At 38.3% G+C, this 72089-nt stretch overlaps 1 pseudogene; it reads left to right on the top strand.

Annotated features, from left to right (window-relative positions):
* Positions 1-28760: 28760 nt before the first annotated feature.
* On the top strand, positions 28761-41442 carry LOC113894788 (annotated as a pseudogene).
* Positions 41443-72089: the final 30647 nt, after the last annotated feature.

Below are 72089 nucleotides of genomic sequence, written 5' to 3'. Positions count from 1 at the left end.
GGTTTCTAGAATCTGGGTAACCACCTTTCTGCCAAAGCTCTTCTCCATTAAAAATCTGCTCATATCTGTCTTTTTTCCTCAAGGTTTGACTAGGGATTATTTCTGTTTTCTCGTTTGGTTGGATGAAAGTATTTGAGGATGACACTTGGAAGTACATTAGCCATTTTTAAAATGACTGTATTTGCTTGTTACTATTTTCTGTGTCGTGTAATCAAATATTTACCTTGTCCACAGCAGCAATAGCTGTTCTTAAAACCATTTATTTGCCTCTACAATGAAGTTGTCCTGACCAATTCTTTTTTTTTTTTTTTAATGTCCAAAGATGTATGTCTTACAGTTACATGTTGGAGGGAACTGGTGCCAACCAAGTGGTATGCAGTGGAGAAGTTTTTGTTCTGTTTTGTTCAGTTTTGTGTTTCTAGGTGGGTTTTTGAGCTAATAGATCTTGAAATACCAAAATCATATATGTGGAATCTAAGGAACAACTATTTGTGAATCATAAATAAGCTGTGAGTAGTAAACTGAGATTCCAAATACTTCAAGACATAATAAAGCAATACCTCTTTAATTATCCATTTCAGAGAAAGCCCATCACCATCAAATGTTGTTTATCTCACATTGAACTCTAAATAGTGCAGGGGAATTGACATTCCAGAAGAAAGATACTCTGAAGACTAGCAAGAATCTTCATTCTTTTCTAGATTTATATAGGCTAGATTTTAATAGCTAAGTGAAAATTTAAAGAAAACATATTAAAACTTAGAACATATATTTTCTCTTGCATTGATTAAGGGACTTTGGACTACAAAAGAAAAAAGAAAAAAAATAATGAACCATGATAAAACATCTGGTTGAATTTTGCTAGTTATTTATATTTTAAACATTTCAGCTTTCCTTATTTGAATGAATAGTGTTTATGTGGGATAATTGTTATCGTTGATAATGCTGGTCTTTCAAAAGAGAGCATTGCATTGTTTGTGGGACCTTAATAATGTGGGAAATTGTTTTTTTTCAATTCAGTTTATTTGCTCAAACTTTTTGGTGAACATTGCATACCCTAGCAGATATGGTGTGGTTTAGAAAGTTGATATTCTAGTTCTCAGTGATTCAAACTCTCTATTCAGCCAAACCCAGGGTGACAGTGTCTGTTTGAACAGAGAACTTCTTGTCCAATAAGTGCATCCCTTAAAGAAAGGAATTTGGGCAAAGTCTGGCAGAACTGTAAATAAAACACAGCGTTTACTTACATCAGGATGGGCTCCCACAAGAATTAAATGAATGCTTGTCCCCCAGGGGAAACTGCAACTACTAAAGACAAAATTTAGGGCTGTTTTTAAGCGAAGAAGAATAATGTTGTTTGATTTTATTACATACAGATTTTGCTTTTACAAAATGTGGAACAGATGGAAAAATTCAATTACCATCATAGTTGTTTTTACATATCTATTCCATTTGAAAGATAAATACAAAGATGAAGATAATTTCCAAATTACTGTTAATTTATGTGTTTTAGTGAAGATCAGCTGGTATATTATTCCTTAGATAATGAAGCATTTTAAAAGAATTTTTTATTATGGCAAATTTTAATTGCATAAAAAATAGAACAGTATAATGAAATCCCATTACTCATCATTAAGCTTTAACAATCTTGAGCATAGAATTAATATTTTCCTAACATAATTTCAGAAAATTTGAGAACTATGAGGTCTACAAGGTATCAGTCCAACAGTATGACAGTATTTTGCAGATGTGGCTGTTGAGAGCTAAAGGAGTTGAGTGACAGCCACGTAAGGGCTTAGATCCATTCCTGGAAAGTGGTAGGTCACCACTGCTATTGGTAGTAGGGAAATTTCAGCTTTGGTGAAAAATCTGTCAGAAGTAGAACTTAGGGAAATAGATGAGAAGCATAGATGTCTAAACCCCCAACTGCTGCTGCTGCTAAGTCGCTTCAGTCGTGTCCGACTCTGTGCGACCCCAGAGACGGCAGCCCACCAGGCTCTCCTGTCCCTGGGATTCTCCAGGCAAGAACACTGGAGTGGGTTGCCATTTCTTTCTACAATGCATGAAAGTGAAAAGTGAAAGTCAAGTCGCTCAGTCATGTCCGACTCCTAGCGACCCCATGGACTGTAGTCTACCAGGCTCCTCCGTACATGGGATTTTCCAGGCAAGAATACTGGAGTGGGGTGCCATTGCCTTCTCTGCAAAACCCCCAAAGGAAGGTGGAAACATCAACAGTGGAACCACCAGCTCTCAGAGAGGGGCGATCTGAAGTGGCCATTGTGCAACCAAATCCCCAGATCCAATAGTTCTGTAAGCTGGACATCGCCAACAGGCTGATACTCAGGACTGGGCACTGCTCTGGTTTGTCCTAGGAGCCAGCTCCTCTGTGCTGGAATTATGGGTAGAGAAGAGCTGATATGGAGAGAGACAAATACCAAGGGGAAAGAAAAGAGAGGCAGAAGCTAAGATCAGAATCAGAGGTCAGTTTTGATTTCTCTCCTACCTTTTTTTAAAAAATGCTGTCTAAAAGAATTTTGGACTTTGATGATTTCCTCCTTGTTTATGCATGATTTTTTTTCTGTAAATGTCAGGTGGTATGCAACTTCTTGTAAGCTAGCAACATTTGGAAGCCAATACCTGTGCTTGTGTAGTAGAATCTTCACTGAGGTTTTTAATCTGGGGGAGGTCCTAAAGTTCCAGTAAATAGGGCTGGCCCAAAACTCTGACATGCATGTGCCAGTCTACTTTGAATCCAAGGTGCTAGGATTGTTTATGTACCAACTTCCTTTGAAGATAAAATGAGACAAGTTAAAGTCTCATGTGTCTTTTATAGGGACCTCCAGCCTTTAAAATATTACTTTTCTCTCTAATTTTTTTTTCTCTAAAAGTGCTCATTAGGTAATAATCTCTTAGGCATGTTTTCAGATTTCCTTTTTCAAATTATAAAAACTGGATCATTTTTGGCCATTTTCTAATTTCACAAATGAAAACATAATGTTCTAAAAATAATATCACCCTATAAAACAAAATACTTAAAATCTGGCCAAATACTTTGCTTATTTTTTCTGTTTAAACACATGTGTTTTATAAAATCTCAAATCCTGTTGTAGTCCCTGCGTATTCATAAAGAAGGTTTAATTTAGGCTACTATTTAGTCAATTGGTGGGAAACATCTTACTATTAATACAGTTTACTGTTTTAGAAACTCACACCAGTGTATTCAATTCAGTTCAGTTCAGTCGTTCAGTCGTGTCCAACTCTTTGTGACCCCATGAATTGCAGCACGCCAGGCCTCCCTGTCCATCACCAACTCTTGGAGTTCACTCAGACTCACGTCCATTGAATCAGTGATGCCATCCAGCTATCTCATCATCTGTCATCCCCTTCTCCTCCTGCCCCCTACCCTTCCCAGCATCAGAGTCTTTTCCAATGAGTCAACTCTTGGCATGAGGTGGCCAAAGTACTGGAGTTTCAGCTTTAGCATCATTCCTTCCAAAGAAATCCCAGGGCTGATCTCCAGCAACATATAATTCAAAACTGAGTCTTTTGCAGTTTGTTGTTGTTCAGTGGCCCAGTCATGTCTAACTCTGCTACCCCATGGAATGCAGCATGCCAGGTCTCCCTGCCCTTCAGCATCTCCTGAAGTTTGCCCAAGTTCATGTCCATTGCATCGGTGATGCCATCCAGCCATCTCATCCTCTGACGCCTTCTTCTCCTTCTGCCCTCAATTTTTCCCAGCATCAGGGACTTTTCCAATGAATTGGCTGTTTGCATTAGATGACCAAAATACTGGAGCTTCAACTTCAGCATCAGTCCAGTGAGTTTTCAGGGTTTATTTCCCTTAGGATTGACAGGTTTGATCTTGCTATCTAAGGGACTCTCAGGAGTCTTCTCCAACACCATAATTAGAAGGCATCATTCTTTGGCACTCCGCCTTCTTTATGGTTCAGCTCTCTCAGCCATACATGACCACTGGCAAGAATACAGCCTTGACTACATGGACCTGTCAGCAGGGGTAATGTCCCTGCTTTTCAACACACTGTCTAGGTTTGTCGTAGCTTTGCTACCAAGAAGCAATTGTCTTCTGATTTCATGGCTGCGCTCACCATCCGCAGAGATTTTGGAGCTCAAGGAGAGGAAATTTGTCACTATTTCCACCTTTTCCCCTTCTATATGCCATGAAGCAATAGGGCTGGATGCCATGATCTTTGTCTTGTTAATATTTGGTTTAGGCTGGTTCTTTCACTCTCCTCCTTCACCCTCATCAAGAGGCTCTTTAGTTCCTCTTTGCTTTCTGCTGTTAGGGTGGTATCATCTGCACATCTGAGGTTGTTGGTTTCTCCCACTTATTTTGATTCCAGTTTGTAACTCATCCAGCCTGGCATTTCTCATGATGTGTTCAGTGTATAGATTAAGCAAACAGGGTGGTAGCAGACAGCCCTGTCATACTCCTTTCTCAGTCCTGAACCAATCATTTGTCCCATACAGGGTTCTAACTTTTGCTTCTTGAGACAGTTTAGGAGTAATTAAAATCAGACAACAGAATTTTTATGAGAGTCAGAGTATCTAAAATGAAACTTGAACACTTACCAAAAAACAAACGTTTATCTTTGTTTCTTTGTATAGTTCAACAGTTCAAAAAATATGTGAAGCAGCAGACGTTTGCACAGTTTTCTGGTGCAGTTTTTCTAATTAGTCCTCTCTAATTGGAGCATAACCTTAGGGAATGGCTCACAAGGTGTCACAGTTAGTTGGAGAAGACAACATATGGGTCAGGGGACATGGATTCCATCAGTGTTGTTTAGCTGTACGTTGCTCAGTGACATCTGATGAGGAAGTCATGGAGAAATACAAGTGGGTTTGGAGACAGTAAGAGAAGGTCAAAGATAAGAAGTGCATGTATGGTACACAGACTTCACTTAATTTGCACTTGAGCCTTTGGCTGATTTTATTAGGATAGAACATTTCCATGATTTCCCCTGTTCCTTGATCTGCTACTGTTATAATCCAGACATTGATTCTAATGCCTTGTATGAACCTATTCTCCAAGTTTAAGTACTCTACTATTTTTCCTAAGCTTAGGGGGAACTGCAGAGAAGGCGATGGCACTTCACTCCAGTACTCTTGCCTGCAGAATCCCAGGGACAGGGAAGCCTAATGGGCTGCCGTCTATGGGGTCGCACAGAGTCAGACACGACTGAAGTGACTTAGCAGCAGTAGCAGCAGGGGGAACTGACAAACTACACAATCACACTTAAAAACTTGACTTTGTATTCTTTTGATCCAATATATCCACTTTTCTTACTCAACCTCATACCAAGATGGAATTAAAACTTTTTTTTAAAAAAAGTTTCCTTCTGCTAATAAAGCTTTCCTTAGTAAGCATTGGTGTTGAGGACAGAAAGCAAATTACATCACTATTTCTGTTTATTTTGCTGCTCTGTTTCTAATGCAGGATGCTTATTCATTCAGGTACAGTAGACAGAAAAGGGAAGGGTAGTTCCAGCTGTGAAAAACAGATAATCTGAGCTTTTCTTGGACTAGAGACTGATGAGTGAATTAATATAAATGTATCTGAATATTTATGAAACTATATATTCTAGATTTTGATAGATAGTTTGATTTCTTAACTCTTAACTCTTGCTTAACTCTTTCCAAGTGACTGAGTAACCACTTGATGTATGAGAACCTTTAAAGAAAAGGGGAGCAGAAAGAGACCCAGAGTACCTTTTCTAAAAAATCGCAGTGTATGCCACCTTTGTATATTTTTCTCTACCTTATCCCCCACCCAGGTTAAAAACATTCATCAGTCATTTCTACTTTTACCAGATTAAACACTGATGAATTGCATGCCATGATTATACACTAAAATGCTATAATGTTAGATTGAATATCATGTAAAAATATCTTTATTACTTAAAAACTCAACTCTTCAAATATGCAGAATGAAACTGCTGTATTTTTACATTGATAAATTTTTAAATGTGTCATATTAGAAAGTAACTAATAGTCTTAGAAAATATATCATTAGTATTTATGTCTGTCTGCCTCTAACTTGCTTCCTCTATTTGTATTTGTGTAAATATGTATACGAATGTCTATAATATATACTAAGTATGTTTTGATATTATAAATATATCAAGAAAATATAAAGATTAGTTTATGATCTAAAAACAAAATGTAGCAAATATTTGAAGTGTGTTTTAACATATATGTGAATTCATTGAACCCAGAGGTGAAAAGGACTTCTCATTGTAGTAGAATCAGTTCTGGTCTTTCTTTGTCTAATAAATAAAATGAACTGTTTCAGAGTAAGGAACATTTCTAAACTCATTCTACGAGGTCACCATCACTATGATACCAAAACCAGACAAAGAAAACACACAAAAAGAAAACTACAGGCCAATATCACTGATGAACATAGATGCAAAAATCCTCAACAAAATTTTAGCAAACAGAGTTCAGCAACACATCAAAAAGCTCCTACACCATGATCAAGTTGAGTTTATTCCAGGGATGCAAGGATTCTTCAATATACGCAAATCAGTCAATGTGATACACCATATTAACAAATTAAAAGATAAAAGCCATATGATCATCTCAGTAGATGCAGAAAAAGTCTTTGACAAATTCAGTATCCATTTATGAATAAAACTCTTCAAAAAATGGGCATAGGAGGAACCTGCCTTAACATAGTAAAGGCCATGTATAAGCCTACAGCAAACATTATTCTCAATGCTGAAAGCCTGAAAGCATTCCCCCTAAGATCAGGAACAAGACAAGGGTGTCCACTTTCGCCACTGTTATTCAACATAGTTCCTAGCTACAGCAATCAGAGAAGAAAAAGAAATAAAAGGAATCCAGACTGGAAAAGAAGTAAAATGCTCACTGTTTGCAGATGACATGAAAAACCCTAAAAATAGTATCAGAAAATTACTAGAGTTAATTAGTGAATTTAGCAAAGTTGCAGAATACAAAATCAATACACAAAAATTACTTGCATTTCTATATATGAACAATGAAAAATCAGAAAGAAAAATTAAGGAATTAATCCTATTCACCATTGCAACAAAAAGAATTAAGTATCTAGGAATAAACTTACCTAAGGAAACAAAAGAACTGTACACAGAAAATTATAAGACACTAATGAAAGAAATCAAAGATGACATAAACAGATTCAGAGCTATTCCATGTTCTTGGGTAGGAAGAATCAATATTGTGAAAATGACTATACTACCAAATGCAATCTACAGGTTCAATGTGATCCCTGTCAAATTACCAGTGGCGTTTTTCATAGAACTAGAACAAAAAATTTCACAATTCAAATGGAATCACAAAAGACCATGAACAGTCAAAGCAGTCTTGATAAAGAAGAATGGAGCTGGAGGAGTCAACCTTCCTGACTTCAGATTATACTACAAAGTCACAGTCATCAAGACAGCATGGTACTGACACAAAAACAGAAATATAGACCAATGGAACAAGATAGAAAGCCCAGAAATAAACCCATGCACCTATGGGTACCTTATTTTTGACAAAGGAGGCAAGAATATACAATGGGGCAAAGACACCCTCTCTAATACATGGTCCTGGGAAAACTGGACAGCTAGATGTAAAAGAATGAAATTAGAACACTTGCTAATACCATGTGCAAAGATAAACTCAAAATGGATTAAAGACCTAAATTTAAGACCAGAAAGTATAAAACTCTTAGAGGAAAACATAGGCAGAACACTCAGTGACATAAATCAAAGCAAGATCCTCTATGACCCCCCTCCTAGAGTAACACAAATAAAAACAAAAGTAAATAAGTGGGACCTGATTAAACTTAAAAGCTTTTGCACAGCAAAGGAAACTATAAGCAAGGTGAAAAGACAACCCTCCGAATGAGAGAAAATAATAGCAAATGAAACAACTGACAAGGGATTAATTTGTAAAATATAAAAGTAGCTCATACAACTCAATGCCAGAAAAACAAACCCAATCAAAAAGTGGGAAAAAGATAGACATTTCTCCAAAGAAGACATACAGATGGCGAAGAAACACATGAAAAGATGCTCAACATCGCTCATTATTAGAGAAATGCAAGTCAAATCTACAACGAGATATCATCTCACAGCAGTCAGAATGGCCATCATCAAAAAGCCTACAAACAATAAATGCTGGAGAGGGTGTGGAGAAAAGAGAACACTCTTGCACTGTTTGTGGGAATGTAAATTGATATAGCCAGTATAGAAGACGGTATGGAGAGTCCTTAAAAAACTAGGAATAAAACCACCATATAACCCAGCAATCCCATTCCTAGGCATATACCCTGGGGAAACCAAAATTGAAAGAGACACATGTAGCCCATTGTTCATTTCAGTACTATTTACAATAGACTCTAGTGTTAAGCAACCTAGATGTCCATCAACAGATGAATGGATAAAGTGGTTGTGGTACATATACACAATGGAATATTACTCAGCCATAAAAATGAATGCATTCAAATCAGTTCTAATGAGGTGGATGAACATAGAACCTATTATACAGAGTGAAGTAAATCAAAAGAGAAAGATAAATATTGTATTCTATGACATATATACAGAATCTAGAAAAATGGTACTGAAGAATTTATCTACAGGGCAGCAATGCAGAAACATACATAGAGAATAGACTTATGGACATGGGGAGAGGGGAGGAGAGGGTGAGATGTATGGAGAGAGTAACATGGAATCTTACATTACCATATGTAAAATAGATCGCCAATGGAAATTTGCTGTATGTCTCAGGAAACTCAAACAGGGGCTCTGTATCAACCTAGAGGGGTGGGATGGGAGGGAGAGAGGAGGGAAGTTCAAAAGGGAGGAGGTATATGTATATGTATGGCTGATTCATATTGAGATTTGACAGAAAACAACAAAATTCTGTAAAGCAATTATCCTTCAATTAAAAAATAAATTTAAAAAAATGTACTGTTTCTATGGAAACTGCATTTGGAGAAAACAATAACTAGTATTTTAGGTATTAAAATACCCATGGTATCTAAAGTCAATAGAATGGTTTCTTCTTTAATGATAGGAACACTCTAACATTTAAAATATATTGTATATTTTGAGGATAGCACATATTTTATGGCTTAAAGCTACATTTCAAGTAGTTTCGTTTGTTATTAAAATGAATTATAAACTCAGTGCCACTCCAAACATCTATTATATGTTGATTTTAAGAAAAATGCTTGAACTATTGTGTATAATATTTAGTAATAAATTGTGAGAAAAAATGCCTTTGACTACAGTTGGTCAAAATTTGTCTCAATGGTGACACCATAAGAGAAACAAAACAAAACTATATTACTACAAAAAACAGACAATTTTTGTTGGAGTGATTTTTACAGGTAATTTTTAACAGATTAAATATGACATAGCTGTTTATATGTAATTTAATTGTGTAACATTTGGTCTTTCATTAAGCCAGATATTACCTATTCTTTGCTAAATTAATATGAACCATTTACTATAGTAATGCTCACTCAATGAAAGTCAGATTAGTATAACATGCCTTCAAAATTTTTTACCAAGAATTCTAGTTAGCTTGAACTAATTCTAGTAATTAGTTTAGCTAATTTTAGTTAGCTAAAAAATTAAACTATGATTGCAAAAATAAAAAAAGTATTTCTATACCAAGGCAAAACCTCGAAAGGAAAGGAGAAATTTTCTGCATTGAAAAAGATAGCAAATAACAAGAGAATGTGATATTCATCTTAATGCCTTTAATATAATATCAAATTTTATATACTGTAAGAAATCCAAGAATTTGACAAATCAATAACTGTAGCAGGAGCTTTGAAGATATTCCTCTGGATTATGGCATCTTCCCCATTTTTATATCTGCTTTTTGAGTTTCAGAGATTGGTTACTATATTGTATCTGTTGATAAATCCTGTGCTCACCTATTCTCTTCACCATTCAGTTCAGTTCAGTTCAGTTGCTCAGTCGTGTCCGACTCTTTGTGACCCCATGAATCGCAGCATGCCAGGCCTCCCTGTCCATCGCCAACTTCCGGAGTTCACCCAGACTCATGTTCATCGAGTCAGTGATGCCATCCAGCTACCTCATCCTCTGTCGTCCCCTTCTCCTCTTGCCCCCAATCCCTCCCAGCATCAGAGTCTTTTCCAATGAGTCAACTCTTCACATGAGGTGGCCAAAGTATTGGAGTTTCAGCCTCAGCATCAGTCCTTCCAATGAACACCCAGGGCTGGTCTCCTTTAGGATGGACTGGTTGGATCTCCTTGCAGTCCAAGGGACTCTCAAGAGTCTTCTCCAACACTACAGTTCAAAAGCATCAATTCTTTGGTGCTCAGCCTTCTTCACAGTTCAACTCTCACTCCATACGTGACCACTGGAAAAACTGTATGTAACCTTGGATGGACCTTTGTTGGCAAAGTAAGGTCTCTGCTTTTGAATATGCTCTCTAGGTTGATCATAACTTTCCTTCCAAGGAGTAAGCGTCTTTTAATTTCATGACTGCAGTCACAATCTGCAGTGATTTTGGAGCCCCCCAAAATAAAGTCTGAAACTGTTTCCACTGTTTCCCCATCTATTTCCCATGAAGTGATGGGACCAGATTCCATGATCCTAGTTTTCTGAATGTTGTGCTTTAAGCCAACTTTTTCACTCTCTTCTTTCTCTTTGATCAAGAGGCTTTTTAGTTCCTCTTCACTTTCTGCCATAAGGGTGGTGTCATCTGCATATCTGAGGTTAGGGGTTGTTTACTCTTTGAAAATTAGTTTTCTGCCATTTAATATTCTCTCAAGAGGGAAGAAGTCCATTATCTTGACCTAAAATTTAGAATCTTTAGGTTCCTTTATCAAAATGTTTGAAGTAGATTTGTGGTTTCTATCTGGCCAGGACTCATTGTAACCTGCTGTTTGTATTTCTATGTCACTCAGCTGCCTGATTTCAGTATTTTGCTTCAGAAGTAGATGATCATCTTTTTGAATGGGTCAGCTTTCTGTGCTCACGATGTTAATGTTTTTATCTTGGTAAATATTTCTTAATATGATGATAGTGCTCTTCTCTGACTCAAAATTTTAAAATATAAAAAATTAAAGGCTATTATTGCACATAATTCTATAAAATGAAACACACTATGGTGCTATTGATACTTTTGAGTGTGAAGTTTGTGGTATATAATGATGGATAAGGCTGGTTGTCACAAATCTATTTCTCAGCACTGAAACTTATCCCACTTAAATTGTCCAAAGAAATTCCAGAATACATAATAAAACCTTTCCTGTTCATTTTTGTATGAGACGAAAGGAAAATACTGCAATAAGGATTTTTGCCAGCAAATACGTCAGAAGATCCATTATTTCTTAGTTTTTATTCTGTTACATTAGCAATGAAACAAAGCTTTAGGCAAACATTGCTTCACTAGGTTATTATATAATTTTTTGACAGTAAGTTACATTATGGGAGCTCCCTCCTCTGCAATAGGTATATTCTTAAGAGTCTTTAAGATGTTTAAAGTCTCTCTTCACAGATTGGCTACTATAAATATATAAAATTAAATGCTTTCTATAACAGTATCATGTGAACTTCCTCACCAGAAGCCTCACAAGAACCCTATAAGAATGTTAGTCATTACCCACTTCTTTCAGAGGAGGAAATTGAAGCGTCAGAGATTAAGGAGCAAGAAAGGGTACTAACCCAAACCTAACTGTCTGTGGGGCTTCCCAGGTGACTCTAGTGTTAAAGGATCCACCTGCCAACACAAGAGACTCAGGTTCGATCCCTGGGTCGGAAAGATCCCTTGGAGAAGAAAATGACAACACACTCCAGTATTCTTGTAGGGGAAATACCATGGACAAAGGAGCCTACTGGGCTACAGTCCATGGGGTCACAAAGAGTGGGACAAGACTGAGTGGACATGCACATGCACACCACTGTCTATCATCGTGGCCGTGGTGAGGCATGGCCCACATGCAAGTGCCCACATGGCAGGAGGAAAACACTTCTATAGAGAGGAGAAGGAAGTTGGGAGGACTATCTAGTAAACAGAATATGGCATTTCATTGCGTTCTTTCCAGGAAAGAAGCAGCGTTTCTTTCCTGTTGACTCTGTTATCCTTATAGGGCATGAAAGTTCTCCCAACTCTATTTGAGATTTCTGTTTATTAATTTTTTACACCATTTGTTGCTCATCACCTAGTTGTGCTCCACTCTTTGCAACCCCGTGGAATGCAGCATGCCAGGCTTCCCTGTCCATCCCCGACTCCCGGAGCTTGCTCAAACTCATGTCCATTGAGTCAGTGATGCCATCCAACTATCTCATCCTCTGTCATCCCCTTCTCCTGCCTTCAATCTTTCCCAGCCTCAGGGTCTTTTCCAATGAGTCAGTTCTTCGCATCAGGTGGGCAAAACTGAAATTTCAGCTTCAGCATCAGTCCTTCCAATGAATATTCAGGATTGATTTCCTTTAGCATTGACTGGTTTGATTTCCTTGCAGTCCAAGGGACTCTCAAGAGTCTTCTCCAACAATTTAAAAGCATCAATTCTTCAGCACTTAGCCGTCTTTATAGTCCAACTCTCACATCCATACATGACTACTGAAAAAACCGTAGCTTTGACTAGATGGACCTTTGTTGGCAAAGTCATGTCTCTGCTTTTTAATATGCTATCTAGGTTGGTCATACTTTTCTCCCAAGGAGTCTTTTAATTTCGAGGCTGCAATCACCGTCCATAGTGAATTTGGAGCCCAAGAAAATAAAGTCTGTCACTGTTGTCATTGTTTCCCAATCTATTTGCCATGAAGTGACGGGACCAGATGCCATGATCTTTGTTTTCTGAATGTTGAGTTTCAAAGAACTTTTTCACTCTCCTCTTTCACTTTCATCAAGAAGCTCTTTGGTTCCTCTTCACTTTCTGCCATGAGGGTGTTGTTATCTACATATCTGAGTTTATTTACACCATTATTCAGGTTCAGGTCTCCTTTTGAAATCTTCTTTGTTGCTGCACAACCTCAAAACATTTACTGAATCCTGTTATTTAATACTTGTCTTCTCTACAAAGCAGATTTTGTGTCTTGTGAAGGAAACACCACTTTGGTCTACTGATATGTCTTGTGTCTAGGCACATGCTTTGGCTACAAGAGTTACATAATAAACATTTGTTAGTGCAATGATTTTTTTCTTCATATTTCCTCTTTTGAACACCAAAGCAGATAGAGCCTCCAAAACATTTGCAGTCACTTTACCTTGGTTGAGCTTTCAGTCTTCAGCTTCTTTCTGTTCCTCCAAATTACCAAGCACGTTGCTGCTCAGGGCCTTTGCACTTAACTGTTCACTTGGAAGAAATAGTCTTCTCCCAGAGGGCCACATTTCTTACTGCCACATCTCTCTTGGATCTCTGATCAGATGTCCTCCTATCAGTGAGAATGCCTGCTTAAAACAGCAGCCCCTCTCCACCCATGACTCCCTGTCTGGTTATTGAAATTTCCATTCCTCTGTTTAAAGTTCAGCTTAATTACTTGGATATCTCAGACTGATATCAGTGGGATGAAAGTGCATGTAGGCACAGAAGTAGGGGGTCAAATTGTCCAATGCCTGAGAGATGTTTTGAGAATTATAACTTTTTCTATGAATGGGAGGAGATATTGAAGGAGAGAAATGAGCAGGGAGATCAGTTAGAAGGATATTTACTACTCTAGGTGAGAGAGAGAGAGAGAGGTGTCTTGGAACTAGGTGTTAACAGAGGAAGATACAGATAAATATGTCAGTGAAATAGATGTAAAGCATGAGAGAAAGAGAGGAGTCTAGAATGACCTTAAGGACTATGGCTTGAGAAATTTGAAAGGTGGATTTTTTATTTACTAGGTTGAGAAAAACTTTAGGGGAAGAGTTGTTAATGGGTGATAAAGATTTCAATTTAGGACATGTTAAGTTTGAGAAATCTATTTGATATTTAAGTTGAAGGTGACAAACAACCAAATAGAGGAATGAAGTAGACAGTTACATGTGAAATTCTGACATTTAGGGAATAAATCCAGACTTGGGACATGAATATAGGAAGTTGTCAATGTGTGTGATGTGCAAAGCCATAAGGCTGGGAGAGATCACTGAGGAGTGAGGTCAAATAGAGAAGAGCTTGAGACTGAGCCCTAGGACACTTCAGCACTTAGATAAGAAGAAACCAGCAAAGGAGACTAGGAGAAAACAATCGCTATGATGGGAAGAGAAGGAGTGGAGTGAGCTGCCTCAGAAGACAAGAGAAAGTGTTTCAAGGAGAAAGGGGAGATCAGCTGGGCCAGTACACAGTACATTTTACAAAATATTTTAGTTTTAATCTTATTTAGCAATGTTCTTGATCGTTTCATGCAGACAACAAAGGGCCTGAGCCATACACATACATGTTCTCCCCTAAACTTCCTTCCCATCTGGGCTGCCAAAAAACGTTGAGTCCCCTGTGCTATTCAGTAGGTCCTTGTGGGTTATCTATTTTAAATATAGCAGTGTGTACTGGTCGATCCCAAACTCCCTAACTATCTCTTCCCTCCATCCTTCCTCTGGCAATCATAGTTCATTCTCTAGGTCTGTGAGTCTGTTCCTGTTTTGTAAATACATTCATTTGTATAATTTCTGATTAGATTCTGCATGTAAGGGATGTCCTACAATATTTCCTCTTCTCTGTCTGACTGACTTCTCTTTGTTTTACAATCTCTAATTCCATCCATGTTGCTGCAAATGGCATTATTTCATTCTTTTTATGGTTGAGTGATATTCCATTGTATATATGTGCCACATCTTTATCCATTCCTCTGTTGATGGACATTTAGGTTGCTTCCATGTCTTGGCTATTGTAAACAGTGCTGCAATGAACATTGGGGTGCATGCATCCTTTCAGACCATGTTTTTCTCCACATATATCATATGCCCAGGAGTGGGATTGCAGGGTTGTATGATAGCCGCATAATTTTTTAAGTAACCCCCATTCTGTTCTTCAACAAAGGTCCATTTAGTCAAAGCTATGGTTTTTCCAGTAGTCATGTATGGATATGAGAGTTGGACTCTAAAGAAAGCTGAGCACCGAAGAATTGATGCTTTTGAACTGTGGTGTTGGAGAAGACTCTTGAGAGTCCCTTGGTCAGCGAAGAGATCCAACCAGTCCATCCTAAAGGAGATCAGTCCTGAATATTCATTGGAAGGACTGATGCTGAAGCTGAAACGCCAATAGTTTGGCCACCTCATGCGAAGAACTGACTCATTTGAAAAGACCCTGATGATAGGAAAGACTGAAGGCAGGAGGAGAAGGGGACGACAGAGGATGAGATGGTTGGATGGCATCACCGACTTGATGGACATGAGTTTGAGTAAGCTCCAGGAGTTGGTGACAGACAAGGAAGCCTGGTGTGCTGCAGTCCATGGGGTCAAAAAGAGCTGGACACAACTGAGCAACCGAACTGAACTGAACTGAACTGAATGCTGTTCTCCATAGTGGTTGTATCAATTTGCATTCCCACCAAGTGTGTAGAAGTTTTCTCTTCACAGCCTTTCCAGCATTGTTTATTGATGATGAATCATGTAAGGTTTGGATTGAGAAAAATAGAGGTCTTTTCCAGTCTTTAAAAGGATAGTTTTAATGGAGGTGACAAAATCCGGTGTTCGAAGGATCTGACAGGAGGTAATGTGAGAAAAGAAAATACATACACAGAGGACGAGAGTGTGAGATAGATTTTGGAGACAAGTACTTCCCTTTCTAAATAAGAATGAGCAGTTCCTTGCCATTGACAACTCATTACTTGGCATACATGTGGGATGCATATAAGTATGCATATTTATGTGTGTGTGTGTGTATGAATATAGGCCAAAGTTTAAGAGTAGGACAGTAACATGTCCAAAATTATGTTTTAAAAAATTATGGTAGTATCAGTATCAGCAATGAATTTAGAAGACATAATGATCTCTCTAAGGCAATAGTGAACTGAATTTTAAAAACTAAAGTTGAATTCAGCTTAACATTTCTCATATTTCTTTAGATTTTTATTCAAACAAGCAGAGTTGACAGAAAACAGTCTTGAGAAACATGGGTAGTGAAATAATTGAAAGTACATGTTTTAAGCATGAAATTAAGGAAAATCAGAAAACAGACTTAGATTTAATGTTTGGGTGTTTTATAAAATCTGAAAAATATATAGAAAACAGTCATTTTGAAATTCTTGAGAAAATTATACTTCATAATTTATGGCAAAGATGTTTACTAGTTCACATAATATAAAAGTAAATGTTTAACTATTTCTATTTCTGCTTTATTGACTATACCGAAGCCTTTGACTGTGTGGATCACCACAAACTGTGGAAAATTCTGAAAGAGATGGGAATACCAGACCACCTGACCTGCCTCTTGAGAAACCTGTATGCAGGTCAGGAAGAAACAGAACTAGGCATGGAACAACAGACTGGTTCCAAATAGGAAGAGGAGTACGTCAAGGCTGTATATGTCACCCTGCTTATTTAACTTCTATGCAGAGTACATCATGAGAAACGCTGGGCTGGAAGAAGCACAAGCTGGAATCAAGATTGCCAGGAGAAATATCAATAACCTCAGATATGCAGATGACACCACCCTTGTGGCAGAAAGTGAAGAGGAACTAAAGAGCCTCTTGATGAAAGTGAAAGAGGAGAGTGAAAAAGTTGGCTTAAAGTTCAACCTTCAGAAAACGAAGATCATGGCATCCGGTCCCATCACTTCACGGCAAATAGATGGGGAAACAATGGAAACAGTGAGAGACTTTATTTTTTTGGACTCCAAAATCACTGCAGATGGTGACTGCAGCCATAAAATTAAAAGATGTTTACTCCTTGGAAGAAAAGTTATGACCAAACTAGACAGGATATTAAAAAGCAGAGACATTACTTTCCCAACAGAGGTCCATCTAGTCAAAGCTATGGTTTTTCCAGTACTCATGTATAGATGTGAGAGTTGGACTATAAAAAAAGCTAAGTGCTGAAGAACTGATGCTTTTAAATTGTTGGAGAAGACTCTTGAGAGTCCATTGGACTGCAAGGAGATCCAACCAGTCCATCCTAAAGGAAATCCTGAATATTCATTGGAAGGACTGGTGTTGAAGCTGATACTCCAATATTCCGGCCACCTGATGTGAAGAACTGACTCATTGGAAAAGGCCCTGATACTGGGAAAGATTGACAACAGGAGGAGAAGGGGGCGACAAAGGATGAGATGGTTGGATGGCATCACCGACTCGATGGACATGAGTTTGAGTAAACTCTGGGAGTTGGTGATGGACAAGGTGGCCTGGCATGCTGCAATCCATGGGGTCGCAAAGAGTCAGACACGACTGAGCGACTGAACTGAACTGACTGAAATGTTTAATGACAAAAAAGTGTTTCATATGTGGTCTGGTGAAATTGCTGTGAAGTGATCACTCCCTAAAATATGGTTGTGTTTGTATTTTAATGGTCCATGAATCACTAATATAAAGCAGATTTTTAACAGATCTTGTGCATTGGACACCACTGTCATGGGACAATGCATCCATATATGATCAGTGGTATAATCATTTGCTGTACATGTTAATGTTTAGTAACTTATACCCAAAAACTAGTGATATTATAAACTGATTTTCCAAAATCATGATATAGTGATCGGAACATTGGATTAACTGTCAGGAAAATTAGATCTGGTTAACAACTCTGGACCTCAGTTTCATTATCTCAGAAAAATTGTATTTACCTTGTCTACATTTTAAGGTTGGAAGGAAGGATCAAAGAAAAAAGATACAGCCTCTTTCAATGTGTCATTAATATTTCTTAATATTTCAATCCTAATTTACATTAATAAAATATAAATTAATTTCTCTTATTTATCAGTATTGTAAATTGTGCTAAAGTGTGCATATTACAATGTGAATGTATATGTATGTGTATTTAAAAAAGAAATATCAGTGGAATAAGAAAGGATATTTTGGTATCTCAATTTTATTTGTTTCAGCAGATGTATTAGATTTTAAAATAGTAATATGAAACTCAAGCTAGAATTGAGTTGCTGAAATATTTTATAAAGTATCTTATTACAACCAAAATCAGAGGTCGTGTCACTTAGCTTTAGAAAACAAGCTTTGTTTATTAAAAGAAAACCAATCCATTGCTCTTTCATAATACTAATGAGAAGCCCATGTTATTTTCCCTTATATGTTTGCTAGATTTCTTTTCCCACCCTATATGTCATGTCTTAAATTCTGTCATTTATGCCACATTTGCAGCCAGATCTTCACTCCCTCACCTGGTCAGAATGCCTATTGTTTGCCTGCTAATCTCTTTCACACATTCATTTTTTCACCTATTCTTGAGCTCCAATCCTTCTTGATTCATATACACATATCCTTAGCACACTCTAGACACACTGGAGAGAATTTATCCTTTTGGCCCTTGATGAGTGCCCTTTCCTAAGAAGACTTATGAATACATACATTTCATAAATAAAAGTAATAAAAAAGACAGATTATCTTTAAGAAGAAAAAAAGCATAGGTGGGTGTTGGTGTCAACCCAACTCTCTATGGTCTCCTGTATTATCTGCATGTCTTGTGAGCCTTGGAAGATAGACATAGTGTCTCCCTCTTGAATGAAAGGCAGTAAAAGTCTCCCTCTTGCTCATTATAAAAAGTTCTAAAACTGAACTAAAAGTTTCTTTCCTATAATGCAACCCATATACAGGTGTCACCTAGCCCTACTTTCATCATCCTGTGGCAACTAGGGCTTAAGGAAGCTACATATATGCAGGGTACTTATTGCATGCCATAGATTGTATGTTTGTGTCCCCCTAAAATTCATATGTCAAAATTTAATCCCCAAAGATGTCCTTTTCATTATTGGGGACTGGAATGCAAAAGTAGGAAGTCAAGAAACACCTGGAGGTGTAACAGGCAAATTTGGCCTTGGAGTACAGAATGAAGCAGAGCAAAGGCTAATAGAGTTCTGCCAAGAGAACACACTGATCATAGCAAACAACCTCTTCCAACAACACAAGAGAAGACTCTACACATGGTCATCACCAGATGGTCAACACCAAAATCAGATTGATTATATTCTCTGCAGTCAACAATGGAGAAGCTCTATACAGTCAACAAAAACAAGACCAGGAGCTGACTGTGGCTCAGATCATGAACTCCTTATTGCCAAATTCAGATTTAAATTGAAGAAAGTAGGGAAAACCTCTAGACCATTCAGGTATGACCTAAATCAAATCCCTTATGATTATACAGTGGAAGTGAGAAATAGATTTAAGGGACTAGATCTGATAGATAGAGTGCCTGATGAACTATGGACGGAGGTTCGTGACATTGTACAGGAGACAGGGATCAAGACCATCCCCATGGAAAAGAAATGCACAAAAGCAAAATGGCTGTCTGGGGAGGCCTTACAAATAGCTGTGAAAAGAAGAGAAGTGAAAAGCAAAGGAGAAAAGGAAAGATATAAGCATCTGAATGCAGAGTTCCAAAGAATAGCAAGGAGAGAAAAGAAAGCCTTCCTCAGCGATCAATGCAAAGAAATAGAGGAAAACAATAGAATGAGAAAGACTAGAGATCTCTTCAAGAAAATTAGAGATACCAAGGGAACATTTCATGCAAAGATGGGCTCAATAAAGGACAGAAATGGTATGGACCTAACAGGAGCAGAAGATATTAAGAAGAGGTGGCAAGAATACACAGAAGAACTGTACAAAAAAGATCTTCACGACCCAGATAATCACAATGGTGTGATCACTCACCTAGAGCCAGACATCCTGGAATGCGAAATTAAGTGGGCTTTAGGAAGCATCACTAAGAACAAAGCTAGTGAAGGTGATGGAATTCCAGTAGAGCTCTTTGAAATCCTGAAAGATGATGCTGTGAAAGTGTTGCACTCAATATGTCAGCAAATTTGGAAAACTCAGCAGTGGCCACAGGACTGGAAAAGGTCAGTTTTCATTCCAATCCCAAAGAAAGGCAATGCCAAAGAATGCTCAAACTACCGCACAATTGCACTCATCTCACATGCTAGTAAAGTAATGCTCAAAATTCTCCAAGCCAGGCTTCAGCAATACTTCCAGATGTTCAAGCTGGTTTTAGAAAAGGCAGAGGAACCAGAGACCAAATTACCAACATCCGCTGGATCATTGAAAAAGCAAGAGAATTCCAGAAAAACATCTATTTCTGCTTTATTGACTATGCCAAAGCCTTTGACTGTGTGGATCACGATCAACTGTGGAAAATTCTGAAAGAGATGGGAATACCAGACCACCTGACCTGCCTCTTGAGAAACCTGTATGCAGGTCAGGAAGCAACAGTTAGAACTGGACATGGAACAACAGACTGGTTCCAAATAGGAAAAGGAGTACGTCAAGGCTGTATATTGTCACCCTGTTTATTTAACTTATATGCAGAGTACATCATCAGAAATGCTGGGCTGGAAGAAGCACAAGCTGGAATCAAGATTGCCAGGAGAAATATCAATAACCTCAGATATTCAGATGACACCACCCTTATGGCAGAAAGTGAAGAGGAACTAAAAAGCCTCTTAATGAAAATGAAAGAGGAGAGTGAAAAAGTTGGCTTAAAACTCAACTTTCAGAAAACTAAGATCTTGGCATCCAGTCCCATCACTTCATGGTAAATAGATGGGGAAATGGTGGAAACAGTGTCATACTTTATTTTCTTGGACTCTAAAATCACTGCAGATGATCAATGCAGCCATGAAATTAAAAGACATTCACTCCTTGGAAGGAAAGCTATGACCAACCTAGACAGCATATTAAAAAGCAGAGACATTACTTTATCAACAAATGTCCCTCTAGTCAAGGCTATGGTTTTTCCAATAGTCATGTATGGATGTGAGAACTGGACTATAAAGAAAGCTGAGTGCCGAAGAATTGATGCTTTTGAACTGTGGTGTTGGAGAAGACTCTAGAGAGTCCCTTGGACTGCAAGGAGATCCAAGCAGTCCATCCTAAAGGAGATCAGTCCTGGGTGTTCATTGGAAGGACTGATGTTGAAGCTGAAACTCCAATAATTTGGCCACCTGATGTGAAGAGCTGACTCATTTGAAAAGACCCTGATTCTGGGAAAGACTGAAGGCAAGAGGAGAAGGGGACGACAGAGGGTGAGATGGTTGGATGGTATCACTGACTCAATGGACATGGGTTTGAGTAGATTCCGGGAGTTGGTGATGGACAGGGAGGCGGGTGTGCTGCAGTTCATGGGGTCGCAAAGAGTCAGACACAGCTGAGCGACTGAACTGAACTGAACTGAATGATGATATTTGGAGGTGGGGATTAGTGTACTTATAAAAGAAACCCTTTTATACAGAAGGAAAAACTGCTCCCTTGCTGCTCCTTGCATGTGAGGACACAGAGAGATGACCATCTATGAAATAGGAAGTGAGTCCCTGCCAGGCTGATGTCTGCCTCTGGAGCCCTTCTCTGAGTATGATGGGGAGCTTCAGAAATGGGAGGGACTCAAAGTTTTATAGAATTGTTGGACACAGGCAATCTAATGTTATTCTACTCTGTCCCATATTGGGTGTGTATGTGTGTGCTCATTTTCTCAGTTGTGTCTGACTCTCTCTGTGACCTCATGGATTGCAGCCCACTAGGCTCCTCTGTCCATGGGATTTTCTGCACAAGAATATTGGAGTGGGCTGCCATTTCCTCCTCCAGAGATCTTCCCAGCTCAGAGATCGAAACCGTGTCTTCTGCATCTTGTCTTGGCAAGTGGATACTTTACCACTGTGCCACCTTGGAAGCCTCTCATGTTGGTGAAAGTGAAAGTGTAGTTTCTCAGTCATGTCCAACTCTTTGTGACCCCAGTGAACTGTAGACCACCAGGCTCCTCTGTCCATGGAATTCTCTAGGCAAGAATACTGGAGTGGGTTGCCATTCCCTTATCCCAGGGAACTTCCTGACCCAGGGATCGAACCCAGGTCTCCCGCATTGCAGGCAGCTTCTTTACCATCTGAGCCACCAGGGAAGCCCTCATGTTGGTAGGCGCATCCAACTTGAATTGATGGGGTCTGGGCAAGTTCCACAGTCATGATAGGAAGATAATGTAACCTCATGGGACTTATTCCATGGTAGTGATAGAAAGCCAGTGTAATCTCATGGGACTTGTTTTATTAGCCAATTCAGTGTTCCACTGTTGCAGATTCTGATCTGAATGTATAGTAGTAATTAATGTAGCATATGCCTGTGTATCTCTGTGTCATGAGTGCCGGAGAGGAGCCTGCCAATCAGCAACAGCTGTGTGTGGAGAAATGCTGATAATAACTTTGGGGCTCTATAACCTAGTGATCCTTTTGAGCTAAATGTTTCTGTGACTGATTATTTTGATGGTTTGCCCCTGGCAATGGGAGCCAGCCTTCATTCAGAGGCATCCTTTGGGTTTTATATTTGTCATCTCCATGACACAACCACCAGGCAACCTTTCAAAATGCAACAGTTAGCTTGCTCCAGTGGTCTTATAGAAGTTGAATGCCTGATCCCAGGAGTCCTTGTCACTCTCTGGTCTGATAGTCTCATTTTGGGGTTGAAGAAATTAGACTCTAACTTCAGGTATGGGAAGGGCCCAGTACTCCCCTTTGTCAAGTGAGAATGGAGTATCCAAGAGCATAACCGAGCTGGCCCCAGTCGCATCGCAGCTTTTTATTATAAAGTTATAATTACCCCCATAGGAGAAACCTTATCCTTACAAAGACTCTTGAAATAAAGTTGCTGACTCAATATGGCCATCAGTTAATAGAGATTCCTCTAAATGTGTGAGCCTAGCTAGAATGGTATTATTTAATTTATTTCTTCAAATACTGGTTCAAAACCTATTCTGATTTTTACCTTTTTTGTATGTGTGTTTTAGTCCCTAAGTTGTGTCTGACTCTCTGCGCCCCCATGAACGGTAGCCCGCTAGGCTCCCCATCCATGGAATTTCCCAGGCACGAATACTGGAGTGGGTTTCCATTTCCTTTTCCAGGGGATCTTCCTGACCCAGGGATTGAACCCTCATCTCTTGCATTGGCAGGCGAATTCTTTACCACTGAGCTGCCTGTGATGCCTTTTACCTCTTATATTCTTGATACACTGGCTGAAAAACTATTCTGATTTTTTACCTCTTACCTCCTCCTGGTCCCCACTGGTCCATCTGTAACTCTGTTTTGTCACTGAATGTGGCTGTCCTTAGAAAGGTATTATTTTTTCTTGTATGTTCCCTGGGCATGCTGAGTTGCTTTAGTCATGTCTGATTCTTTGTGACCTCATGGACTGCAGCCCACCAGGCTCCTCTGTGGGATGGGATTCTCCAGGCAAGAATACTGGAGTGGGTTGCCATGCCCTCCTCTAGGGGATACTCAGTTGAATTGTATTTCCTAAACATGTCATGCCTTTAGTCATGTCTATCTGGAACCTTAGGATGTGAACTTATTAGGAAAAAATTGGTCTTTGTACATATAATTTTGAATCTTAAGATAAAATCATCCTATAATTAGAGTGGGTACTAAATTCAATGACTGGTGTTTTTATTAGAAGGTTTGGACACAGAGAACGTAGCTTCACACTGAGGAGGGCCCTGTGAAGTTGGATGCAGAAATTGGAGTTGTGCTGTCAAAAGCCAAGTAATACCGGGAGCCAACAGAAGTTAGAAGAGGCAAGGAAGGATTCTTTTCTAGATTTTTCAGAGGGAGCATGACCCTGCTTGATTTTAGACATTTAATATCCAGAGCTGTGAGAGAATAAATTTCTGCTGTTTTCAACCACCAAGTTTGTGATCATTAGTTATGGTAACCTTAGGGAACTAAGGCTGAGATATGATCCAGGACAGGGTGGTGGTTCTAAAGCCAATTTTGAAAACTTGGGGTTCCAACCTGGCCTTTTCTGGACATGATGCTCCTTTATTTACCTTAATTGCAACCCCAGGTTGGCCTGATTTGTACATTTTCCAGGTATAGCATAACCAAAAGAGGGGCTACTATATTCAAACGTAATGCTGGTTCAGCCATCTACATTCTCCTGTGGAATTGACATGGTCCTTGGTCATAATTGGAATGACCATTCGGCTGAGTATACCTGCTGGCCGAGTTCTCCTCCACAGTCTCATGAAGGCCAAAGCAGGAACATAATGGGTCTCTGTAAATTCTTTAGGAATGCTCTTGTCCCTGTTTGGCCTAACTCTTATAGATGAAAAGTCTAGGCATGATTGGGAGAAGGTAAACTTAGAACTACTGGAATGAAACACATTGATTTTGTGGCAGTAGAGGGAAAACAGTAATTTTGACATCTGGAAATGGAATTGCTCAGACTCTACATGATGCAGGAGAGGACAGACACTAATAACATATTTCTTTTACTTTTTAATTTTTTAAAATATAAATTTATTTATTTTAATTGGAGGCTAATTACTTTAAAATATTGTATTGGTTTTGCCATACATTAACATGAATCTGCCATGGGTGTACACGTGTTCCCCATCCTGAACCCCCTTCCCACCTCCCTCCCCATCCCATCCTTCTGGGTCATCCCAGTGCACCAGCCCCAAGCATCCTGTATCATGCATCGAACCTGGACTGGCGATTTGTTTCATATATAATATTATACATGTTTCAATGCCATTCTCCATATTTCTTTTAGAATCAGCCCTGGAGACTTTCTCACAAAGGAGAAATGACCTGGTGTTGTTTTCCTAAATGGTTGAAATAATATTTAACTTGTTTGTGGATCTGCCAGGCAGCTCTCGGTATAATTTGACCTTGAGATTAACTCCTCTTAATCTTACTAAGAAGCTTATTAGAAACAGCAGGGGATGGTCCAGTTTTTGTACCTTCCATGCAAAACATCTATCACCACCCATGAGTGTCTGCCCAAGCCCCATTCCTGTACCTGTTACCCAGTCAATTCTATGAGGCACACAAATTCCCTCACCTTGGTGGTAAAGGGCAAAATGACGGATTGGGCTGGCTGCCTTTACACAATAACTACAAAATGAAGGTCTGGACTTAGTTATGGAACTGAACTGTGAACCCTAAGTTCCATCAGCTAGAGATGAGGCCACCTTGGAGGCACTATCAATCTGTGCTCCTCAAACTAATATAGGGCCAACAACTGTAAACAGCATTTCCTTTCCGAGCTTCTGGTGTGGAAGTCAGGCATTAATTTGCCTCCTTCCTGCAAATACAGCTACGCTTACCTTTGAGGTTATCATCTGAGACCTTCTAGTGTTTAAAGAAGCGTCAGTAGATCAGGTGGTCCTCGGACGGCTGTGGTGGTCTCTCCTGTCACTTTCTCTGTGCAGCTTCCTGGAGAGATAGCTGACTCATTATCTACATGTACCCTGATGGCAGTTATCCTTGTGGTGTGAGTCATCCAGTTAGAAAAAGTACTGAGATTCCACCCATCACTGATATCATATAGTATTTGCCTTTCTCTTTCTGACTTACTTCACTTAGCACGATGCCCTCAAGATCCAGGTCCATCCATGTTGCCACGAGTGTCAGGATTTCCTTTTTTCTCATCTCTAAATTTTCTTTCATCCATTCATCAACTGATGAGCACTTACATTGTTCCATATCTTGCCTATTGTGAATAATGCTGCAGTAAACATAGAAGTATAGATATCTCTTCAAATTCGTTTTCTTTGTATACATACCCATGGATGGAATTGCTGGATCCCGTGGTAGTTTTAGCTTTAATTTTTCAAGGAACTTCCATAATGTTGTCCATAGTGACTGTACCACTTTGCATTCTGACCAATAGTACTTAAGGATTCCCTTTCCTCCACATCCTTGCCAACACTTGTTATTTCTTGTCTTTAGAACAGAGAGTAGAATGGTGGTTACCGGAGCCTGAGAGGTGGGGGAAATGGGGAGATTTTGATCAAAGAGTAAAAACTTCCAATTATAAGATGAATAATTTCTGGGGAGCTCATGTATGGCATGGTGATTATAGTTAGCCATAATGTATTATATATATATAAAAGTTGTTAGATAGTAAATCTTTAAAGTTATCATCCCCAAAAGAAATGGTAATTGTGTGACATGATGGAGACATTAGCTAACACTATGGCGGCAATCATTTTATAATCTGTAAGTGTGTCAAATCAACCAGTTGTGTACCTTAAACCTACGCAGTGTTATATGTCAATTATATCTCAGTAATGCTGGGGGTAAAAAGAAAAAAAAATCGTGGAGAAATTTGTCCCTCACTTTAGCTGAAGCCCTGGAAGGCATTTGTATTAGTATTGTATTAGGCATTGTATTCTAGGCATTGACCAGAATTGCCATAGATGATAGAATTATCCTTATGCACCAGCACAGAGTCTGTGATCACTAATACTAATTACCACCAGTAGGTCATTCACTAATCATCCTGCTATATCTGGATTAAGGCCTCTGGACAAGTGGAAAGATCAATACCTAAAATTAAGGGGAAATCTACCTTATTTTCTGTCATGGGCTGAGTTGTGTTCTCACCACCTCCCCCAATCTAGTTCATAGGTTGAAGTCCTAAGCCCCAGTGCTGCATGATGTGACTGTATTTTGAAATAAAAATTTAAAGATCTCTTTGAGTTAAAATGAGGTGGGGCTCTAATACAATATTACTGGTGTCTTTTCAAGAAGAGGGAGAGACACCAGGGATGAAAATACACAGAGGAAAGGCCATGTGAAAAGTTGGCCATCTGCCAGCCTAGCAGAGAAGCCTCAGGAGAAACCAAACCTACTGACACCTGGATCTTGGACATCTAGCCTCCGGAAATGTGAGAAAATAAATTTCTGTTGCTTAAGCCATGAGGTCTGTGGTAAAAGACATACTTCATTGTATTGCACTTTGCAGACATGTTTTTTACAGATGGAAAGTTTGTGGCAACCCATATTAACCAAATCTGTCAACACCATTTTCCCAATAGCATTTGCTCACTTCATGTCTCTGTGTGACATTTTGATAACTCTTACAATAGTTCAAATGTTTCACTATTAGTATATTTGTTATGGTGGTCTGCGATTGATCAGTGATCTTTGATGTTACTGCTATAATGTGAAAGTCGCTCAGTCATGTCTGAATAGTCTATGGAATTCTCCAGGCCAGAATACTAGAGTGGATAACCATTCCCTTCTCCAGGGGATCTTCTCAACCCAGGGATAGAACCCAGATTTCTGGCATTGCAGGTGGATTCTTTGTCAGCTGAGCCACCAGGGAAGCCCAAGAATAGTGGAGTGGGTAACCTGTTCCTTCTCCAGTGGATCCTCCCAACCCAGGAATCAAACTGGGGTCTCCTTCATTGCAGGCAGATTCTTTACCAGCTGAGCTACCAGGGAAGTCCTAAGTCTATTTATACCAACAGAGCATTTTAGAATTATGGTATGTACATTTCTTTTAGACATACTGCTATCACACACTTAAAAGACTGCAGCATAGAACACGACTTTTTATAAGCACTGGGAAACCAAAAGATTCCTGAGACTCACTTTATTGCAACATTTGCTTTATTGTGGTCGTCTGGAACTGAACCTACAATATCTCAGAGTTATGCCTGTACTTTGTGATGGCAGCCCAACTGACTCATACACTTTGTAAGACAGACCTTAGAAATCTGTGGTATTTGTTAAGCTGTTTGGTTGCAGGACCCAAGGAGCCTGGTTGAGGTCAGTACCACCAGTTTTTCTCATCCTGCCCCAGGAGCTCTAATGAGATGTTTTATGGAACAAATCAAATGGATCTGGTTCCAGTCCTTGTGGTCAGATTAATCAGAGTGGGTGATGGAATGGCTCACTCATGAAAAATTTCACCAGATGAGGAACGGTTATTGTTGGGAAATACTATGGTTGTCTCATGTTTCTGAAGATCTTGTGAGCAGAGGCACTGACTTGCCATTTTTGCTCACTGTCTGTGCTTGGATGTTTGTATAGGAATAACCTTGAAAGACAGATAATGTCTCCTTCTGACACAGAAGGCAGGCTTACTTACTGGTCATAACAAAAGATTTGAATTCCCTTAGCTCAGGTTTCTTTCCTGTGTTGTAACCCACCACATGTGCAGTTGTTATTCAGCCTTTGTGTGGCCCTCTGGAAACTGGGACTCTAGAAACTGCTATAAAATATGCTAATGCTCACACTGCTTGCAGTGTCTTGAGTAACTAAATCTTTGTTATTGACCCAGGAGGTTTGTGTCTTTGGCCGAGCATTCATGAAACATTTAGCTTCTAAACAGTGTAAACTCTTAGACCCTTCACAATATTTGACAGCTGGAGGAAAATTCTGCTGCTTATTGAAAGGGAAAAAACGCAGGAAACAATTGAAGTCTATTTCAAATAATCTATTGGTCAGTTGGGGGCCAAAGTCCCCTTAATATCTGGGAAAATTTAAGGGTTTTTAGTTATCCCTTCCATTTTCTGCTCATTCCTAGATCAGTTGCAATGGATGCCTCTGGACTCCTACATAAACTTGATTCATTCTCTGAATGTGTTACTTATCTTTATTGTTAAGATGCTTTTGTGGGCACATACACATATCAAAACTCCTAAAACTGTACACTTTATATATATGCAGTTTTTGTGTGGCAGTTACACCTCAATAAAACTGTAAAAGAAAAGTAAAGTTTTTTTGTGTATGTGTGTTTTTTGTGACTATCCTGTTGGATTACACATCTCAAAACCCACTCATACTTAGATTTTCAATAAAGTAAAATATATGTAAAAATAATTTTGAATACATATATATATATACATATATTTTTGAGCTGAAGAATGGGACAAATATGGCAGAGAAGGTAAATTCAGAAGGTACCTTCAAAAATTCAGAAGGTAAATCAGGTTATTCAGGAGACTAGAAAATCACAATCCAACTTTTTTGCCAGTTTTTAATACTGTGTATTTTCCTTCTCCATATGGTTCTAAACCACTAAATATGTTATTACTTTTCTTTAAATTTTTAAATTATTTTTTAAAAGGCAATAAAAATAAATTTAAAAGCCTTTTACATTTACTCACATTTTTACCATTTCTTCTGTTATACATTCCTCAGCAATCAAACCTCCATCTACCTATCATTTTCTTGATGCCTGAAGGACTTTATATAGAAATAAATTTCAATATATATTAAGTTATAAAATATGTACAATACATTATTTATTGTGTAAATTATATGTCATATTATAGTTCAGATCTACCATTAAGCTTTTGTACATCTGGGAATGTTTTTATTTTATATGTTTTGGAAATTATTTTTACCAAATATAGAATTTTGGTTGCCATTTTCTTTTCTTTCAGTATATGGAAGATGTTGCTTTCCTATTTCTGCCTTGCTGCATTCTGACATGAAATCTTCAATTATTTGTCTCTCTGTAAATGATGTGGTTTCCCCCTGCCCCCTGGCTGCTTTTAAGATTTATTTTTACATATATTTTTAAGCAATTTAATTTTGATATGCTTGGTATAATTTTATTCACATTTGGTACTTGAGATTTATTGGGCTTCTTAAGAGCTATGGCTTATGCTTTCATTTAATTTCAACAAGTAATTTGGCCATTACTTTTTGTCCTATTTCCACCCTACCCCTTTCTTTTGGGGACTTGAATTACATGTACATTTGGTCACTTTGGCCACCTGGTGTGAAGAACTGACTCACTGGAAAAAGACCCCGATGCTGGGAAAGATTGAAGGCGGGAGGAGAAGGGGACGGCAGAGGATGAGATGATTGGATGGCATCACCAACTCGATGGACATGAGTTTGAGCAAGCTCTGGGAGTTGGCGATGGACAGGGAGGCCTGGCGTGCTGCAGTCCATGGGGTTGCAAAGAGTCAGACATGACGGAGCGAACAAACTGATACTGAGAGGTCACTTGAAGTTGGCCAGCAGGTCACTATTCTTTTCTTTTTTTTTCAGTCTTTTTCTCTCTCCATTTCATCTTGGATAGTTTCTATTGCTATGTGTTAAAGTTTACTAATCATTTCTTCTTTAGTGTCTCATCTGACACTGATCTCATGCAGGGTGCCTTGGGGTCCTAAGTGGGAGTGGGTAGCAGAGAGGGGACCCAGAAGCTGGTATAATCAAACATGGCTACCTGTGGGGTGGAAGCTAGTGAAGCTGCAGAAGGTCCCTGGCCGCTTTGCTAGCCTTTTGTTGCTGCTTCAGTGGTGAAAACTGCTGGGTTTATCTGTTCAAGCCGTTCACTGTTACTGGGTAGTGTGGCTGTTGTGCTGTGTGACTTTTACAGGTAGTCTCTGCTTTTCTTCCTTGTTTCTATGATTCCTTGTATGTCTTGGCTTTGCTGGTCTGGATGCGGTAATAACCAAGTGGGACCTTCCTGCCCTGGAAGACTGGGGAAGCTGATTAATTACCTGACTTGTTCTCCCTTTTCAAGGAAGAATAACTCTTTCTAGCTGGGGATATCCCTCTTGGCTCTGAGAAGTTTGGAAAACGGGATGATGCAGCTGAAATGAAGCTGTCTTCTCTTTCCGTGTGGTTTTTCTCAGGTTTTTGTTCTACTATGTTGGTGAAGTTTTTGTTGATCTTCATATGAAGATGGTGAGGGGGATGTTTTGGTCTCTTGGTTTCTTGGCCATCTTGGTCTAAAGTCTTCTAGAAAATAGGTGTTTATGAGAGGAAACTTATTGGATCAGATTGTTAATCAATTTAAATTATTTAACCATGTCTTTTTAAATACTTCATCTAAGGAAACTACTAAACCATTTTCTGGTTATTACTATTGACTGTAGTTCAAAGTTAGCATTAAAGACCAGTATGTAGCAATGTAAAACTCAGATTGTATGTTGTTTTTAACCACAGTCACATAAATTAGAATCATTAGTTCCTAAATTTGAAACATATTCTTTTATACCATATTCAGCATGAATATGTCTTTAATATAGCACTGAGATCACTTATTTATTATTTATTGAATTTTTACCCTTTTTATTATCTTTAATTTAAAACCTCTTCCTATAATCTCCATGGTTGATAAAGAGTATTTAGGAAGAATGCATTCTTTACTCAGAATAAGGCAGCAGGCAAAATCTTACTGAATCTTAATGTATGTGAAGCATTTTACACAGGCTCCCACACTTAGTTCTCATGAACAAGCAAAATAGATATGACCACTTCCTGTTTATAGATAAGAAATTGGATTAAATGAGTCATACAGTATCATGCACTGGTTATAGCAAACACCTCTTCCAACAACATAAGATGACTCTACACATGGAACTCACTAGATGGTGAATACCAAAATCAGATTGATTATATTCTTTGCATCCAAAGATGGAGAAGCTCTATACAGTCAACAAAAACAAGACCAGGAGCTAACTGTGGCTCAGATCAGGAAGAACTCCTTATTGCAAAGTTCAGACTTAAATTGAATAAAGTAGGGAGAACTAGACCATTCAGGTATGACCTAAACCAAATCCCTTATGATTGTACAGTGGAAGTGACAAATAGATTTAAGGCATTAAATCTGATGGAGTGCCTGAAGAACTATGGATGGAGGTTCATGACGTTGTACAGGAACCTACGATCAAAACCATCTGCAAGAAAGAAATGCAAAAAGGCAAAATGATTGTCCAAGGAGGTCTTACAAATAGCTGAGAAAAGAAAAGCAAAAGGCAAAGGAGAAAAGGAAAGATATATCCATCTGAATGCAGAATTCCAAAAAATAACAAGGAGAGATAAGAAAGCCTTCCTAAATGATCAGTGAAAATAAATACAGGAAAATAATAGAATGGGAAAGACTAGAGCACTCTTCAAGAAAATTAGAGATACCAAGAGAATATTTCATGCAAAGATGGGCACAATAAAAGAAACGGTATGGGCCTAACAGAAGCAGAAGATAATAAGAAGAGGTGGCAAGAATACACAGAAGAACTATACAAGAAAGATCTTCATGACCCAGATAACCACAATGGTGTGATCACTTTCCTAGAGCCAGGCATTCTGAAGTGTGAGGTTAAGTGGGCCTTAGGAAGAATCACTATGAAAAAAGCTAGTGGAGGTGATGGGATTCCAGATGAGCTATTTCAAATCCTAAAAGATGATGCTGTGAAAGTGCTGCACTCAATATGCCAGAAAATTTGGAAAACTCAGTAGTGGACTGGAAAAGGTCAGTTTTCATTCCAATCCCAAAGAAAGGCAATGCCAAAGAATGTTCATATTACTGCACAAATACACTTATCTCACACGCTAGCAAAGTAATGCTCAAAATTCTCCAAGTTAGGCTTCAACAGTATGTGAACCAAGAACTTCAGATGTTCAAGCTGGATTAAGAAAAGGTAGAGGAACCAGAGATCACATTGCCAACATCCGTTGGATCATAGAAAAAGCAAGCGAATTCCAGAAAAACATCTACTTCTGCTTCACTGGCTACACTAAAGTGTTTGACTGTGTGGATCACAACAAACTATGGAAAATTCTTCAAGAGATGGAAATTCCAGACCACCTTACCTGCCTCCTGAGAAATCTGTGTGCAGGTCAAGAAGCAACAGATAAAATCGGACATGGAACAACGAACTGGTTCCAAATTGGGAAAAGAATACGTCAAGGCTATATATTGTCACCCTGCTTATTTAACTTATCTGCAGAGTACATCATGAGAAATGCTGGGCTGGAAGAAGCACAAGCTGGAATCAAGATTGCCAGGAGAAATATCAATAACGTCAGATATGCAGATGACACCACCCTTATGGCAGAAAGTGAAGAGGAACTAAAAAGCCTCTTGATGAAAGTGATAGACGAGAGTGAAAAAGTTGGCTTCAAGCTCAACATTCAGAAAACTAAGATCATGGCATCTGGTCCCATCACTTCATGGGAAATAGATGGGGAAACAGTGGAAACAGTGTCAGACTTTATTTTTGGGGGCTCCAAAATCACTACAGATGGTGACTGCAGCCATGAAATTAAAAGACACTTGCCCCTTGGAAGAAAAGCTGTGACCAAGCCTAGACAGTGTTTTTTTTCCCCCAACATTTTTTTAGGTTATTTTTTAAAATTAATTTATTTTTTATTGAAGGATAATTGAAAGCAGAGACATTATTTTGCTGACAAACATCTGTCTAGTCAAAGCTGTGGTTTTTCCAGTAGTCATGTATGGATGTGACAGTTGAACCATGAAGAAAGCTGAGCACCAAAGAATTGATGCTTTTGAACTGTGGTATTGGAGAAGACTCTTGAGAGTCCCTTGGACTGCAAGGAAATCTAACCAGTCCATCTTAAAGGAGATCAGTCCTGAATATGCATTGGAGGGACCGCTGAAGTAGAAGCTCCAATACTTGGCCACCTGATACGAACTGACTCATTGGAAAAGACCCCGATGCTGGGAAAGATTGAAGGCAGGAGGAGAAGGGGACGACAGAGGATGAGATGGTTGGATGGCATCACCGACTCAGTGGACATGAGTTTGAGCAAGCTCCAGGAGTTGGTGATGGACAGCGAAGCCTGGTATGCTGCAGTCCATTGGGTTGCAGAGTCAGACTCAACTGAGCCCTTAACTGAAGAAACTGGCAGTGTCATATAGGTAGAAAAAACAAACTCTATTTTTTTATACTTGAATCAATAAATATTTGTTTCTTTTATTTAGAGAGGGTGTTATAAGTTTTTTTAAATTGGTTCTCAAAAGCCAGTCTTTACTCATGATGATGTACACTACTTTAGTTTTTCAGAAATATTGCAAAAACCAATCTTTGTATAAGAATTGTTTTAAACTAGATGTGATATTTTTCATTAATATATTACTACTGAATTTTTTTCCAAGAGTCTGAAAAGAATGGTAATTGTTAGGGTAAAGCATACTGAACAAAAAGCATAATCAATTAAATAATGGAAGAGGGAATTTTTCAGTGTATAATAGCATTTTAGAGTTGATATCATAAAAGAGTTTTTTAGACCAAATGTAGACACTGACAGCTTCCTTATTAAATAATTTCTTTAAACTTAAAGGTTTTGGAGACATGTTCTGAAAAGTCCCTCAGAAGTCATCTAATTTTTCCATATTTGACTTTGGGGAGTTGTAATTTGCTGTAAATTGCCATGTTGTCTATGAGCCATTTTCATACATCTTTTTTGCTGTCTTTCCCCGTAACTCTCTCAGTGGCTCTTCCTTAACAGCTGTCTGTTGTCCCAGATCTCATACAAGCTCAACAGCTCCCCAGGTCATCTTGAATCATTATGCAATGCTTATGATGATTTCTTTTTGTTGCTGTATAAATGAAGGAACAATGAAAGTGTAAAAAAAGTCCTGTGTAAGAAATAGATTTCTTTCTTTGTGGTGGTCGAGATTCCACTCCAAAACAACGTTTTGTCATAAACTTGTTTCATATTGTACTATGTAATATTTTATTCATATAATTCTCAGGAGTGCACTTTCATGTTTTCTCTATTCCTTTAGGCAAATCCTCCCAGTTTTTATTTTTCTTCTGTTTCCAAGGCTCTGCATTCATTTTCACATTTCATTAGTAGTTAATTTAAAAATGCAATTAGAAAGAATTCCTTTGAGGATAGCAGGCAAAAATTGGCTTCTTTCTGCTCAATTCTTGTTAAAGAGCATGGGAAGATTCTTTTCAACTAAGAACGTTTAGAACAGAGGCCAAAAAAATATCTCTAGCAAATTATTGCTATTTTGGCATTAGTATAGTTTTGCCCCCTACATTTGTCTTTTAGGTGGATTTAGCAGTAATTAACCCAGTTGAATGGTAAACTTTTGATCCCTGGGTTCTTTAAAAGTAAAAATAGCACAGTATGTTTCAGGTTCTCTTTAACAAAATATCAGGTCATTTTACTCTGTGTTTAATCCCCAGCTTTGAATAGTGTACATGAAACATGACTCTTGAGTTAAGAGAGTCCAAAGTATCCAGGAATGTTTTGTAAAATTATCCAGGAGACTTTCTTAAAATACTCCAAAATGCACCAGGGTCATTTGCACAACTTCAGAATGTCTGTAGGATATGCCAATGTATCAAGGTATGTTGCTGCTGCTGCTAAGTCACTTCAGTCATGTCCGACTCTGTGCAACCCCTGAGATGGCAGCCCACCAGGCTCCCCCGTCCCTGGGATTCTCCAGGCAAGAACACTGGAGTGGGTTGCTATTTCCTTCTCCAGTGCATGAAAGTGAAAAGTGAAAGTGTCCAACTCTTCGCAACCCCATAGACTGCAGCCTACCAGGCTCTTCCGTCCATGGGATTTTCCAGGCAAGAGTACTGGAGTGGGGTGCCATATGGCAGCTTCTAATTACTGACTTTGATTTTATAAGAGAAAATTATTCTGGGGAAAATGAAGTAGAAAATTGTAAAAGCATGGAGGTCTTTATAAGCATGTCAAAGAATATCTCAGGGAAGCTGCTGTTGACCTTATTAATAATAAAAGGGAAGCTTAAAATCAGAAGGATCTTGACTGTTAGCAGTTGATTAGTTGTTTTGTCAAGATGGTAGATAGTCCTTGTTAGCCAAAATTCTCTAGTTGATGATTCTGTGTTGAAAAGTTCTCCGTATTTTTTTAAGAGTTTTGTTTTATTTTATTTATTTGTTTTTGCTGGGCTGGGTCTTCGCTGCTGTGTCAGCTACTCTCTCGTTGTGGTGTGCGGGCTTCTCTTGTTGTGGAGCCCAGGTTCCAGGGCACACAGGCTTCAGTGGTTGCTGCTCATGGGCTCGGTAGTTGTGGCTCACGGGCTCTAGACCACAGTCGCGATAGCTGTGGTGCACAGACTTAGTTCCTCCACTGGTATGTGGGATGTTCCCCAGTCGGGGACCAAACACCTGTCTCCTGCATTGGCAGGCAGACTCTCCAACAGTGAGCCACCAGGGAAGCCAATATTCTCCATACTAATGGCCTGGGCTTGTGTAAGGAAAATTGAGAAGTCCAAGAAAGTCTTAGCCATTAACAGGTACCAGAGAGCACAATTGTAACCCAGAAAGGAAGAAAGATTCAGAGATTATTTCCTATGATGATGCTCCCAACTCCAACATTGGTCTGATACATTGATTCACCATTATGGACTACATATTCAAGATTTGTAAGAGTGACTGAGTGTGTACTCTGGTGTGGGCTTGCTTGTATTCAAACACTAGCTCTGCTACTTAGTGTATCATCTTTGTTCCAGTTTTCATATCTGTAAAATGGGGTCCTAAGAGTATCAGTTTTATAGTTAGCTATGAACAGTAATGGATATAAACTTGGGCAGACTTTGAGAGATGGTGAGGGACAGGGACCTCAGATATGCAAATGACACCACCCTTATGGCAGAAAGTGAAGAGGAACTAAAAAAGCCTCTTGATGAAAGTGAAAGAGGAGAGTGAAAAAGTTGGCTTAAAGCTCAACATTCAGAAAACAAAGATCATGGCATCTGGTCCCATCACTTCATGGGAAATAGATGGGGAAACAGTGGAAACAGTGGCAGACTTTATTTTTTGGGGCTCCAAAATCACTACAGATGGTGACTGCAGCCGTGAAATTAAAAGACGCTTACTCCTTGGAAGGAAAGTTATGACCAACCTAGATAGCATATTGAAAATCAGAAACATTACTTTACCAACAAAGGTCCATCTAGTCAAGGCTATGGTTTTTCCTGTGGTCATGTATGGATGTGAGAGTTGGACTGTGAAGAAAACTGAGTGCCAAGGAGTTGATGCTTTTGAACTGTGGTGTTGGAGAAGACTCCTGAGAGTCCCTTGGACTGAAAGGAGATTCAACCAGTCCATTCTGAAAGAGATCAGCCCTGGGTGTTCTTTGGAAGTAATGATGCTAAAGCTGAAACTCCAGTACTTTGGCCACCTCATGCAGAGTTGACTCATTGGAAAAGACTCTGATGCTGGATGGGATTGGGGACAGGAGGAGAAGGGGATGACAGAGGATGAGATGGCTGGATGGCATCACCGACTGGATGGACGTGAGTCTGAGGGAACTCCGGGAGTTGGCGATGGACAGGGAGGCCTGGCGTGCTGCGATTCATGGGGTCGCAAAGAGTCGGACACGACTGAGTGACTGAACTGAACTGAAGTGAACTGAGGGACAGGGAGGCTTGGCGTGCTGCAGTCCATGGGGTCACAAAGAGTTGGACATGAGTGGGCAAGTGAACAGCAACAACATGAGCAGTAAAGCATGCACTGATGCAAAGCACTTAAAGTAGTCTGGTGCAAAGGTACTTAATAATTTTTAGTTTAACTATTACACTGAAATACAAAGTTCTAAAATACGATTCATTACTGCAGTTTCAATTTATTTCTTCTCGAGCATTTTTCTGTGTTGGTTGGGAACAATTAATGTTCTTTGACTTGAAACCTTATATGCTTGAATTTCAACATCAGAAGAGTGAGGGTAGAACATGCCGTAGAATTATGCAGGGAGCTTAATATCCCCTGGAGACGCTGCTAAGATCTTTTGTTGGTAGGATCTGACAGGGTCATCGAGCAGGGCTTTGGATCAGTAGAGAAAAGACCTGAGTTCTAGTTCGAACTCTGTCAATGAGTATTTGACTTAGGATAAATAATAAAATTTAATGTGACAATCATTATGGCCATGACAAGCTATATAGCCTCTCATTCTAAAACTTCTGTTGAAACACATAGAAGTATTTATATACCTCAGTCCAGTAGTAACTGTATTAGACTATCATAAATATAATTTTCTTTTTTTTTCTTTTATGGGTATGTGTTGTCTCCAAAAAGTATACTTAATTATTACATTTTTTCAAATTTATTCTAATTTTAAGTATAGTTGATTTATAATATTATAGTTTCAGTTATATAACAGTACTTAAATATTTTTCCAGATTATACTCCATTTAAAATTATTGTAGAATACTGGCTATATTTCTTGTGCTGTAGCATATCCATTAAAAAAATTTTTTTTATTAGAGCATAATTGCTTTACAATGCTGTGGTGGTTTCTGCTATACATCAGTGAAAATCAGTCATAATTATATGTATGTCTCCTCCCTCTTGAGCCTCCCTCACCTCCCTATCCATTTTATACAGAGTAGTTTTTATCTCTCAACCCCCTACCCCTGTTCAGCCTCTCTCTACCCCTTCCACAGATAATAATCACCAGTCTGTTGTCTATACCTGTAAATTTGTTGCTGTTTTGCCATATTCATTCATTTGTTTTATTTAAAAAATCTAAGCTCCATTTTAATTTTTCTTTTGTTGGAGTATAGTTACTGAACAATATTATATAAGTTGTTGTTGTTTAGTTACTAAGTAGTGTCTAATTCTTTTGCCATCCCATGGATGGCAGCCCACCAGGCTTGTCTGTCCGTGGGATTTCCCAGGCAAGAATCCTGGAGTGGGTTGCCATTTCCTCCTTCAGGGGATCTTCCTGACCCAGGGATTGAACCCAGGTCTCCTGCATTGCAGGCCGATTCTTTACCATTGAGCCACCTGGGAAATCCATTATATAAGTTACAGGTACAATATAGTGATCTGCAATTTTTAAAGGTGAGAGTTGAACTATAAAGAAAGCTAGCACCGAAGAATTGATGCTTTTGAACTGTGGTGTTGGAGAAGACTCTTGAGAGTCTCTTGGACTGCAAGGAGATCCAACCAGTGCATCCTAAAGGAAATCAGTCCTGGGTGTTCATTGGAAGGACTGATGTTGAAGCTGAAACTCCAATACTTTGGCCACCTGATGCGAAGAGCTGACTCATTGGAAAAGACCCTGATGCTGGGAAAGATTGAGGGCAGGAGAAGGGGACGACAGAAGATAAGATGGTTGGATGGCATCACCAACTCAATGGACATGAATTTGAGTCAACTCCGGAAGTTGGTGATGGACAGGGAGGCCTGGAATGCTGCAGTCCATGGGGTCGCAAAGAATCGGACACGACTGAGTGACTGAACTGAACTGAACTGATACTCCATTTATAGTTATAAAATATTGGTTATATTCCCCACATTATACAGTATATCCTTGTCATTAGCTTTTCTTTTTTCGATTCCACATATGAATGATAACATACAGTATTTGTCTTTCTCTAACTTATTTGTCTAAGCATAATACCCTCTAGATGCATCCATGTAGTTGTGAATGATAGAATTTTATTCTTTTTTTTTTTATGACTAACAGTCCATTCTATGTATACATGACAACTGTATCCACTAATCTGTTGGTAGACACTTACATTGTTTTAACATTTTGACTATTGTAAATAATGCTGCTATGAACACTGGGGTGCATGTGTCTTTTTGAATTTGTTTTATTTTCTTTGGATTTACATCCAGGAGTGGAATTTCTGTATCGTATGGTAGTTCTAGTTTTTGTTTTTTGATGAAAATCTCAAATACTCTCTTCTACAGTGGCTACACCAATTTATATTTCTACTAACAGTGTACTAGGATTCCCTTTTCCTACATCCTTGCCAGCATTTGTTATTTGTGGACTTTGTTTTGACAGCCATTCTGACGGGTATAAGGTGGCATCTCATTGTGGTTTTGACTTGCATTTCTCATGATTAGTGATGTAGAACATTTTTTCATGTGCTTATTGACCATCTGTATGTCTTCTCTAGGAAAAAATCTACTCCAATCCTCTACCCATTTTCTAATCAAGCTGTTGTTTTCTTGATATTGGATTGTATGCGCTGTTTATATATTTTGGATATTGGGCATATTATTTGCAAATAATCTCTCATTCATTAGGTTTCAGGAAAGCAGCCAGAAGCCTGGGCAGTTTCAGTCTGTTTTCTCTGCCATGTTTTGGGAATAAACAAGTGTGTGCATGCTCTTCACACACAGAGTCTAGGTTTTTATTACAGCCCCTCTGTAGGCCCCATTGGTTTTCAAACCAGCTAAGGGGACATGTCCTGCTGGTGTTGGACCCCAGAGCTGGGGCACCCAACATGTGGATGGAACCATTCACTCTCTAGGGAGAATGTGTGGGTCCTGTAACCCCTCTCCTCTTCTGTGTCCTCTCCCAGAGGTACAGGTCCTGACCTGTTTGTTTCCCTTCCCTTCCTACCCAATTCAGCTTGGATTTTTCATACAGTCTTTGCTGTAGACGGTTCTTTCATCCAGTCTCCAGTCAGTTTTCAGTGAAAACTGCTCCACATGTAGATGTGTTTTTGATATGTTCATGGAAGCAGATGAGCTCTATGTACTGCTCTGCCATCTTGACCACCTTCATCCATAAATAAAATTTTTAATGCTAATGGTGTTTAACTTTTCAAAGTTCTTTATAATAGCCAGGACATGGAAGCAACCTAGATGTCCATCAGCAGATGAATGGATAAGAAAGCTATGGTACATATACACAATGGAGTATTACTCAGCCATTAAAAAGAATTCATTTGAATCAGTTCTAATGAGGTGGATGAAACTGGAGCCTATTATACAGAGTGAAGTAAGCCAGAAGGAAAAACACCAATACAGTATACTAACGCATATATATGGAATTTAGAAAGATGGTAACAATAACCCTGTGTACGAGACAGCAAAAGAGACACTGATGTATAGAACAGTCTTATGGACTCTATGGGAGAGGGAGAGGGAGAGGGTGGGGAGATTTGGGAGAATGGCATTGAAACATGTAAAATATCATGTATGAAACGAGATGCCAGTCCAGGTTCGATGCACGATACTGGATGCTTGGGGCTAGAGCACTGGGACGACCCAGAGGGATGGTATGGGGAGGGAGGAGGGAGGAGGGTTCAGGATGGGGAACACAGGTATTCCTGTGGCGGATTCATTTTGATATTTGGCAAAACTAATACAATTATGTAAAGTTTAAAAATAAAATAAAATTAAAAAAAAAAGAAAAAAAAAACATTTTAATAGTAACCACCTTAAACAATTGCATTACATTAGTTTAGGTATGGCAACTCTACTGTTAAAAATCTTTACACTTTAAAATTCTTCATTGCTTTTCGCCGCTGTGGCAGCGGCCACGAGTACGCTCAGGCTTCAGAAGAGGCTTGCCTCCAGTGTCCTTTGCTGTGGCAAAAAGAAGGTCTGGTTGGACCCCAGTGAGACTAGTGAAATCACCAATGCCAACTCCCACCAGAAGATCTGGAAGCTGATCAAAGATGGGCTGATCACCAGAAGCCTGTGGCTGTCCATTCCCGGGCTCGATGCCGAGAAGGTAACCTGGATGAGGAGGATGAGAATTCTGTGCCGGCTGCTCAGAATGCTCGATACCGTGCATCTAAGAAGATTGACCTCCACATGTATCACAGCCTGTACCTGAAGGGTAATGTGTTCAAAACCAAGCAGATTCTCATGGAACATATCCACAAGCTGAAGGCAGACCAGGCTCGCAAGAAGCTTCTGGCAGACCAGGCTGAGGCCCGCAGGGCTAAGACCAAGGAAGCCCGCAAGCGCCGTGAAGAACGGCTCCGGGCCGAGAAGGAGGAAATCATCAAGACTGTCCAAGGAGGAAGAGACCAAGAAATAAAGTTCTCCCCCTCTTCTCTGTACACAGTGGCCTCAACAATTGCATAGATCACTCATTCAATAAAAAACAAGCCTTTATCTGCCTAAAAAAAAAAATCCCCATCATTTAGTTTTTAAGTAGAATTAATCATTTTGCATCAATTCATTCATTCAGTGTCATAGTTTTCTATACTTTCCCTCCTACCCCTCTTTTTCACATTTATTCAATGTTGAATGCATACTATGAGTTGAAAATTATGTTACACAAATTATTAAATTCTTTGAATTTTCACAATGATGTCTAATCTCCACAAGAATGTAAGAAGGGAACAAATTATCAAAGGTAACTTTAAAACAAAAAAGATGAGGACATCATATGCATTTTGAATAAGCTAAGTTTGACTCTGAACATGAACTTTGAATTTATGCAAGGAAAGAAGAAGACAATATTTTTACAGAAAGAAAAATGGGGACTAAGAATCCCTTGCACTTATAAATTCTAGTCACATTGCTCTCGCTACAGTTTTTAAGTTTAGTGCAAGAGTCCGTTAAATGTTGCTGACGAGACCTGATTAAAAATTGACACAGGCCATAGATGTTTAATGTCTGGCACTTATACTAATCTTAATTTTGTTTCTCTGTAAAGAATGTATGAGGAGGAAAGCCTTATTGAGTGAAATCTAGGCCAAGCAAACATATGGTGGCGGGATTTCTTTTAGATGAAGTAATTTAAAACTGAGATTCTCAGAGAAGAATTTTTTTCCCTGAAGACTTTTATAACAGTATCCTTAAAATCTGGTCATGACAAACTGGAGAAAATGATCCTTTAAAACCTGAAAATATGCTCAATTCACTTCTCTGAAATCAGTCCTGGGAAAATGTCCATATCATTTTGGAATAGCAAACAGATTTGTCCGGTGGAATTTTGCCAGAGAAGAAGTAATGTAGACATGTTAGGCTTTACTGTGGAGACATGAAGCATCCCTCTCTGCTAATGATTCACGAACAGGAAGATGAGGCATCCTTACAGCTCTTACCTCCTTTCTTAAGCTGAAATACCGTGCTGTTCATGTCATTGTATACATGTTTACATTGGTTTAAATGTGTTGTTACTGTATATTATTATACACAATCATTAGACTCCTATTTGAAACAAAACAAAACAAAATACCATTACATCACACAGCACTAAGTCTTTTAACTATTACTTCAACCTAGCTGAACTTCTACATTAATATTACCTTGGTTACTAAGATAAATTTTATTTAAAAAAAGCAAGCATTTGTAAGACTTGCTTAATTCTCTGCCACTTAATAGTTAGACATTATTATTACAATGGATAGCATTAGTAATAACGATTATCATACAATTGCCTCATATAGGAAGATAATCACTGCGTTCGTCGTATGGTATTAAATAAGGCACTTTGTTTCTATTATCTCATTTAATCTTTCAAACATTTCCAAAATACTATTTTACATATGAGGAAATTGCAGCACAGAGAGGTCAAGCATGTGGCCAAAGTCACACAACTAACAATTAACAGAGCTGTGATTCAAACACAGGTAAGCTTTAATACAGGTTAAAGCAATAGGAGAAGACTTATCGGAGGAAGCATCTTTAAATTGTTTTAAAAACTAGTCATGATTCGATGAGGAGAACACATTTCTGATGTGTGGAATAATGTGGCCACCAAAGGGGGCCATTAAGGCAGAAAATTTGTGGGAAATACATGTGTATGAACAAACGAGAGATGGATGGTAAAGAAATCAGAGAAAAATTCTACATCACTCAAGCAATACAGTGATTGTCTCTGCAAGAAAGAAAATTGATTGTGAGGCTAATATAATTACTTGGAAAAAAATCTCAAGCTTTGAGGGGAAAAATCTTTGAAGAAGATTACCTGTATTTCATGTATGAGGACAACTGAAAGATATTTGCAGAAATTTGTGAAATGAGAAAGAATACCACTCCCATAGTCACCCTGGAGAAAACGAAAAGAGAATCCCTGAAAAAATTTGCTAACTGGGGGAACAAAGTTCTCAAGATTGGGATGGGTGTGCTTAGTAAAAAGAAATCAGGGATGGGAGCAGTGAAACTTAAAGTTGTTGTGTAAAAGTTTTTAACATTATTTAAGATAATGCAGATGTCAAATAGTTCATAAAAGTAAAGATAAATAGTGTAAAGTAGTAATAAAATCCAAGCTAAGTTCTTGAATCATTCCAAGAAAACAACAACAAAAAGGAAATATTAAGGAGGTGATTAGTGATAAAGTAAAGTTTTATTTCAAAATGAGGGAGTGAGTAGTTACTGCTTCTTTCTTGATAATATTAGAAAAATACATGTTCACATTTAAAAATATGAATATTATTATTAATAGAATTAAAAAGAAGATATACAACACCTAACTCATTAAAAAACAGCATGAGTTCAACAACCATGTATAATACATGAAAATAAAAATAAAAAAGTATAAAAATTGCATAGGAAATATAAAATAAAATCAAAAGTAAGTTAACATACAGTTTTACAATAAATATGATTGAGTATAGATTCTTATTAAGATGAATGTTATACAATAATTCAATGATATGCTATCATGAAACAAAAATGAAATGTCACCCTAAAGCAAAATTAAAATGAATGTTGATAGTATTACCTATTCATTGAAAGCAGAAAGAAATTAAGGGCAGAAATAATAATAACAGAACATATAATAATTCAAGGGAAATGGATTAAAAACATAAGAGAATTATATATATTTGAAAATGTCCAATCTACAATAAAGATATAGTGATCACAGACATTCATGTTTCAGATAACAGTTCCAAAATGTGTGAAGCAAAATATTAACAGTAAAAAAAAGTAAAAGGGAAGAAGTTACAGGCAAATAAAGTAGGAGGTTTTTTTCTCTGAGTCTTTTTTGGGTGAAATAGACAAAAAAATATGTATATATTTACACATACGTGGTACAGCCCTTGTGGCTCAGCAGTAAAGAATCTGCCTGCCAGTACAGGGGAAAAAGGAGAGGTGGTTTTGATCCATGGTCCAGGAAGATTCCCCAGGAGGAGAAAATGGCAGCCCACTCTAATTTTCTTGCCTGGGAAATCCCTTGAACAGAGGAGCCTGGCGGGCTATAGTCCATGGTGTTGCAAAGAGTGAGACGCCCCTTAGTGACTAAACGTCAACAGCAACAATACACATGTATACTCACCCAGAGCCAGGCATCCTGGAGAGTGAAGCCAAGTGGGCCCGAGGAAACATTACTACGAACAGAGGTAGTGCAGGTGATGGAATTCCAGCTGAGCTATTTCAAATCCTAAAACATGATGCTGTTACAGTACTTCGCTCAATATATCAGCAAATTTGGAAAACTCAGCAGTGGCCACAGGACCGGAAAAGGTCAGTTTTCATCCCAATCCCGAAGAAGGGCAAGACAAAGAAAGTTCAAACTATCATACAATTGTGCTCATTTCCCTCAAGCTAGGCTTCAGCAGTACGTGAACCAAGAAATTCCAGATATACAAGCTGGATTTAGAAAAGACAGAGGAACCAGAGATCATATTGCCAACATTTGTTGGATCACAGAAAAAGCTAGGGAGTTCCAGACAAACATCTACTTCTGCTTCATTGACTACACTTAAGCCTTTGACTGTGTGAATCACAGCAAACTGGAAAATTCTTCAAGAGATGGGAATACCAGATCACCTTTCCTGTCTCCTGAGAAACCTGTATGCAGGTCAGGAGGCAACAGTTAGAACTGGACATGGAATGATGGACTGGTTCCAAATTGGAAAAGGAGTACACCAAGGCTGTATATTGTTACCCTGCTTATTTAGCTTCTATGCAGAGTACATCGTGTAAAGTGCTAGGCTGAATGACTCACAAGCTGGAATCAAGATTGCAGGGAGAAATATCAACTACCTCAGATATGCAGATGATACCTCTAATGGCAGAAAGTGAAGAAAAACTAAAGAGCCTCTTAATGAGAGTGAAAGAGGAGAGTGAAAAAGCTGGCTTAAAACTCAACATTCAAAAAACTAAGATCATTGCATCTGGTCCCATCACTTCATGGCAAATAAATGGGGGGAAAGTGGGAACACTGCCAGATTTTATTTTCTTGGGCTCCAAATTCACTGTGGACAGTGACTGCAGCCATGAAATTAAAAGACATTTTCTCCTTGGAAAGAAAACTATGACAATCCCAGACAGCATATTAAATAGCAAAGACATAATTTTGCTAACAAAGATTTGTATGGTCAAAGCTATGGTTTTTCCAGTAGTCATGTACGGATATGAGAATTGGACCATAAAGAAGGTTGAGCACTGAAGAACTGATGCTTTCAAATTGTGGTATGGGAGGAGACTCTTGAGAGTCCCTTGGATTTCAAGGAGATCAAACCATTTGATCCTAAAGGGAATCAACCCTGAATATTCATTGGAAGGAGTGATGCTGAAGCTGAAGCTCCAATACTTTGGTCACCTGATGTGAAGAGCTAACTCATTGGATAAGACCCTGATGCTGGGAAAGACTGAGGGCCGGAGAAGAAGGGGATAAGACAGAGGATAAGATTGTTGGATGGCATCACTGACTCAATGAACATGAGTTTGAGCAAACTCTGGGAGACAGTGAAGGACAAGGAAGCCTGGTGTGCTGCAATTCATGGGGTCCCAAAGAACCGGACATGACTTAGTGACTAAACTACAGTGACAGTGTAATATATACTTTATAATTCTGTTTTATATGGGCTTTGGTCCTTGTCCAATATTTTTATATGCATTACATAAAACTATCTTTAAATATGTGAAAGACCAGTAAACAGAGATCCACTGGTTATTACTAAGATCCTTGCTCCTGAAAGAGTGGAAGAGATAAGGTCGACTGGAGACAAATATAGAAAGTGTACCTATTTTCTACTTTCAAAGGCTCTCAGTTGTAATTTCTAGTGAGTCTAAGGGCAGTATAAACCAATTGCAACTGGACGTGAAGTAATTCACTCCTGTAATCTAAAACTTTTGGATGTTATCCTGGGTGTTGGTTGAGGACTATTATTGATATTTACTATAGCAAAAGAAATATATTTGTGTTCATTTTTAATCTAATATTTCATCTATTTTCAGTTTCCATTCCTATTGGAGGTAAATTCTCTTTAACAGTACATATTTTAACTCCTGTTTCCCAAGATGTTTGGCTGTCGAATGCTGAACCAGTGTATTAATAAAAATATCGACCACAGTCAGACCATAGACACAGAGGGCTCAGATTAAATTGTCTGACTAAGGAATCTAGAATAAGAAACATACTTGTCAGTACCAGCTGAATGGGATAGCCATATTATGAGATAAGCAGAAAAGGAACCAGAGCAGAATGGTCAAAGCTTAAAAATGCCATGGGTCCTATGTAAGAAGTGGCTAAATCCTAATATCAGAATTATATTTTGTTCATTCTTTTTAGTCACTTTATATATAACCATAGAGTGTAGGTTCAGTGAAAGTTAAAGTGTTTTGGTTTTTAGGTGGCGAAATGAACAGGGAGGATCCTCCCTGACTAATAGGGAAGCAATTCTGCTGCCAAGAGTAAGGAAAATCTAGGTTAATGGCATTCCTTAAAGAACAATCTTAATGAGGCCTTTTTGTTAAAAAGAGGTTTCCATTTTCTGCCTCATTTCATAAACAAAGACAATAAAGAAGTTTCCAAGATCAGTTATTTCATATTCAAGAAAAACTAAGCAGATAGCACTGTCTGTGGAGGAGCATAATCTCTCCTTATCTGTAGAACCTGGTTGCTTTTGGGCTTGCCACTGAAGTAAGCGGAATCTGTGTCTGAAAGCTTAGAGCTGCCACACTGAGAATGTTCTACAAAGGTATATTTTCTAAAGTCTTGACTGGAAACTCAGAGCAAAAGAAATCACAATAAAGTCTCAATGTCCAAGTTTAGTATTTCTCACTCTGTCAAAAAAGAACTGATTTCAGAAAAAATTTAGGAAATGTTAAAGCAAATGGTTCATTTGCTGTATACTGGGATATGCAGTGTATGCTCCTACATAGCTCTAGACTCTCATTACACAGTCATGCTCTTGGAGAATTTCAAGTTTATAGCATTTCAGTGGGGTAATTTCCATATTTGTAAAAGGTTGTTAGTTATTGTCATATGAAGGAAAGTATGGGAATTGGAATAAAACAATTGTTTTTCATTCTGAAAAAAACACGATTTTCCTGATAGACCAGGTAAAATCCGTATAATACTTAGATGATGCCATTTGGTTTAAATATGATCTACCTATACTGTATGTTAGTAAAAGAACAAGGAAGGTGTGCTTATACAAAATACAAATCGCAACTTAATGTAAAATATTTGATTTTGTAAGAAACGTGTGAAATTGACCTTATCAGTGCAATAAACTTTTATTTTAAAATCGTTAGCTCCAATTTGTCTCCGCAAGTGAAAGGAAAAAGGGAGAAGTGAATTTGTAATTAAGAAGGTACATATTCAGAGATACCTTTTTCTTGAGTATACGTTTCACTACTCACAGAAAATGAAAAGTAATTGGCAGTATTTGTTTTTAGCTCTTACACTGATGTTCTCTAGTTACTCTTTTCCAATTCCAAAATCAATTAAAAGAAAGCTTTGCATATATATATATTTTTGTGATTCTTTCTTATCAGTTATTTCTTATGTTATTTCCTCTGTTAGATTAAAAAATCTCAAATATAACTACCTAATCATACTTCCCTTACAGTTTAGTAAGCTGCATTTACACTGGCAAATCTCTCAACTACCATTTATTAAGTTTAATGTGGCCACCAGTAACTGTTCAATAGTGTAACCATTTTCTAATATGTACCATAATGTATAAAAACCCAGAGGACTAAAAGGAATTTATGGTGGAATAGCATGACATTAACTTGATAAGGCTTTCCATTCATCTTTGATAATTTTTTTAAAAAAATTTTAAACACTGGTGACTCTGTTTCAACAGTGTGGAATACGAGAAGTAGTTTTTCACTCTGGTTAAATAATGTCTTGATATTGTAGATTCTTCTGAGAAACTGTACACATGTGTGCCTAACTGTGTTTAATGTGTTCAGGAAATGTTCTGGGAAAAATGCCTTCCTTGTATTATTGGTTACAACTTACATATTTCAAGTTGACTGTTACATAGGACTTTCAAATATTTATTATTTTTTTCCTTTAAAGAAGAATGCTGAGATAGAAATGTTTTTTAAGAATTTTCTTCATTTGGTTTCAAAAAAGCCTGAGAAATTTAATTCTAATGCTTTAAAAACTCTATCATAAAGAAAAGGATAAAGGAATAATTCCATTCTCAAAGAAAACCCTTGGATATTTGGGAAAAAGTTAATAGGATGTATATAACTTTATATAAAGGGCAGACAGTATGACAATACTTCTCCAAATAATGCACATTATTTCCTTCTATTTCCTTGATCATTTTAATTAAAAAAAAAAAAAAAGCTAGAGTGCAGAATCAAGGTTTAATTCAGAGAGAAGAAATAAAAAACTTATCAGGAGTAAGGTAATTTGTAGACACTCCCTAAATGCTGCACAATAAAAATGAAACTTACAAATATAGAATTAATTTTGTGAAATATTTTAATTGATAGCTGTCTTTATTCCCCTCCCTAACTCTGTAAAAACCTGAAAAGCAAATTATTAACAACTACAAAAAGTACTGCAGTCTAAGAATGAACTCAGCAAACTGAGGGACACAGTTATTTTAATACCACATTTTAACAGGTTTTGGAAGGCAAGAAGAATGAAAAAAAAAAAATCAGCCAAAAATGTAATCTTGAAAGAAATAGAAAAGCACAAATATTCTTTCTTTTTAAAAATATGTTATTAATAATACTTTATTAATGCTATTCTTTTAGTTTTGCTGCATTTACTATGGTTATATCAGATGTCAGCATTAAAGGAAGCTTCCTGAAGGGTGTATGTGAACTGTTCATTCTATCTTAGCAATTCTTTTTTTTCTCTGTTACCAATAACCATCATTTCAACATTGGCCATAATGAGAAACAGTGCATGAGAGTCACATTAAATGTGTGGAAAGCATAAATTTTTAAAGGCACAAGTTTTCCACAAAATATGGATTTTTTTCTAGTATCAACAAATATTTTAATATTCTATTTGTTTGTAATATTATAACAACATAATCCTTTAGTGCAAATATTTGAGTTGTTTTAGGATTGTAAACAGTTCCAACATAGATTTTGTCCACTTTTCTGATAATTTCTGTTGGATTAAATTTCTGTAGGAGTAAAATTAGTAAGTTAAAAGGTATAAAAACTTTGGAATTAAAATAAATTGTATCTCTTGTCATATTGTTTGATGAAAATATGTAAACAATATCCTGTTCCACAATCCACCATAGTGCGTAAGGTACCATTTCCCTAAACTCTTTGTTAGTTTGAAACATGAAAATTATTACTGCATTTAATACATTTTCATTGTTGGATATATTTTTGACTAGTTGTATTTCTTTTTATAAATTATATATTAACCACTGTTTCTTATTCTGTTAGTGCATTTATCATTTTATATTGACTTATGATTGCTTATTTATAAAATATACTAAGGTTTATATCATTAATATTTTCAGTGTGTCTTTTACTTTTTATTTGTCATTTTTAAGGTACTAATATTTCCAATTTTAATTTTAAATCTATAAGATTTGCTTTTAATGATCTCTGACATTATTTCATCTCAAAAGATCTTTTCCATTACCAATAATACATATGTTCAACTACATTTTCTTTCAGTTCTTTGATTTCTTTGTAAACCTTTTTACTGTACACATGTTCTAGGAAATAGCTGATGGACCAGTGTATAAATCTCTGTCCTTTAGATTCTGAATCATCCATACTATTTAATTATATCTCACAATGACTAATTTGAGTCATCAAATTAGTGAAGGCTAACTGTATGTGGTTTCAGTTCAGTTCAGTTAAGTTGCTCAGTCATGTCCGACTCTTTGAGACCCCATGAATTGCAGCATGCCAGGCCTCCCTGTCTATCATCAACTCCCAGAGTCCACCCAAACCCATGTCCATCGAGTCAGTGATGCCATCCAACCATCTCATCCTCTGTCATCCCCTTCTCCTCCTACCCTCAATCTTTCCCAGCATCAGGGTCTTTTCCAATGAGTCAGCTCTTCGCATCAGGTGGCCAAAGTATTGCAGTTTCAGCTTCGACATCAGTCCTTCCAATGAACCTTCAGGACTGATTTCCTTTAGGATGGACTGGTTGGATATACTTGCAGTCCAAGGGACTCTCAAGAGTCTTCTCCAACACCACAGTTCGAAAGCATCAATTCTTCGGTGCTCAGCTTTCTTTATAGTCCAACTCTCAAATCCATACATGACCACTGGAAAAATCATAGCCTTTACTAGATGGACCTTATTTGAAAAAGTTTAGAAATTTGTATGCATGTCAGTAAGCAACAGTTAGAACTGGACATGGAACAGCAGGCTGGTTCCAAATAGGAAAAGGAGTTCGTCAAGGCTGTATATTGTCACCCTGTTTATTTAACTTATATGCAGAATACATCATGAGAAACGCTGGACTGGAAGAAATACAAGCTGGAATCAAGATTGCCTGGAGGAATATCAATAACCTCAGATATGCAGATGACACCACCCTTATGGCAGAAAGTGAAGAGGAACTAAAAAGCCTCTTGATGAAAGTGAAAGTGGAGAGTGAAAAAGTTGGCTTAAAGCTCAACATTCAGAAAACGAAGATCATGGCATCCGGTCCCATCACTTCATGGGAAATAGATGGGGAAACAGTGGAAACAGTGTCAGACTTTATTTTTTTGGGCTCCAAAATCACTGCAGATGGTGACTGCAGCCATGAAATTAAAAGATGCTTACTCCTTGGAAGGAAAGTTATGACCAACCGAGATAACATATTCAAAAGCAGAGACATTACTTTGCCAACAAAGGTCTGTCTAGTCAAGGCTATGGTTTTTCCTGTGGTCATGTATGGATGTGAGAGTTGGACTGTGAAGAAGGCTGAGCGCTGAAGAGTTGATGCTTTTGAACTGTGGTGTTGGAGAAGACTCCTGAGAGTCCCTTGGACTGCAAGGAGATCCAACCAGTCCATTCTGAAGGAGATCAGCCCTGGGATTTCTGTGGAAGTAATGATGCTAAAGCTGAAACTCCAGTACTTTGACCACCTCATGCGAAGAGTTGACTCACTGGAAAAGACTCTGATGCTGGGAGGGATTGGGGGCAAGAGGAGAAGGGGACGACAGAGGATGAGATGGCTGGATGGCATCACTGACCCAATGGACGTGAGTCGGAGTGAACTCCGGGAGTTGGTGATGGATAGGGAGGCCTGGCGTGCTGTGATTCATGGGGTCACAAAGAGTCGGACACGACTGAGTGACTGATCTTATCTTATCTTATGCTTCATCCAGCCCAGTGTTTCTCATGATGTACTCTGCATATAAGTTAAATAAGCAGGGTGACAATATACAACCTTGATGTACTCCTTTTCCTATCTGGAACCAGTCTGTTGTTCCATGTCCAGTTCTAACTGTTGCTTCCTGACCTGCATACAAATTTCTCAAGAGGCAGGTTAGGTGGTCTGGTATTCCCATCTCTTTCAGAATCTTCCACAGTTTATTGTGATCCACACAGTCAAAGGCTTTGGCATAGTCAATAAAGCAGAAATAGATGTTTTTCTGGAACTCTCTTGCTTTTTCCATGATCCAGCGGATGTTGGCAATTTGATCTCTGGTTCCTCTGCCTTTTCTAAAACCAGCTTGAACATCTGGAAGTTCATGGTTCACGTATTGCTGAAGCCTGGCTTGGAGAATTTTGAGCATTACTTTACTAACATGTGAGATGTGTGCTATTGTACAGTAGTTTGAGTATTCTTTGGCATTGCCTTTCTTTAGGATTGGAATGAAAACTGACCTTTTCCAGTCCTGTGGCCACTGCTGAGTTTTCCAAATTTGCTTACACTCCCAGAATTTGTGTTAATATTAGCATATTAATGGAAAGGCAATCTTAGACACCTTTCAGAAAAAGAATATTAGCTGTTTATAGAAGTAAACTTAATAAAGAGATATATAACAAATATTCACTTTACTATGCTGCATCATTAATGCTAAATAGCTCACGGAGTCCTTGTACTCTTGGTTTCTGCAGATCTTTCTGAAATTCATAGTAGGGTTGGAACATAGGTTAGAGAGGAGGTGGGGTGAGCTCTGATGCCCTAAAAGCCATAATTGTTGCTATCAGCTGTCCTCAAGCTCAAGCTCGTTTTAATTCTTGGTCCTTCACTGACTTATTTTTTTTTAAAATATTGTTCTGGCTTTTTATGGCGACTCTTATCTTCCATGTGTTTTTACTGCGACTGTCTTGGGTCTTTTTTTCACCTTTTCGTATTGGTAGGGTGAGTTTTACAACTGTCTAAGAACGATTCAGAATCTAGTATCAGCCATGGTCCAGTGGGGAAACAAAAGGGACACCATGCATTTGAACAGAGAGAATTCTGTACCTATTGTTAGGGGAGCATAAAACTATTAGTTAAATAACTGAGAGGATGGAAAGGAGCTATAAGCTCTAATGGAGGTAGCAGATCCAAGAAACACCTACCACCCTTCTGAAAGAGGCTGGAATTACTGAAACTTAATAACTTGGGAACCAGACTTTGTAAGCTGGGTGACACTAGTGTCTCTGAGGAGCAGAAAGTGATGAAGCTTGTTCTGCAAGTTTTGGAAACACTGAAACCTGGATTCAGTATTTTCTATGGGGTCAGAACCAGAGAAGGCAATGGCACCCCACTCCAGTACTCTTGCCTGGAAAATCCCATGGATGGAGGAGCCTGGTAGGCGGCAGTCCATGGGGTCGCTAAAAGTCGGACACGACTGAGTGACTTCGCTTTCACTTTTCACTTTCATGCATTGGAGAAGGAAATGGCAACACACTCCAGTATTCTTGCCTGGAGAATCCCAGGGATCGGGGAGCCTGGTGGGCTGCTGTGTATGGGGTCACACAGAGTCGGACACGACTGAAGTGACTTAGTATAGTATAACACAGAGTGGGTCAGAACTGCCCTTGCTGAGGTTAAAAAAAAAATATATATATATATATATATATATATATAAACTGCTAGGATGATAGTCACAAAGCAAGAGGAAGGCAGGATGTCCACAGAAAGCAATCAGGAAGATGCGAGTGCCTTCTCCCTCCTGCAGGCCCTCAGTTTCCCTTAGCACCCCCTATTAATGAGGTCTAACATGGATATACGGAGAAGGCAATGGCACCCCACTCCAGTACTCTTGCCTGGAAAATCCATGGATGGAGGAGCCTGGTAGACTGCAGTCCATGGGGTCACTAATAGTCCAGTCCAGACATGACTGAGAGACTTCACTTTCACTTTTCTCTTTCGTGCATTGGAGAAGGAAATGGCAACCCACTCCAGCATTCTTGCCTGGAGAATCCCAGGGACGGCAGAGCCTGGTGGGCTGCTGTCTACAGGGTTGCACAGAATTGGACACGACTGGAGCGACTTAGCAGCAACATAGATATAACTGTGTATATGTATGCCTGACACGGATATAACTGTGTATATGTATGTCAAGACTGGGAGCTGACTGTGGCTCAGATCATGAACTCATTATTGCCAAATTCAGACTTAAATTGAAGAAAGTAGGGAAAACCACTAGACCATTCAGGTATGACCTAAATCAAATCCCTTATGATTATACACTGGAAGTGAGAAATAGATGTAAGGGACTAGATCTGATAGATAGAGTGCCTGATGAACTATGGAATGAGGTTCGTGACATTGTACAGGAGACAGGGATCAAGACCATCCCCATGGAAAAGAAATGCACAAAAGCAAAATGGCTGTCTGGGGAGGCCTTACAAATAGCTGTGGAAAGAAGAGAAGCAAAAAGCAAAGGAGAATAGGAAAGATATAAGCATCTGAATGCAGAGTTCCACAGAATAGCAAGGAGAGATAAGAAAGCCTTCCTCAGCAATCAATGCAAGGAAATAGAGGAAAACAACAGAATGGGAAAGACTAGAGATCTCTTCAAAAAAATTAGAGATACCAACTAACATTTCATGAAAAGATGGGCTTGATAAAGGACAGACATGGTATGGACCTAACAGAAGCAGAAGATATTAAGAAGAGGTGGCAAGAATACACAGAAGAACTGTACAAAAAAGACCTTCATGACCCAGATAATCACAATGGTGTGATCACTCACCTAGAGCCAGACATCCTGGAATGTGAAGTCAAGTAGGCCTTATAAAGCCTCACTATGAACAAAGCTAGTGGAGGTGATGGAATTCCAGTAGAGCTATTTGAAATTGTGTAAGATGATGCTGTGTAAGTGCTGCACTCAATATGTCAGCAAATTTGGAAAACTCAGCAGTGGCCACAGGACTGGAAAAGGTCAGTTTTCATTCCAATCCTAAAGAAAGGCAATGCCAAAGAATACTCAAACTACTGCACAATTGCACTCATCTCACACGCCAGTAAATTAATGCTCAAAATTCTCCAAGACAGGCCTCAGCAATACGTGAACCGTGAACTTCCAGATGTTCAAGCTGGTTTTAGAAAAGGCAGAGGAACCAGAGAACAAATTGCCAACATCCGCTGGATCATGGAAAAAGCAAGAGAGTTCCAGAAAAACATCTATTTCTGCTTTATTGACTATGCCAAAGTCTTTGACTGTGTAGATCACAATAAACTGTGGAAAATTCTGAAAGATATGGGAATTCCAGACCACCTGAGCTGCCACTTGAGAAACCTGTATGCAGGTCAGGAAGCAACAGTTAGAACTGGACATGGAACAACAGACTAGTTCCAAATAGGAAAAGGAGTACATCAAGGCTTTATATTGTCACCCTGCTTATTTAACTTATATGAAGAGTACATCATGAGAAATGCTGGGCTGGATGAAGCACAAGCTAGAATCAAGATTGCTGGGAGAAATATCAATAACCTCAGATATGCAGATGACACCACCCTTATGGCAGAAAGTGAAGAGAACTAAAAAGCCTGTTGATGAAAGTGAAAGAGGAGAGTAAAAAAGTTGGCTTAAAGCTCAACATTCAGAAAACAAAGATTATGGCATCTGGTCTCATCACTACTTGGGAAATAGATGGGGAAACAGTGGAAACAGTGGCAGACTTTATTTTTTTGGACTCCAAAATCACTGCAGATGGTGACTGCAGCTATGAAATTAAAAGACGCTTACTCCTTGGAAGGAAAGTTATGACCAACCTAGACAGCATATTCAAAAGTAGAGACCTTACTTTGCCAACAAAGGTCTGTCTAGTCAAGGCTGTGTTTTTCCTGTCGTCATGTATGGATGTGAGAGTTGGACTGTGAAGAAGGCTGAGCACCAAAGAATTGATGCTTTTGAACTGTGGTTTTGGAGAAGACACTTGAGAGTCCCTTGGACTGCAAGGAGATCCAACCAGTCCAGTCCATTCAAAGGAGATCAGCCCTGGGTGTCCATTTGTAAGACTGATGCTGAAGCAGAAACTCCAATACTTTGGCCACCTCATGCGAAGAGTTGACTCATTGGAAAAGACTGTGATGCTGGGAGGGATTGAGGGCAGGAGGAGAAGGGGATGACAGAGGATGAAATGGCTGGATGGCATCACTGGCTCGATGGAGATGAGTTTGGGTAAACTCCGGGAGTTGGTGATGGACAGAGAGGCCTGGCGTGCTGCAGTTCATGGGGTTGCAAAGAGTTGGACACGACTGAGCGACTGAACTGAACTGATGTCAGTCACCCGGTCTGTCAGTCACAGTCTGACTCTTTGAGACCCCATGGACTGTAGCCTACCAGGCTCCTCTCTCCTTAGGATTTCCTGGGCAAGAATACTGGAGGGTGTTGTCATTTCCTTCTCCAGGGGATCTTCTTGACCGAGGGATCAAACCTAGTCTCCTGCATTGCAGGCAGGTTCTTTACTCTCTGAGCCACCAGGGAAGCCAAACTAGCAAAGCAGGAATGTGGGTTACCCTCTCAGATTCAATATCAGAACACAGAGATGAAAAAGGTGATTTGGAGTAAAAGGTAATTAGTAATTAGCACAGGGTTTTCCCATCTACCATGGACTGTGTCTTCATTCATTCTTTCCTACTTTTAGAGCTCTTAACACTGACCTGTCACATTTCCATCCATACAACTTCAATCCCCTGCTTTGCATAAAACATCCTTACAGAGGTTTGCTCATTATTTCTAGTTACTTCTTGTGATTTTTGTGTTAAAATACTTCCTAATGAGCTGGTTTACTATATAGGAAATCAAATTTTACCCCTGCATGGGAATGAAATAGGGTAACCTAGGTTGGCTGCTTTCTCAAGAGTTCTATTGTGGATTACCAGGGGGATACACTTCATACAGAATAGCGAATTGAGTAATCCAGTAGGGCAGTGAGCAAAATAATTGTTGGGAATCTCCTGGTGTTAATTATCTAGATAAAGTTTATGCTTCTGCACAAGTGAAAAGTGGATTAGGCAAGGTATATACATTATTTTGTTGGCAAAGTAATGTCTCTGCTTTTGAATATGCTATCTAGGTTGGTCATAACTTTCCTTCCAAGGAGTAAGCGTCTTTTAATTTCATGGCTGCAGTCACCATCTGCAGTGATTTTGGAGCCCAGAAAAATAAAGTCTGCCACTGTTTCCACTGTTTCCCCATCTATTTCCCATGAAGTGATGGGACCAGATGCCATGATCTTTGTTTTCTGAATGTTGAGCTTTAAGCCAACTTTTTCACTCTCCACTTTCACTTTCATCAAGAGGCTTTTTAGTTCCTCTTCACTTTCTGCCATAAGGGTGGTGTCATCTGCATATCTGAGGTTATTGATATTTCTCCCCGCAATCTTGATTCCAGCTTGTGTTTCTTCCAGTCCAGCGTTTCTCATGATGTACTCGAGTGCCGAAGAATTGATGCTTTTGAACTGTGGTGTTGGAGAAGACTCTTGAGAGTCCCTTGGACTGCAAGGAGATCCAACCAGTCCATTCTGAAGGAGATCAGCCCTGGGATTTCTTTGGAAGGAATGATGCTAAAGCTGCAACTCCAGTACTTTGGCCACCTCATACGAAGAGTTGACTCACTGGAAAAGATTCTGATGCTGGGAGGGATTGGGGGCAAGAGGAGAAGGGGACGACAGAGGATGAGATGGCTGGATGCCATCACCGGCTCGATGGACGTGAGTCTCAGTGAACTCCAGGAGTTGGTGATGGACAGGGAGGCCTGGCATGCTGCGATTGATGGGGTCGCAAAGAGTCGGACAGGACTGAGGGACTGATCTGATCTGATACATTATTTTCTTACTGTGTAAGGGTGTTGATTCATTGTGTCTACAGAGTTCTAGCTAGAGAAATAGACACAAGGGTATGAAAAGGTTGATACCCCTGGAGGAGCATGATGTGTAGGTAAGCAGAGTGGAAAAACTTTAAGCCCTGTTCAAAGAAAATCTTCAAAGCCAGTAGCTGAACTCATAAACAGCAATAAAATGATAAAGTGTAACAAAGCTGTAGCAATTACCATATCAATTTACCCATATATTTCTCTAATCCTTTCCGCATATATCATTATAGCAAAATATCCAGATGTAATAATAACAGGAAATTTCAAAGTCCTTTGGCAGAATCTCCAGAAGACTTTGGCCCATTCAGAGTCCTACTGCATTAGCAGAAGGCAAGACCTATTGGCTTTGATTCAGTTTTTAAGTGACTCTAAGGGAAATGTCTTACTGGGCTTAGTTGCTATGAATTGCTATTTCTGTTTAACCAGAGCACATGATTTTGGTAATATACAATGCTTAAAAGTATATAACTAATCATTATCCAACTGTGAAGTGGAAACTGATACCCTTGCTTAACATGGCAATAAAATCTGTCACTTTTTCAATTGTGAATATTTCAGTTTTATGAAAAAATGGAATTTTTGCAGACTATATGAAAATATTTTATTGCTCAGAAAGTAACACCATATCACTTAATATTTTAAAATTATTTCAAATATAAGAATTCAACTGTTAGTTAATTGGCATGTAATTGTCACATAAGAGTCTATAAATAACTCACTCAGGTCTGGATGCTTAGTTTCTTAGGTTTTGACAGATAAATAAAAGGAAACAGAAAGAAAACTGTGTGCATGCGTGCTTAGTCATGTCCAACTCTTTGTGACCGCATGGACTATAGCCTGCCAGGCTCCTCCGTCCATGGAATTTTCCAGGCAAGAATATTGGAATGGGTTGCCATTCCCTTTTCCAGAGGATCTTCTTTACCCAGAGATTGAACCCATATCTCCTGTGTTGGCCGGTGGATTCTTTATCACTGAGCCACCCGGGAAGCCCAAAGCAAAAGTCAAGAAGTATTTGTTGACCTTGTATTGGTATTGTATTGATATTTGAAATTTAAACTCCTATGTAGGTAAAACAACTTTTTTTTTTTTTTTTGGCTTTGAGGAAGAATCTAGGAAAGGGAGTTAAAATATGTATTTATTTTCATATTATGATCAACATGGTCAATAGCATTAATGAACCACTGAAAACATAGCACTAAAGCTAATCAACTTATAGTGGGGAAAAATTTGAGATATTAATAGTTTTATATATTAATGTAATGGCATGTGTATCAGGATATTAATTGGAAAACACTAAGTGAAGCAGAAGGGATTTAATGAAGGTAACTGGTTACATATGTGACAAAAGAATTAAGAAGGCATCAGGTTGGCAAGGCAACTGAGATTTAACAGCTACAAGACGCCACCATTCCTAGGTTGGAGGGATACAGGACATAGGTAGTTTTATCAAAGCTCAGGGCACAGGGGTTACCTGCGATAGAATGCAATCACAATAGACCTATCAGAGTTGAAGAGAGAGAGAAAAATTAATTGGAAATGCCACCTGTGATGCAGAGGAAGGAATATGGCTGGCTGCCTCTCTGCTTCTTCCTTCTTTCAAGTGACCTGCTAGTGCTTTCCTGAATCACGATGAGCCAGGGCCAAGAGACATGCACGTCTGGAAATGAAGCTGGCAGGACTCAGCTCCCCATACTCCTAACCCACCTCACCCCACGATACAGAGGCGGGCAAGGAAAACAGCAGGAAAGGGTCTCGGTGCAAACAAAGCCAGGGAGGACCAAGATGATTAAGTTAAGTGTAGAACTTAGGAGCCAAAGGTCAATGTTTCATGCATCCCTTATATATTCACTCTTTATTGGTACTTGGGGCTTCCTTGGTGGCTCAGACAGTAAAAAATCTGTCCGCAATGCCGGAGAGCCAGGTTTGATCCCTGGGTTGGGAAGATCCCCTGAAGAAGGAAATGGCAACCCAGTCCAGTATTCTTGCCTGGAGAATCCCATGGACACAGGAGCTTGGTGGGCTACAGTTCATGGGGTCACAAGGAGTCAGACATGACTGGGTGATGGACATACACACTTCATTGGTAGTACTTGAATATTTAGAATACTTTAATAAAATTTATAGGCTGTCTATTTTTTTTTCCTAAAGACTACTTAATTTTGGAAGGGGGTAAACATAAATTTAACAAAATATGTAGAGAAAAAATAAATTGTGTCTTCTGTAAAATTTTATAGTACTCTATGAACTTTTTAATGGACATGTGATTTATTTTTTTCTTGTTTGAAAGAGAGAAAAATCTAAAATAAAAGCACAAGGGAGGTCAAAGGACTGAGGGTGGAACTGTTTTTGGCATTGCATGAAAAAGAAGAGGTCAGAGGTCACCATAGAGTCCAGCGGGGTGATGCAGCTCCATTTTGATCTGACTGGTGTCATAACCAGAAAGGGGAACCTATAGAGTCACACCTCAGAATTGATAGAAAATGCTGGACAGCAAAGAAGTTGGAAACCAAAGTTAGAAATTAGTGTGCTGCAGTTTCACTGAAGAGAGAGACAGGCTTGTAGAGACTAAGTTGCCCTTCAAAGGCTCTGATTTCTTTCTGAAGCTCCCAGTCTTGCTGACCTGGGGAAGTGAAATTTTATCAACCCGCCTCCAACTGAAACTTTATATCTGGAAATAGGGTTCTAATAGCAACCAGGTGGTCACTGTATGGTTCTAAGAGCCCTCTGTCCTGTTTATGGCTGACATCTGGCCTGGATAAATCACTCTATATTCTAGGATGAGTCAACAGAGGAAAAAAACACCTCAACAAACTGAGGGTATGGAAATACTTTATAGCATTAAGAAGGAATATAATTTAGAAGAAGTGGAAAAAACATATACTTGGAAAAGATTTATTATAGGAAAAATTGAAATACATTTAAAAAACTTTCTGCATTGAGTTAGTAAAAACTTTTTAAAGAATTAGACTTTATGAAAAGAGTGAGGAAGTATCCATTTAATATAAAAGGTGGAAGTTAAAAAGCAAGCTGGGGAGATGAGAAAACTCTGCAGTTTTTAGTAGGAAATTAAAAATAGAATTAAAATATGCATTAAACACTAAAGAAGAGAATAAATATTATGCAAGATTAAATCAGTTATTAATAAACTTGGTAGATGTCCCAAAATAGGATATGATAGAAGAAGAATAATGATAGGGAGATTATTCTGGATAGATAAGACTTCATTTAGTATTGTATTTCTGAATAAGAAAACAAAACAAGTGCACAAAATAAAAATGCACAATATGATAAGAGGAATACATTCTGAAATAAGGAATACCTGAATGTGATTTAAAATTTTTCCTTATTTACCAGGAGAACTTAATGAAAAAAATACCTTAGACATATTATGGTTAAATTTTTTATTTCAAAAAGATTAAATAATTAGTCATGCACACAAACAATTTAGATGGAAGAATTTAGCTTTAATGTGTCTTTGTATCTCCAGTTCCTCTTTTTTTTTGATTCAAGAATAAAAATTTGTTTTGTTGTATACTTTATGTTGCCCATCAGAAAGTACCTGTTATTATTAACTTATTGGTTCACTCTTTTTTTTATTTATTTATTTTTTACTTTACAATATTGTATTGGTTTTGCCATACATCAACATGCATCCACCATGGGTGTACACGTGTTCCCCATCCTGAACTCCACTCCCACCTCCCTCCCCATACCATCCCTCTGGGTCATCCCAGTGCACCAGCCCCAAGCTTCCTGTATCCTGCATCGAACCTGGACTGGTGATTTGTTTCTAATATGATATTATACATGTTTTAATGCCATTCTCCCAAATCATCCCCCCCTCGCCCTCTCCCACAGAGTCCAAAAGACTGTTCTGTACATCTGTGTCTCTTTTGCTGTCTTGCATATAGGGTTGTCGTTACCATCTTTCTAAATTCCATATATATGCCTTAGTATACTGTATTGGTGTTTTTCTTTCTGGCTTACTTCATTCTGTATAATAGGCTCCAGTTTCATCCACCTCATTAGAACTGATTCAAATGTATTCTTTTTAATGGCTGAGTAATACTCCATTGTGTATATGTACCACAGCTTTCTTATCCATTCAATCTGCTGATGGGCATCTAGGTTGCTTCCATGTCTTGGCTATTATAAACAGTGCTGCGATGAACATTGGGGTACACATGTCTCTTTCAGTTCTGGTTTTCTCAGTGTGTATGCCCATCAGTGGGATTGCTGGGTCGTATGGCAGTCCTATTTCCAGTTTTTTAAAGAATCTCCACACTGTTCTCCATAGTGGCTGTACTAGTTCTTCTTATTGAACATGCTCTGTTATCCCCATTTATAGATGGAGATACCACGATTAGAAAGATTATTTTCTTAAAGTCATGCAACATCTGCTCCACAAATATTACCTTGGTAAAGCTGGAAGGATTTATAATGTTAAACAAATTTAACATTTGTTTAAACATAGGCAAGATTCTTAAAGATTCTGAGTATATTAATTCCTCTACCATTAGAGATAGATTCCCAAAATATATGAAGGAAAGTCATCATAAAGACAAATAAATATGTCTCTGCATTCAGTTGAAGTGCCAGCCTGATCCACCAAAGAGGCTGACTTTAAGAATCAATGGCAAGAAGGCTGAACTGCTAGAAACTATTCCTGATGAATTCGTGGCATAATTAGGGTAAAGACATAAGAACTTGGAATGTGAAATAGTGTGTTAAATAGTACACAAGGATTCACAATAAAAAGCAATAGTCCATGCCCTTCCCTTCTCACCTATAATTCTCTTACCCAGAGCAATGTTTTTAAGCATTTGTTTCTGTTCTTTTGGCACACGCTCTTTTCCTTCTCAAATATAGGTACATTTAACAATCTTTTTATTATCTCTATTGGTTAAATTTATGTAGGTAGTCTGCTATTTTGAAACCATTAAAATAATATCTTTTTATTCCCTTTTCCCCTCCTATAACAGTTCCATCATCATCAGTCAAGGGGTGGAAGTCAAATGGAATATGGAGAATATGTTGTAGACGAATGCATGCCAGACAGGAAGGGGAGTAAATGAAAGCCCTTTGTAGTCAGTGGACTGTGGGAAAGAGAAGAGCGAGAGAGGCAGTAGAAACACCTGTTTGCATGCATTCCCCTAGCTTCTGGCCCTGGGGATGGGGGGCGGAGACCTGTGTGGTTGAGGGAAAGCCAGAGAGTGAGGTCTGCAGAAATGTATTCGTGCACAAACCCTGAAGGATACATGTGGAGGCTTTGTGTGGTTACAGAGAGAAAGAATGTAATTTATGGCTTTGTGATACAGAATCGATTCATACGTTCCTCTAATCTCCTGGGGACAGGGAAGTAGCTGAGATGGAAACCAGCTGGCCTGCTTCTGGGGCCACAGCAGGAAGGTTTGAGTGTGAACTAAGCAAGGTGCTGGAGGGGGTCTTTGCTGAGACATGAAGGAGGGGGCAGCCAGAGAGAGCCGAGGCGCAGTTAGGTCAAAAAGGCAAGCTCAACAGGCCTGACAGAGCGAAGAGAACAGAACACAGTTCTTCACTGCAGATGTTAACAGGGGAAGTCAGTGAGTGCCCAGATGAGTAGGGAACAGCACTGGGGAGGCCCAGTGACCTCGGAGCTGACACTACCTTCTACGAGATTCCATATCAAGTTAGGCTTGGAGGGAGGGAAAGTAAATGAGAGGGAAGAAATCTTACAGATAGGGCATTTACCTCGAATAAACTGAATTATTTAAAAGAAACAAGTTTAAACTAGCACTGAGTTTAACAGGAGCTTTGTTAGAAATATTAGATCAATTTTAGAAAAAACTACATGATTTTGTACTGCTGAGCAGTAGTGGGTCTATATTTCTACACAAATTATGTATTCAAACTTCTATTCATTATTCAGTGTCTTTTATTTTCTCAATTTTGACCATCATTTCTCTTTTGTCTTTCCCTCTCCCTTTCCTTCTCTTTCCATCTCCCAGCAGCTGTCCCTGTTTCTTTACATACATATTGCCAATTTGGTAAAAATTGCAGTATATTTTGTGACCATAAGGAATCTTTTTAGCTTTTCCTAAACGTTGATTCCAAAGGTAGAAAATGTGGGCGCCATCTTCCTGCTCTGATGTATGTGCTGTTATTGTTGTTGTTCAGACACCAAGTCATGTCTGACTCTTTGCAACCCCATGGACTGCAACACGCCAGGTGTCTCTGTCCTTCACCATCTCCTGGAGTGTGTGTTTCATGCCCTTAATTGAAGGTCATTGAATTCCTTTTTTGGTTTGAGTAGTTTCTTTATCTTTGGACTCTGATTATCTTGTATTGCTTGTTACTTTCCTGAAGTCTTAGCTAGTTGCTCTTTAGACCTACTGAACACTTGAATGCTGAGACTTCCCTTTATTGAGCTCTTTGATTAGATTCTTTGTTTCCTATTTTATGTTTATACTTCCATTTTTTCCCCCTAGAGTAAATCATTCAGTAAATTATGGAGAGAATAAATGTTGGAGATAAATATTCTAATGCTTTGCATGTCTAACGATATCTCTATTTTACCAACAGATTTAATAATGATGTAGATAGATATAATTGTGGACTAATGTGATTTTTTCTACATTTTTGAAGGCATTGGTTCATCATGCTCTAACTATAGTATGTCAGTTGGAAACAGAGATACCAATAGGATTCTAATTAATTTGAACATAAAGCTTTTTTCCCCTCTCTTTCTGGATGATTTTATTCTTTTTAAAGATTGAGATGTAATTAACATACAGTATTATATTAGTTTCAGGTTATAACATGATTTGATATTGTATTTACTGTAAAATGATCACCATGATAAATTTAGTTAACATCTATCACTACACATAGTTAAAATTTTTTTCTTGTGATAAGTACTTTCAAGATTTACTCTCAGAAATTTTCAAATATACAATACAATATTATTAATTATAGTCACTATGCTACATGCTTTGAGGAGGGCATGACAACCCACTCCAGTATTCTTGCTTGGAGAATCCCCAATGGACAGAGGAGCCTGGAGGGATATAGTCCGTGGGGTTGTAAAGAGTCAGACATGACTGAGTGATTAAGCACAGCATACACACAGCACATACAATGTGTTATATCCCCGTAGCTTATTTATTTTATAATTGGAAGTTTGTACATTCTGACCCCCTCACCCGTTTCTTCTATACACCTACTCCCAGAGATAATATTATTTTTGATGTACTTAAGTTTCATGTTTCTCTAACTATGGGTCTTCTTTCATTTGTCTTTCTTTTGAGAGCTCATCCCTTTCAATCTGAAAGCTTATTTCTTCTTGAACTGGGAAACTTTTGCTTATTTTATTTTAAAATAGCTTCATCTATCTTAATTTTCTGTTTTCTGTTTGTTGTATTTCCTAGATTTATCTTTCAGATCTCTTATTTTTGTCACATTTTTCTTCACTTGATTTTGTTTTCACTTTCCTGAAGCTTTCCTAAACTTTATATTTCAACTATGTATTTTTCATTGACCATGATTGATTTAATATATAATGCTAGAAGTATTCTCAAACTGAAAACGACTCACATGCTATCACCAATGGGATTAGTGCCATACAGTGCAATATAGTGGAATTCAAGACTGCCGGGAGAGACATCAGTAACCTCAGATACGCAGATGACACCACTCCTATGGCAGAGAGAAGAACGAAAGAGCCTCTTGATGAATGTGAAGGAGGAGAGTGAAAAGCTGGTTTAAAACTCAACATTCAAAAAATGAAGGTCATGACATCTGGTCCCATCACTTCATGGCAAATAGATGGGGAAACAAAGCAAACAGTGACAGACTTTATATTCTTGGGTTCCAGAATCACTGCAGATGGTGACTGCAGCCATGAAATTAAAATATGTTTGCTCCTTGGAAGAAAAGCTATGACCAACCTAGACAGCATATTAAAAAGCAGAGACATTACTTTGCTGACAAAGGTCTGTCTAGTCAAAGCTATGGCTTTTCCAGTAGTCATGTATGAATGTGAGAGTTGGACTATAAAGAAAGCTGAGTGCTGAAGAATTGAAGCTTTTGAACTGTGGTATTGAAGAAAACTCTTGAGAGTCTCTTGGACTGCAAAGAGATCCAACCAGTCCGTCCGAAAGGAAATCAGTCCTAAATATTCATTGGAAGGACTGATGCTGAAGCTGAAACTCCAATACTTTGGCCACCTGATGCAAAGAACTGACTCATTGGAAAAGACCCTGATGCTGGGAAAGATTGAAGGCAGGAGGAGAAGGGGAGGACAGAGGACGAGATTGCTGGATGGCATCATGGATTTAATGGACTTGAGTTTAGGCAAGCTCCAGGAGTTGGTGATGGACAGGGAAGCCTAGTGTACTACAGTCCATTGGGTCACAAAGAGTCGGACATGACTGAGCCTCTAACACAGCTTGCCATCTGCCTCTCTAAGGATTAAGTTATGTGCTGCAGATGCTGATTTTCAACATCGCCTGAGAAGAGTTTAGGGCAGAGAGCAGAGATGAGGCACTGTGCTCAAGGAAAAACTGGCAAGACAATAATAATTCAGGTAATTAGATATTAATATTTTCAGGAGTTGATTTTATGAACCATATTCTTGTGCTGTGTGTGCTGTGTTAAGTTGCTTCAGCCATGTCCCACTCTTTGCGACCCTATAGACTGTAGCCCACCAGGCTCCTCTGTCCATGGGATTCTCTAGGCAAGAATACTGGAGTGGGTTGCCATGCTCTTCTCCAATTCTTGTACCTCCCCATATCTAGAAATGCACTAATATCCTTCATGGTAACTTTTCCTTGTGACAAGCAAAAGCTTCATGAGACTAGTAGGTGCTTTTGGAAAAATATGTGCTTGATTGCATGTATTCCCCCTCCACCAAAATCTTGTATGTACTGACCTTCTCCACCTACCTCTTTGGAGCAGTTTCTCATAGCTACCCAAGGTGTTGTTTCCCAGGCTGCAGTCTTCATTTTCCCCCAAATAACACTGAACTCTCAACTCTCACGTTGTTCCTTTTTTTTTTAAGTCAACAGGAGGAAAAGCGGACTAGGGGCAGCAAAAAGGTCTCTGGGTGTCCCAGTGCTGTCTTTCCATATGTGGCTGCTAATTGCACAAATGTGTACAGTTTGTAAAAATTCATCAAGCTGCCTGCACTTTTCTTCACCTATACTATACTTGAATGGAAAATTTAAAAGGTAGTGATAAATTGGTAAAAATAATATTGGCAATGCATTTTACACAAAATGTTAATTCTTTACCATTTAAAGAAAGCTGTTCAAAATGAAACAGAAGTGACTATAATGGCTGCAATCCAAAAGTCTACAAGCAATAAATGCTGGAGAGGGTATGGAGAAAAGGGAACCCTCTTACACTGTTGGTGGGAATGCAAACTAGTACAGCCACTATGGAGAACAGTGTGGAGATTCCTTAAAAAACTGAAAATAGAACTGCCTTATGATCCAGCAATCCCACTGCTGGGCATACACACTGAGGAAACCAGAAGAGAAAGAGACACGTGTACTCCAATGTTCATCGCAGCACTGTTTATAATAACCAGGACGTGGAAGCAACCTAGATGCCCATCAGCAGATGAATGGATAAGAAAGCAGTGGTACATATACACAATGGAGTATTACTCAGCCATTAAAAAGAATACATTTGAATCAGTTCTAATGAGGTGGATGAAACTGGAACCTATTATACAGAGTGAAGTAAGCCAGAAAGAAAAACACCAATACAGTATACTAACGCATATATATGGAATTTAGAAAGATGGTAACAATAACCCTGTGTACGAGACAGCAAAAGAGACACTGATGTATAGATCAGTCTTATGGACTCTGTGGGAGAGGGAGAGGGTGGGGAGATTTGGGAGAATGGCATTGAAACATGTATAATATCATGTATGAAACGAGTTGCCAGTCCAGGTTTGATGCACGATACTGGATGCTTGGGGCTGGTGCACTGGGATGACCCAGAGGGAGGGTATGGGGAGAGAGGAGGGAGGAGGGTTCAGGATGGGGAACACAGGTATACCTGTGGCGGATTCATTTCGATATTTGGCAAAACTAATACAATATTGTAAAGTTTAAAAATAAAATAAAATTAATTAAAAAAAAAGCTCAACATTCAGAAAACTAAAAAAAAATAAAATAAAATATAAAAAAAGCAAGAATTAAAAAAAATCACAAATGAATATATGCAAGGAACTAATAAATATGTTGAAAAGGTTAAAATTCATTGGTAAATAAATGCAAAGTAAAATGGCTATGACATGTACCTTAAATTGGTAGGAATAAACTGAGGAAAATGCTCCATGTTGGTGAAGGTTTGGGAACATGATTCTTCTGAAGTATTGCAGAGGGTATGAATACTGGTAGAGAACTGTCATGAGCTGGCCATGACAACAAAAAGTCGATTAAAGAGAATACTCCATAGCCTGATATTAAGGTCTAGGAGTTTATCTTTAAGACTTAATTATGAATGTCATAAATATTCCATATTTCAGTTATTTATCAGAGCTTGATTTATCAGAGTTAAAAAATTTTTAACAACTAAGCCTATTAGAAATGGGCTAATAAATTTGTGTTAAAGTTTTTATAATAGAATTTTGTGGGGCTTTTAAAAGTGATGCTGTGGATGATTTAATTGCATTCAAAGATGTTAAGGATACATTATTAAGAAAAAGGTTAAAAAACTATATAAATTTGTTCTTGTATACTTTTTCTTCCCTGAAAGGGAATGGAATGAAACTCATCAAAATATTGGGCTGTGTCTCTCATAGGTGAATTACAGATCATTTTAATTTTCTTAATTTGTTATATTTTCCTGATTTTCAAATGTTTCTATAATCAACCAAAAAGCACTTGTCATTTTTATAAAAGATCTTCTAAAACTTCTTTACATGATAAATTATTTACATTTATAGAACTCTCATTTTTGCTTTTCTATGACAGAGTGCCTTGATTATTTTCATTCATATAGTTTCTGGTGCTACCAAGCCCATCATTTAAATTTTCATGTGCCACAGGGTTATTTTATTTCATTCAAATTAAAATAATTATAATTTTAGAAGGAATAAAAAATCAAGAAAAATTTGTCTCATGTGTAGAGAGGAAGCCAAATTACATAATTCTAGCACAGAAGCAGTGATCAGACATTAATTTTGGGTGTCTGTGCCATTTAAAGGAACTATAAATACTCCTTTCAGTTCCTGGGTTAGATACAGAGGCCAGATATAACACTGCAGGCTACAGAAAGACTTGACCAGGCTTTGGGCTCTGCATCTTTCTTTGGATAATTTAGGACTTAATCAATGACATACATCAGGCCCTAAGAGGAATGGTATTCCTAACTAAAAGCTGAAGATTTAGTTATACAATCTTGGTAACAGTAGAAAGTGTGATTTTGAAAGTTCAATTTATAATTGCAAGTCTGAGTTTCTTTAGACTTTATACAGCATCTACATTTCACCTAATTTTTTATTCATATGCAATAAAACCACTGATGTAAAACAGTCATGCTATTGCATGAATGATGTTAAAAGTGTATTCTACAGGTGCATAAAAAACAGGACAGTCTCTTGTAAGGGTAAGAGAGAAAGTGCAAGAAGTAACACTGATAAGAGCATTTCTTATAAATGACCATATATTCCAAAATAGCAATTGATAATGCTAAATTAAGTCAGCCAACTATGATATTTCCTCTAAGTTGTCATTTTTTCCTTCTAAATCTGATAAATACAGTACTTATATAAATATAGTCTACCCTAAAGTTAACCTGACTTTAAATTTAAGCTACATTTTGTTGCCAGTGTGAATTTTAGGCTGTGTAATATTTTCTTTATTTGTATTACTTAAATAAGTTTTAATTTTCATTTCCCATTTTACCAGCTGATAGGAATTTAATCTTAGTTCAAGGTTCACACACTCCCTGGCCTGGCTTCCAATTAAATTCCAGAGGACTCACAGAGTGCCAGGTCACAGGAGGGGAAGGGCATCTGCTACTCAGTGTTCCCTGTACCTGACAGCAGCTGCTGGAGCATCGTCACTGCCATCTGGCCTTTAGTCACTGGTCTCTATAGCTAGCTGTGAAATCATCCTTTGTCCTATGCACTCTGCCTTGCCAGTTTTCCAGCTACTTCCCAAACCTTTCTAAATACCATTGCACTTTAGGAAACTGAGTCTCTCTAAGTTTCATTACTACTTGGGGATGTGTAGAATCATTCTGCTCCTGGGGTTTGGAAAACCTGTCTCCCATATCTTCACATGTTTGTTTGTAGCTACCACTAATAGGTTTCATAAGTACTCATGAAGATTTTAAATAATCTTCTAAATTTCTCTAATCTTCTAAAAAAAACCTAGTACAGTATTTCTAAAAACAGATTTTCTTTCCTTTTTGCCTTCTCTGAAAGTAAACATATTATAGATCCTCTGATATGTGAGGTATTATGGTAGGTATTGTATGATATAAAATCAGTATGGCATTTCTGAGAATGTAGAGTGTTGGATATAAAGTTAGGGAAAGAATAACTGAATGTCTGTAGTATTTTAGACATAGTTCATTATATGTATTTTTTCCACCAAACTCATATAATAGATGCTATTATTTTTATTCTAAAGAAAATTCATGCCCTGAGAGGAGTCTTACAGCTGAAAGACACTGAGCCATAATTTCACACAAATGTATCTGATTCCAAAGTCATTGCTATTTCAAGTTAACAGCTCATACATTAGTGTATATGATACCATTAAGAAGCAGATTCTTCCATCCTATCCCTAGAGATAGAGATGTAGACAGTCAAAGGGGACCCTAGAGTAACAATCAACTAATTTGATGACCCAGTCTGTAGATCACAGTCTGAGCAATTGTATTAAAAGATATGTCCTCAGAAAGTAACAATCTCACATGGGATCATCAGCCCATGCACAATTCCAATAAAGGTCAACTGAGCTAACTGTATAGTGCACTTATAAAGCCCTTCTTTGACAAAGGAAAACTTTGGTTGAAATGTAAATCTGGAAGGTGTGTAATCTGGGTATTACAAGTTGGCTTTGAGTTGACAGGAGGATGTGATTATTAAAGGATCATGAACATACGCACAGAGATAATAGCACATAAATGAAGTTGAGCATGGCTAGAGATTATAGTGCAGGGTAAGAAGCATAGGAGATGGTAACGTTTGCAGTTAGGCTCTGATTAGGTCACTCACCCAAGATAGATCTGTGAAAAAATTGCACTGTTTTCAGAAATGTGAAACTTTTTTTAAAGGACAGTAGTGATGTCAATCAGATGTTGTTTTAGATGATGATAATTAAGGAGTGAGACTAAATGAGGCTGGGGTTATAATTCACCTTAGGAAAAACTTGGTTTTAGACCAATAAATATGGGAAAAGTATCTGAGAGAATGAATAATAGTGAGAGAAATGAAGGGAACAAGTCTCAGAATGTTTTATGTTAAAATTGGCTGGATGTGTTAACTAACTGTAGTAGCTAAAGGAAATGTTAAGTATTTCTTTAACACTAAATCAAGGTGTCTGGAAGTGTGGTAGTGCCATGAACTCTGAAAGGGTACCTGAGAGAAGGAAAAGTTTTGAATGGAGCATGTGAGTCTGGGCTTTGATTTAATGTGTTTGAGGTTCTAACAGAGTATCACTGTGGGGCTAGTGTTAGAAGTTAGAAATACAGACTTGGAACACAGTGAGGAGATCAAAACTGACACTTGGAAGTATACTTCATGGTGAGTTTGTAGAACTATGACTGTGGTTAATATTAAATTTGGTATATCAACTAAGATTTTTGTCTCCTGAATTTGGGGAAATAGGCTTTAAAGAGATAACTAAAGAAAAATTAGCCAGTAAAGAATGTAGAATTAGAGTCCCTCAGAAAGGCATGAGAAAAAATATGAAAAGAATACAGGGTCACAAAATTATAAGAGAGAAGATATTAAAAAGAGCAGAATGTTGCAGCATGGTCAGGATTTATGGGGTCATCTGATTTGACAAATAATCATTAAGCAGCTTTATGAAGGTTTAACTTCATACTTTATGAAGGTTTCAACACTCAAACAACTAAGATCATGGCACCTGGTCCCATCACTTCATGGCAAATAGATAGGAAACAGAGGAAACAGTAACAGACTTAATTTGGCGGGCTCCAAAATCACTGCAGATGGTGACTGCAGCCATGAAATTAAAAGACGCTTGCTCCTTGGAAGAAAAGCTATGACAAACCCAGAGAGCATATTAAAAAGTAGAGACCTTACTATATGGACAAAGTTCCATATAGTCAAAGTGATGGTTCTTTCAGTAGTCATGTATGGATGTGAGAGTTAGACCATAAAGGATGCTGAACGCTGAAGAA

This window comes from Bos indicus x Bos taurus, chromosome 6 (genome assembly GCF_003369695.1).
Source record: "Bos indicus x Bos taurus breed Angus x Brahman F1 hybrid chromosome 6, Bos_hybrid_MaternalHap_v2.0, whole genome shotgun sequence".
In the NCBI taxonomy this organism is placed as follows: domain Eukaryota; kingdom Metazoa; phylum Chordata; class Mammalia; order Artiodactyla; family Bovidae; genus Bos; species Bos indicus x Bos taurus.
The sequence above is the reverse complement of the archived record's forward strand: the minus strand, read 5'-3'. Positions and strand labels throughout refer to the sequence as shown.